We start from the raw sequence: 72,089 nt of genomic DNA on the forward strand, positions 1-72,089 counted from the left end.
TACAACACAAGGAGCACAGCAAAAGGTGGCACTCTAAGCAATTGCTGAATTAGTCTTTATTTATTGCATGATATGTATAAACTATTCAATGTTTTGCATATACTCTATATAAGGCAGATGCAACATAGAATATTGAGTTACTTGGGACTGAAGCATGTCTTGACAGTACAGGGAGTACTGCCTTGTAAAAACAGATCAAAAATTAATATAAAAACCGTTCATCAGAAAAATATATTTGGCTATGGCCAAATGTCTGGCATGGATTGCAGTGTTGAAAAGACTACAAAGAAGGAACTACATCTGTTAAATCCCATTTTTTGATTCACAGGAAGTAAAAGGTGGGACTACAGTGTGAAATGCTCCAAACAATTACCTGAGAAGTGCTCCAAGGCCTTTTATCCTTTTCCCCCTTAAATGCCCAAGGGTTATTTCTGCTTTTTTGATGTGATTTCAGAGATGTACAATGCACATGAATTAACATAAAAACAGGTGGTTCAGTGTTCATGGATGTCCTAAAATCTACTCCTTAGCTCTGGTGCGAAATATACCCTTGAATATTTGATTTAACATCAACTGAACCCTTACCATTCCTGTCAGGAACACTACTGAAGAACTGAGCAATCTCTCAGATGAGACCTGGCAACCTAACAAGGTCTCATCAATCGTTCTGAGTAATTCTGGTTTGGAAACACTCTGATCACAGAGTTTGTAAGTATTATCGGGTCTGACCTATCAGCTGGATTCCAAGTAACCATCTCTGGTCATTTCCTCGGTTCTGTTAACTTTAACCTGGATTGCTTCCCTAACTCATTTTAACACACCCCTGCACAAAACCTTGTGCCAACAGGAGAAAAGTAAATGGCACAGATGTGAGACTAAGCTAATAAATGCTTCTTAATAAGTGCTTCTTTTAGTTGCAGCACAAACTTAAGCTGCCTTAAGAGGTTTCCTAGAAGCCTGGCTAAACTAACTCACCCTTCTGAAATAAGAGCAGGCTTTATAAAAGCCTCTGTGTTCTTTGACAGTAGTTCCATTATATCCAGTAACAAGACAGCCCTGAAGCAGCGCGAGGGCAGTAAATGCCTTTCTCAGCTTGTTGCCTGCTCTACAGACCGGTGGTCCACATAGGGAACTTGAGAGAGGAAGGAGAGAAGGGCCCACGAGGAAGGAGAGAAGGGCCCACAACGGTTCTCAAGCAGGCACAGCTTCCCCCGGGGGAAAGGGCAAGGGTCTTCCGAGAGCACATTACCAGGGATGCAACTGTACTGGAAGTGCTAAGATAAATTTAGAGTAAACCGTTTGAAATGTAAATAAGCTTCAGGTTTTTAATCAGGTTCTGCTGTAGTCTGAAAGTTACAGCAGCTGTTCGGTTATTAGAATGCGAAAGGAAAAATATATTGCTGTGGTTTATTATAGTTATGAATATGTACTTGGTATGCCAATAGCTTTCAATAATGTTCTTTAATTGGGACAGTGAGTGAGGTCTTAATGAAGTCAGATTGTAGACATTTATAGTAAATGTTTCGGATTAGATAAGAATAGCTCTCCAAAGTTACCAGTAATTTCTAATAAACAAGATCTTTGATTAACTAACCCGCCCCCCCCAAAAAAAAAAACACAAGAATGAGTGGAGCATGACTAGTGTGAAGCCACAGATCACAGTGTAATAGTGTCAGCAAAAGACCCATACAGCTGACTATGAAAAACACAGCAAAAACTGTCTGAAATAGGAAAAATTAAACATACTACGAGAATTACATTACTTATATGTCCTGTTCTGGAAGCGTTGACTAAAATGAAATCTTGCAGATATTACTTGCAAGCTACTGTATATTACCCAGAAAAATGCACCAACTTTACGGTATAGATTATAATGGTAACTCAACGCACAACAAGCTTTAAGATATTCCTCTATGTGAAAATGTTGCAGAATCCTAAGGGATTCAGTCTCCACTATCATTTGGCTGCTAAGAACAGCTATAATTGCTGCTCTGAGACACATCAAAGAGAGTCAGTAATTTTATAGTCTCATTCTAGTATTAGGCTATCGTTGAAAAAATTAATGTTCAGACTGGCATTTCTGCTGGAACAGAAAGTTTGCATAAAAAACCCCACAGAATATCAGTATAGCAGAATGCAAACACCAGTAACACGGTATTACCAGTGAACTGTGATGACACAAAGCAGGAAGAATTCTCTTTTTTTTTTTTGTGCCATGCAGACTTACCATTTAGCAGGTGGAGAATGAGCTACTTTGTCCAAAAAAGCCAGCCAAATGGTGATTTGCATGATTACACGGAATTTGTCTCATTAAAGCTTCAGTGCCTGGATTATCAAGTCTCTTTTCCCTCCTTTGCGTTTTTGGCAGAGAATACTATGTGACTTGCATCATTAAAAGTGTAAAGAATCCAGTTGAGCAGCTGATGGAGACTAATTTCTTTGAGACAAGCACAGTGTAAAAATATATTTTATCCAATAACCTGTTTTTTAAAAGTTCAGAAGGCAGAGGTAGAGACTGACAACAAGACTTCTAAAAGGTTTCAGGGTGAAAGGACTGGTGGAGGGAAGAAGTCACTCAATAAAAGCTAGTTCCAAACTTGTTCTGTCTAGTGTTAGAGGCACAAATATGAGGCACAAAGATGTACTCACTTTAAGAAAACGGGGCTATAAGAGCTTTAAGACAATATAAATATGCTTTCAGCTAACAATCACTTGAAGAAAACAATGAAAATAGCATGTTTCCTTGTGGCAAAAAAAAGGGAACAGTTGCATCCATATTTCTGTTGTTTCTAGTAATTTTCTATTCATATCTATCGTATTTTGTATCAACACCTTCCAGTGCTATAACTTCCATCAGAAGACAGAATATCACAGTTAAATTACCTTCCATGGCTGTCTGGACTTGGAGATAGAGTCACCTCCAGTACGGTGACTGCCCTATAAGTAAGAAAGCCATTTGTACTGTGTGACACAGATGCTTATTCATGCCATTGGTAATTCAGAAGCAGACCTTCCTAAAGTAAAGGAAGCCCGCTGTGGCTTCGTTCGTGCTCTAACTTACCCATATTAGATGTTCCCTCTAAAACACTGGAATTCCAGCCAACTTACTCCTTCCACTTCGATTCAGAGAGTGAGGGAATCATTTATCTTCCTGAAAATTGTGTTTACTCTGCACAGATCCACTCAGTCCTTGGACAAACTGTTCATGAAAAACATTTCTTAGTATTCAAAGATACCATAAGTCCAAGTCCTAAACAAGAACACGTTAACTTTATGTGCAATTTAATAAATAATGATCATTATTAATACCAGCCCTTTTATTTTCCAAACATTTGTGATATAAATATTATTTCAAAAAAAAGATATCATGCATTACATATGGCTTTAGCAGCACTAACTGCGACAAACTACTGTATTAAAGCTTCAGAGATGACAGAGATGCTTAGAGTTCCTCCTAATCTGTTATTAGAGAAAAAAATGCAATAAAGAGTAATGATCCTCTTGACCTTGGCATTCCAATCAAACCCCATTATTTCCCTCCAGGACTTCTGGAAAATAATCTGTATAGTTTGTTGGCACAGATCAACACAGATTAATAAGACATACACTAAAGGATTTCAAAATTATAAAGACTGTAAAATTAAGAATTTTAATTCTCCTTTTTTTTTCTTTCTTTCCTTTACCACCATCTGTATAAACCAGCATTGTCCTATAAGCTGCACAGTACTACCAATTATGTTCCATTTTATGCTTAATGAATATATGTTTTCAATAAATCTTGACAGCATAAATACAGATTTATGCTTAGGAAAGAACACTAAAAGATTGGAAACTTCTGTGTTATTAAAACCAGTAAATTTTATTAAATATTTTAATTTAATTGTTTAACATAAAAGAATCATGCATGAAGAGTGCACCTTCAAAATCAAAAATTCCATTCTGTTCCCATTGAAAATAAAGTGGTTTGGTGATTTCTCTGTAACTCTTTCCTGGCAAAAGGAGGGGTTCATTTCATACAGGTTGTGTTACAGAAATAACCATGAATACTGAATAGAAGTATATTGGAAAAATGTTATTTCTAGTTTCAAAATCTAGTTTCACAGATTTTTGGTATAAATTTCTATTGCTTTAAGTCAGCCCACAGATATTTTAAGTCCAGAAAGCACCTGAAGTTCTGATCCTTTTTGCACAAGCATCATAAGAATGACTGATACTCAAATTGATGGGATTAAAAGTGAGTCAAGAATAAGGATCACTTACATGGCACCCCAAACACAAGAGCTACTAAGCATTAAGGTTCTTACTGTAAACCAAAAGAGCTGTTGAAGACTTGGCACTGATTCGGTGGGAAAAGACCACTCTGTAGAATTTATACTTATAAATACATATGAGAAATGCAACATGCCTCTGATATACACCGAATCACTATACTTTGGAAAGATACCTTAAAAGAACCTCTCTGCATTGATGTACATTTAGCATCACATCTTTTTTTTTTTCCTCATGGTAAGAAATACTAGGGAGAGTAGTTTCAAGCTCTCTATTTGATTCAGTTCATCTTTTGATTTAACCTCATCTTTTTTTTTCCTCATGGTAAGAAATACTAGGGAGAGTAGTTTCAAGCTCTCTATTTGATTCAGTTCATCTTTTGATTTAACCTCTCAGTTCCATCAAGGCTCAAAAAAAGTCTCATCTAAACATCATTTTAAAGTAATTCCCCTTTAACATAGACTCCTGTACTTACGCCTTTGAAGTCAGTTCTTAATCTAGTTATTTTAAAATTCATATCCCATGTGTTTTAACTAATCATTGGAAAAGTAGCTTACTATTTTGAGTTTGGACAAAAAAAAAAATGATTTAACTTTACCAGATAATAACTTTCCAAATTAACATATTATTTTCATAACTATGTACCTTATTTTAGTTTTAAGACTGACTGATTTTATTATTGAGTAGAAAATATGTTGCACCTACCAAATACCCCTTATTTCAAAGTTGCAATCACACATCTCAGAAGTAACATACTTATGTAAGGAACCAAGAAGTTTCTTATCTTTGAATGGGAAATACAAATTCAAAAGTAACTGAAGTAAAATACTTGTCAAATTTTATATTATTTCTCATGTCCTTAAAACAAGAAAATTAAATTTCTGGTAAAATTTATTACTTTCCACAGGAAACTCACTCCTTACTTAAAGGTAAAACCTCATTCTTTCACAAAGCTTTTAAATAACATGAGCTTTCCAAAAAGTAATTGCTTTGGATACACTAAAAAACAATTTTCTCTGTACTAACTGATACATTAGATTCAGTTATATTGATTTTTTTACTGGTAAAACTTGTGTTTCTTTTTGAGCTATTCTCCTTAGAATTTCTATGTATGTTACTTACAATTTAAAACAAATAGATCTAGAAAAACAAAAGGAAATAAACCATAAAACAATAAGACCTATATATATTTTCCAAGATACAGAAGAATGAATGTCACACAATTTTTTAAAGTAAATTATTTTAAAATGTGCACCTAGAATATGTGTATACTGCAGGTTATTCCATCCAACCCAGCAAATAACTTAAGTGTTTTGCCAGTCTGAATAGTTCAGTTAATAAAATACCTGAGCAAAGCTACATGCATGTACTATAACATTTTCTGGACATAACAGCATAAACTAAGCATCTTGAAGTTGATTATGGATGCTGACCAAATGTAGCAATAAATCTTCAGCAGTAGAACCATATTACCATCACCAACATTGAGTGTTACTCTGCCAGTAAAGAATTTCCATCCATATTTCTGTGCTTCTTGTCTAAAATTGAAGTATGTATTTACCACAAACTACATTGCTTATATGATTATCTTTTTTTTGCTCTGAAGGAAATATTTCTAGGAGAACACACAATCTACAGTTCTTAAAACATTTAAGATACTTAGTTCTGCATATGTACTGAAGTTTTGTTCGTTATCTTTTTCCCACCTGCTTTCTGAAAGCTTTTTATACCATGCAGGTCTGAACTTCTTTGTACTTCTTGCATCAGTGCCTTCTCTGACATCGCAAGAAAAGCCTTTCTATTGAAAGTCAGCCACAGGAGAAATATAATTGGGAACTGAGTCCTTTCCATCTCCCTTCAGTTAGATGTCATTCTGCTAAGTGTTTTCAAAATGAAGATCTTGAAGTCTGTACTTAAAGAGAAGAAAGAGAGAGTATCTCTCATTATAGCAATGATATACTGATACAGTAATAATACCATAATGTTTTAAAGAATTCCTAAATTTCCATAAAAGGAAGCCCTGAAAATTGAATTTCCCCTTCTTCTCCCCTTTTATCCTGAAAATACACTGACTTCATGTCTACCTGTTCTCTAACCCCTCAATGATTGTATCATCTTTTCCCTGTTTCCAACAGGACTGCCCTTCTTCCCATCACCCAGTTCTCCCCAAGTACAGCTTTCCCCTCCCTTCTTCCTAACATAACCTCATAGTCAAAAGTAGCATGGCTTGTTAGGTTATAGAACGCATATCATATAAATACAGGTATATAAAGGAGTCATCTGGCACTGCAGGACAAAGTCTCTTGCAAAAAAAGGGATTATGCAACCTCATTCTGGCTGCTGCAGGTGTGACTCATGTTTCTTTGAACTTTTCTCTTTAGTGTTAACAGAAATTGTTGTGGGGAAAAAGCCTGAGCAAAAAACAACATCATACCCCACACACCCCAAAACACAAGAAAAAGAAACCAAAAAGATGTTTTGCTGTTCATATTTCTTTCCTAGGGAGAAGATACAAGAACACAGAATCTAAGATGCGTTCTAGTAATTTTGATGAGCGAACGCCATAGAAGGTGCTCAGATAATGAGGTGACATTTTAGCACAGCAAATTTAAAGTAGAAGGGGTTAAAAGGTCTCTTCATTTTTTGATTGCTACCTGGGAAGAAGCCTCCCATAGCCCTTTTTATTTTACCTACACACACATTTTTATGAATAATGTTCTTTTTGTGTGTGAATTATGTTACAATTAACAGTTATTTTATTAATAACATGAGAAAGTTTCAGTGAAGAAATTTTGCTGAATGCAATAGGAATCTTGCAAAGATGTGTAGTAATGGCTGCGTATCAATAAATATGAAATACAAAAGAGAAACTCATAACAGCCTGAGTTGGAAAGAATCCATGAAGGTCATTGAGTCCAACTCCAAAGTGCATGTAGGGCAAGTTATACCACTTATCTAAGAGCATTTTCAAATTGTTTCTTAGCATTCACTGACTTGGTGCCATGACCACCTCCCTGCAGAGCTTGTTCCAATGCTTGACCATCCTCCCAGTGAAGAACTTTTTCCTAATATCCAGTCTGAATATCCCCTGACAGATGTAAGCCATTCTCTCGCATCCTATCTATCACCGGACAGCAGAGAGATCAGCATCACCCTCTCCCCTCCCCATCATGTTGAAGTTGTAGACAGCAAAGTCTGAATACTGTGACCTACTGGTTGTTTTTTTTTCACAAAGTACTACTTACTTTAACTCCAAACTGTGAAAAGTCAGAATCATTCTAACTTGCAAAGCACTACGCTGATTTGTAATGTTGTATTTTAGAGAAATACAGATTGTCCAGTTACCAATTGGTTGAAACCAAGATCCTGAAAAAAATAAGAAACTGAGAGCAGAAAGAAGGGTCACATTTGCCTACTCTAATCAACTATTGAATAAATATGCAATTGTTAATAATGTTGTTAAAAGCTTTCTAAATATCTCAGGATTTAACCTGTTTTGCAAAAGCTTACTAACAGTGAACTTGGCTGTGGACATTAACAAGCTTTTTTTGTTTTTATAAACTATGACGCTCTTTGGTTTTATGTGACAGCCAAGAATAATAATTCATCACTTTGGCTGCAAGATGATTCCAAGCACATAAACACAACCTTAAATCAAGAACTACATGTCATGCATTTGCCTGCATTAATCTCGGGACTCTTACTTCTTTCTTGAATCTAGAATGCAAAATACTAATTAAAAAAGACAGCTTTAAGCATTCAAACAGAATGGTTTCCTAGCAAGTGAAAGGCAGAGATCTCTGAAAAGATCAAAGTGCAGCGGAGAAGTAAATGAAAAAAAGTAAAATTATAAAATATGCATTCCACTTTACTAAACTTCCCATGTAATAGTGCTGGATTTAGCTTAAGAAATTTTGCATATGCTTTAACTGGTAAAGTTATTGTTCAGGTACATTAAAGACTTCTTAATGCAATATGATTGTTCATTACTTGAAAAAAAACCGTATATTTTTTCGATCATCATTAACTTTCAAGCAAGAGTTCAGCAGAAATCATTAAATGATCTTAGGCCACTGCAATAATGCATTATACAAAACCTGGTGAGAAGTGAAACATTTCCAAGAATTAAAAATAACAGATAAGTGGATCAAAATGTAGGAGGATGATAGCTATTTAACAAAAATTCAATTTCCGACACAATCTGTGAAGGTCTGTCAGCCTTCATAATGAGAACAGGAGCCTTATCCCAAGCCCTCACCCCCAGGAGCAAAGCATTATTGTTACATCCTGAAATTTCTTGAAGTCTGGATTTAGATTTTTTTTTAAGTTTGAACAAAAATTTTTAATTTAACAAAAGTTTTTAATCACATTAGACACTGCACTAATCAGGATAGCAAGACTACTCTAGCTCACATAATCTGTAAGAACAATCACTTGCTTTACCCCCAAAAAAACCCCAAAATTAAAGTAATTACAAAGTTTTATTCACAGTCTAGTTAACCTGGTACCCCACCAAAAGCATGGCCCACTTCTCTTATCAAATCCCCTTTCAAATTTGCTCTCTTCTGACACTTGCGCTCCCCTGGATGCAGATCTGGAAGCATATATTACAAATACCCTTAAGACTGCACATTTTTATGAGCATCAGTACAAGGGAATTAATTTTAATGGAAATTCAGCTTTAATCAAGTCAGTACTGCATTGTTTTCCGTAATTTCTCCAGGTGTTTTGTACAGAAACATGTATTCCTATTACTCCTGTATTTAATATGCAAGAAGAATATTGGCTTAAGGAACAGAGAGGACAAGATCTGAAGAGAGCACAACAGACCAGATGAGATTCCTCACACATTTGCATTCTTGGTTTCTTCCATATACAATAGTCCTTCCACAGTCTTTATTTATCTTTCTAAACTATCAAGTGAATTGCTTCCAACTTTTCACAAAAGAGTCAAAATAACTTTCATGTTCTTATCATTTGTGGAGAATGTAAAATGAGTATTTTCTTAATTAAGAAAAGTACTTCCTAAAAAAATCTTTCTAATTGCAGACGGAAAGACAACTGTTTGGTAAGGACATGTTCCAGAAACTGTTAAAGCATTTACTTTTGTAATGTTTTTGGCAGATGGATAAGACGATTGAAAACTTTTGAACAAATCATGACTTCCTTGAAGTAAAAATAGCTGTATTAATTACTGCATGAGCTGTATACAAGAAAATTCTTTCCTTTTTTTTTAATATTAATTTATTGATGGTGCCCACCCCCCCCACCCCCCCCCACCCCCAAAGATAGCTGCTTTTTTATCAGTCTCAAGTAATTATACTTTATCAAAGCTCAAACCATTTGACTGGAGAACTTTTTTCATATATTCTTGGTGCAATGTATTTTCATTTCTTGAAAACAAATCAAACAATTCATTTTTTCCCACTTGGATAGTTCCATGATCTGACGTTATGTTCGCATATAGGAAAACATACTTTTTTTTTTTTGTACCAAATCTTCAATTTCTTCTTCTGAAAGAGAATCTACCCTACCCTTGGTAATACACAAGGGTTTTTTCCTGCAAAGATAGACCAACATATAGCTAAAATGATGCAACATTCAGTCATAATCAAACCAAAGAAGTTTTAAGTGTTGTTTCCTCAGAAGATGTGCCACGATTGCTTTTCCAAGTCACTCCCATTGCATGACACTTCGCATTTGGTACTCAAAATGAAGAACAGAGAGGCTTCATGAACTGCAGTTAGTGGGTTTATTGTTCTCTTTACTGATCTGTACAAAACCATTACTCATTACAGAAAGGGCAAAATCCCTCCTTTTCAGGTGTGGTGATTTTACAGCAGCCCACAGCTGAACATGCACACAGCCACTCACGCACTCCCTCCATCCCAGCAGGACAAGGGGAATGAACAGGAAGAGCAAAAGTGAGAAAGCTCGTGGGTCAAGCTAGAGACAGGTTAACAGGTGAAGAACAGGGGGGGGTTAACAGGGGGGGGGGGGGGGGGGCGGGGAACAACAAACAAACACAAAAAAGCAAAGGAAATCACACCCCAGTTCCCATAGGCATACCAATGTCCATCCATTCTCTGAACAATATCCACCTCGGAAGCAAAAAAATCCCTCATCGTTGTCTTCCTCTACCTTAGTTTTTATTGCTGAGCATGATGTTAGGTGACATGGACTATCCCTTTGCTCAGTTTGGGTCAGCTGTCCTGGCAGTGTCCCCCCTCACACCCTTGCTCAGCCCCAGCCTACTTGGCTGGGGGCTGGGAGGCAGGGCATGGGAAGAGGAAGCCTTGAAGCTGTGCAAGCGCTGTTCAGCAACAGCCAAACACTGGTATGTTATCAACATTATTTTGCCACAAATCCAAAGCACAGCATCTTACAAGCTGCTATGAAGAAAGTTAACTTCATCCCAGCCAGACCCAGTACACCAGGAAATAGTTTGGTTAATGGAATTTAACGACCTTACTCTCACACTACTGGTCTACACAGAGGATACAAGAAAAATGACTGAAAATTCATACGTTAAAAAAAAACCAACTTCAGCTCCAGCACTGTTCATCATCGTTCTCATTTGGCAATAATTACATGAGCATAAGCTGTTTAGTTTGTGTTTCTTGCTTTGCCCCAGACATGTTCTTCAGTTTTTAAGCGGTGATCCTGACGTATCATCTAAGCTTGCAATGCCTACCCTCAGCAAAAGGAGAATCCATTTCTTGAGTGAGTTCCACCACAGATGTCTAAAGCCTTCATTCTAGACACCTTTCAGCAACCTGCACACATCAGCAGCACACTGTGGGTAAGTTCCATAACCACTGGAGTCCTCCTGGATTTAAAGTCTGCTCAGCCTGCACAGGCATTTCTACGGAGCTCAGGAAAGGCCTTTCTCCAGAAGCGGCCCAAATAAGTGGAGTTACCACTGTGCTTCCAGTGAAAATGGACTTCAGTTAAATGGTTACTTAGACGCTCTGTGCTCCTTCACAGCGACCTGATTCAGCCACCTTCTCTTTTGTATCAGAAAGAAAAGGAAATAAGAACTGTCCCTTAAAATAAACATTGAACTAAACATTTGAACTAAACAAAGAACTGTTCTTCCAGGTACAATGTGGGTCGTTAATTTGGGCATGATTCCCTGAAAATCCACCTGAATATGTGGATTTCTAACATAGGTTACTTGAAAATTAGTCAATTTTCTGTGAAGTAATTGTTTCCACTAAAGGAATGACTGTTTTAAGCATGGAAAGAGGTGATACCACTAACGGTTATTAACTCATTAACATATTTCTTTTTATGAAGGTCTGTGTGAAAAATTTCTACAGAGAAAATAATTTTGTGCACCTTTTCTTCCAGGTTCATATAACAGGAATGTATATCAATCAATACAACAGACATCCCTCTTTTCCTTTTAAAGTAATGGACATTAGGGTAAAGTCATTTGCCTTCTATTCTCAAGACTGATAGCTCAGGAAATTCTATTGGAATTATTTTCTGTTAAAATATTAAATAAAGGACATAATAACAAGAGTATTTGTCATTAAAATTTTCAGGGTCTAGTGAAGTGAATTCTATTTATTGTGCAAATATTAGGCACACCAGCTCCCAGAGATATTGCATACCCAGAACCGTGTGTGTTAAGCCTAATGTATACACTTTATGACACCAAAAAGAGAGACCAACAAATATCCTGGAAAAAAACAGATTTGACTGATATAGCTAAACAAGTACATTATATCCTAAGAACATTTGCTGTGTGTTGTTTCACAGCATTCTTCTCTGCTGACCCACCAGCAAAATAAGTGTAAGACATCGATGACTGACAACTGCCAGAGCAAACTGAAACACTGTGCTACCAGGTAAGCGCTGCAAAGGGAGGCAAAACTGTGACCAGTGCCAGTAGTCAACGATGCCTTCAAACCATAAATGGTATCAAATTAAAATAATATTGTATGAAGGTTATATTTAAAAGGTACACGCAGATACTGCAGTGAATATGGGCTTCCAGCAGCATAAGTAAATGAAGGCTTATTTAATAACAATGTAGAAACCAGACTATGAACGGAGGTTGTGATTGTAGCTCTTCCAGGCAGTTACACTTATCACTGCCAAATTTGCTACTTGCATTTTTACTGTAAAGAACACATTTCCCCTGATTTTAATGCATCACTTAAGTTTTGTACTTCAGGAATGTTCACGATAAGACATTGCATCTGATAGAGGGTAAATACTATCTGGTTTTTATTACATTTCCCGTCACTTTTCATTAGTTTACCATAGTTAGGGTTGTTCTTGCCCACTATAACAAAGTCTGCTTGGATACCTCCTTGATACTAATTGGGTTGAATATTTCTCAAACTTCAGCCATACCTTATAGCATCAGCTCTGAGGTACTTCTCCACATAGTAGCACCCTCCTTAATATGAATAAAGTTATCAGAATCTAAAACCTTCAAAACACACAGAGACATTGTCAGATACTCTCCCACTAGTCATTTTCTGCCTACATTCACAAATACTGCTTTACGGGCCCATTGGATGTGAGGTAATATTCCAAGTAAGTAATTAGTAGCACAGTCTGGCAACACACTAAAATCTCTACAGAGAGCTAATCCTAAACAAAATTAATTGATGAATCAGAGGGCCTATTTGGTAACCAAGATTTTATACTTAAGAGTCTACAGAAAAACCCCAACAAACAACAACAAAAAAATTGTGATTCAGATCTTTGACTTCTTTTAGGCTCTAGTGTTTGCTAACAGATTACTATTGATCACTGTGGATCACATAATGAAAAACAACCCAAGCAGTGACTACCAAGCAGTTTGAAGTACACGTTGGCCCAGAGCGTAATTTGTCTGGATGGCAGCAGAGCTTATCTTGACGCCAATTTTTAACGTGCACTAGAAGCTTTGGGTTCGTTTCAGGCCTGTAGCTCCGCAAACAGCCCAGGGACCTGCTGAGTGCAATGGAAAGTCAAGAAGCTTACAGATCCAATGGTCTGCCTGATGTCTCCCCACCCCCTTCTCAGGAGGAGTTTCTGAGCCAGGACATAGATTATGTGTCTCTGCCAACCATCTATCTAGCAAAAGGAGTAAAAAAGATGTGAGTGGGTGCAACTTGGATTTGCTAGGCTCCTGCTGCTGCAGGGATAATAGCCTGGGAACTGACTGGGGATACAGTGGGGCAGCCTAAGCTAGCATCTGAGTTACAGAGCTAGCACCAAAAGCTGCCCAAAATTATATCCATATGATGATGTCTTGCTAAAATAACCATTAGAAAGTCCTACAGGATGTCTTAAGCTCCATATCTCAGGTCTACAAAGACCACTTTCCCTCTAGGCACTGAAACCCCTAATTCTCTGGAGACAGTCATAGAAACAACACATTTGTCTTCCAATTATCCAGTAGCTCAAGTATGAAGTTAATACATTAAATATTCACCAGCATAGGAATATGAAACTCCTACTCCCCTTCCCCAGGTGGATGTCCCAATTACTAAACACATTCTTTTTCTTAATAATTCTTGGACTTGGTCTGTGCAGGAAGAAGTAGTTTCCTTAGGAAGAAGAGAGGAATACCCACCCCTTCCACAGAACATCATTTAATTCAGCATTAGGGTTCTTTCCTATAAATAGCGGGTATGGGTTCAAAGTTCAGGAAAGTAAGCCTGCATGTCTCAAAAGTGGGATAAGTAATAAGGCAGCACTGCAAGGAGTGTTATAAATCATGGGTGTTCTTGGGGTCTGGCAATCCATTTTGCATTAAGAATTGGGAACTGCATAAGCCTTGCTAAGGTTTTTGTTCTTAATTATTTTTTCAGGTTTACAAATTTTGAATGTAGCCACAAATGTAGCCCTGATTTGTAGTATCTAATACATTTCTTTACATATTCATCATTTATCCTTCTATGTCTTGTGTTGTAAGACTTTACACTTTTGATATACAATTTCCTGTTATAAGACTTCAGACTTATTCCGTGTTTTCTGAATACAACAGCATCAAAATACTCTTAACTTAAAGGGACAGGTACTTAGGTAAAATAAATTCTATCAGGACCAGAATTCTTTTGCCCTCCCAACTTTCAAACAATCCAAATAAAGTATATTTCCCCTTGCATTTAGTTTTTACCTCCTGGTGAAAGTTATCCTTCATAGTATTCCACTCTTTACAGAGTAATGTAAGGCAGAAAAACTCTGCATATCTAACACATAAAAAAAGGAAGAACAACTTTTAAACTGTTGTTTAAAATTTTAAATAAAAAAGGGAGAACAAACCCTCCTCCCTTTAGTAATTCAGGCCTACCTTGCAGAAAAGTATGTAACCATGCAATTCTCATTTCATTTTTCTATTTCCATTCAAGACAGCACCATCATCTGTGAAATACATATAAATCAGATCTGAATAATTTTTTTCCATAGTGAATACACTATATGTGTCATTAACCACTGTGTATCATCAATCATACCAGTAATTTGTAACTACTCCTTTGTATGAGGTAAGAAGCACCACAGTACTTTATATCATTGATGAGAACAAGTAGCTCAGTTTCCTCTATCTGTAATTCTATGTCATCTCAGCTTTTGAATACTCAGCTATAATTAACTGGCTTCCTACGGTAAAATCGGAGTTTCAGTCAATATTGTTTAAGTTTAAACAATAGCTCCTGAATTCTGTATAGCACCTGCCACTGTTCTGTCTTTGAAATGCTTAACAAAGGTGCTCAGTCTTTCTCAACAGCCATTACCACGAAAAACCAACGTAGGTGGTAGCCTATATTATCACATTCCACTTAATTGCCTTTCTGTATGCAATTTTCCTCCTAGCTGTTTAGCATGCAATTATTATTAAACCATTGCATTCAGATAGCACCCAGATGCTCAAGCTGAAATCACAAGCACTTTTGTTAAGAGACTGTACAAAATATTCTTAAACTAATTTCTGTCCTCAAGAGTTTGGAGTCTAAACACACAAAGCAGACAAACAAGCTCATATAAATGGAAAAATATGCTCACATGGAAAAGATGGATCATTACAAATGTTGTGCTTGTTAATAATCACAATGCTTACCAGTAACTCCTTTCACTATTGACCTCTAAATCCTGACCTTGCTAATGAGAATATTTTAATGACAGCTAATGAGAATTTTGCAACTAACTGCAAAGAGATTGGGATTTTACCTTATGAATCCAGATCTTGTAGAAATCAGGTGTATGTGACGATTAAATTTTAAATGTTGATTCTAATTGTCCTAAAGCATTATTTCATTACTTTATAGAAAAGCTCTCTCAGCAGATGGCTATAATCCCAACTCATTTCTTGTTTTCTTCTTCCTATGTTTTCTTCTCGGTATGGCTTGAGACTAAATATAACACTAAATAAATCACTTTAAGAAATATCCTTAAATAAAGAACAGGTTATTGATTATAACATCATGATTTGTGACATATTAAAAAATCATACCTGATGACTGTAAAAAAATTTATATCTGATTACATGATATAGTCAGTATCTGTAGGAAAAGAACTTTATATCTCATAGGACAGATACCAGTTGATGGCTTGTCCTTGCTTAATAGGAAAGACAGAAAGACAGAAAGAAGGAAAGAAAGAAAGAAAGAAGGAAAGAAAGAAAGAAAGAAAGAAGGAAAGAAAGAAAGAAAGAAAGAAGAAAAGAAAGAAAGAAAGGAAGGGAGGAAGAAAGGAAGAAAGAAAGGAAGGAAGAAAAGAAGGAAAGAAAGAAGGAAAGAAAGAAAGAAGGAAAGAAGGAAAGAAAGAAAGGAAGGAGGGAGGATGGAAGAGAGGGAGGGAGGGAGGACCAAAACCAAACCCCTACCTTAACAATCATTAAAAATTCACTCTAAAAAATGTCAAGTATAATTATTCCTTTTCAAAAATCTAACTAAAGCATCTGGAAATTGACACAGTCCTATCTTCTATTTATTATTGTTATATAAATTACATGACATTTTACCCAGTAACAAAGAATATGATTTTTTCAATCCACTCAGTTAAAGATATAGGTCAATCCCAGTAAGCATCTAGAAAAAAACAACTGTTTAATAAATATGTTCTTTAAAACTAATTGAGTGTATTCTACATGACAGATCTTGCAAAACCAAAGTTCTTAATTGCAGGTATGTTTTATATCCAAAATAAAGAAAGAAAAAATTATGCTCTATTGTATCATTATGTAGAGAGATCATAAATTTCTCTTTGCCAGATACATTCAATTATGATCATTTGTAGCACTAAGAATTATTCCAGAGACAGTTTGACAAATAGAGAATTCAATGAATGATACAAGAAGAATATTCCCAAATGTGAGATTACTATTTGGAGAACTGCAGAAGACTTTCTTTAAAAAGGTACCAAAAAGGTACTTTTTCTAAATTACAGTTATTGTTTATTTGTCAATCCATTGACTAAAGTTAAAAACACTTTAGGTGATTAATCATGCTGAAAGTAAAACTCCTTGAATAAATGTTCCTACCCAGATTTTTCTTGTCATTTATTGAGCATTTCTTTGCTTCCAGTTTTGGTATGCACTTAGCACTTCAGTAGGACTTTAGCATATACATAATTGCCTTCCCCAACAGAGACATGTTAGGCATGATTTACTGACACAGACTCTTTAGTAGAAAGCACCATGAATTCCTACAGTAAAAATGCATGCAAAGGCAATTAAGCACCCATCAAAATGGGTCATTATCATATTTTATGCCCTAAAGGGCTGTAGAAAAGAAATGAGAATTTACTTCCCAAAAGAATGCAGGGTGGCTTCTACTTGACGTTAGCAAGCTGCCAGAATTGTTTTCTGGAGGATCATTTTAATCTCCTTTGGCTGTGTTTTATTGCCAAGTATGCTATGACACCTAGATTTTATATAAATTTATATCAATAATATCTCTTTCTATTTAAGATAAACTGATTGAAAGGGAACATTCCTCATATGCTGCAACAGAAGTTTGTGAAAATATTTAATATTAGCAGGTCAAAAAGTTTTATTTAATTGATTTGACTTCGTTCATTTTGCCTTCCTATTTCAAGTATGTTTATGTACATAGTCTGACATAAAAAACATCAAAAGACTTTCTATCTCTAATGACACGGTGTGCCATAAATCATAACATTTGATCCTCTCTGAAACAAAGCATTTCAAAAGTATAATTTCAAACTATGTTATTCAAACTGTCTAAATTGTGTCTTTTCCTTTCACTATGGAACAAAACGTTTTTTTCCTAAATATCCTGATTTTTAACACAAACAGTATCTTTCTACACACTCAGTACTGGGAATGGAGGAAGTGTGCACTTATTTTCCATTAGAAATTGGAATTACAATACAGAGCTATCATAATTCAAAAGACTGTTTTAATGATAGTTAAAAAACCATGGATTTATGTTTGGAACACAACGCTAATTTGGTCCTCTTCTATTTTAAACTCTCCTGAGTGACATTATAGGTATAAAATATTAACATTTTACATGTATTTCTGATTTTCCACCTTTAATTAAGTTTAAACTTACAGACACAGGGTCTATTCATGCAATGCCTTGCATGAGGAGGCTGAAATCCTAATTAGGCTTCCAATAACAGTTTCACTGAATATTTAAGTTTTTTACTTTGGGGGTTGGTTTTGGGTTGGTTTTTTTTTTTTTTTTAAAAATAAGTAATTATAATACAGGTTGGTATTGTAGCTAACTGTATTCAAGATGTGATTTTGCCTCTATGAATGAATCAATGGAAAACCCACTAATCAGTAGGGGTTAGAAGTCATCATGTTTGATGGATTTTGTTTTGGAAGAACAGACGAACTTTAACATATAGTATAACTAAACATGAGCATGAGACACATGGGTGTGGGATATATAAAACTGCTTTTGTGTGATGTTTGCTCTTTATTTCTCCTTTCTCATTTCATTGAAGTCTGCAGCCAGAACAAGTGAGTGCAGGTGTCATGCCTTCCGAGGCTCTGGCATTTACTCTGCCATGATTGCTATTTCTCACTTATCTTTACCTGGATGAAAATCTGTACTGTAATAGTAGGTAGGTTTATTTTCTAACGCTAATATAAACAGGATTAGAAATGTTAGAGAACTACAGCTACAGAAAAGCGTATTAAGATTTTATTATATGCCAAGAAACATGACAAACTCCCTGCTCAAAAATACATGTGTGGAAAAAAAAATAAATTTCAGCCCAAACCCAGAAACATATAGGTTATGAATAACATCAATTCTAAAACTTTTTAAAGCAGGCAGTCCTCACAAAAAGAGGGGGAAATACAAGTCCCCAGTCAGTACAATTACATTGCTACTCCAGATTCCAATACTCTGTGAAGTCTGTTAATTTGCAAATCAAAAGACAAAACCCTATTGATTTAGTTTGTCATGCTCCATATCACAGGTCATTAGATCTCAATCGTGTTTCCCTATGTTCAACTGCAGTAATTGGAGCTTAATTAATGGAAAACTCTGAGAAAGGAATCCAATTTGGCTTTGGCACAACATTTACTGCAAGAAGAATCAGGAAGACGTTAATGCTTTCCTCCTCCCCCAACCAGCAGGATTTCAGCGAAAACAAGTGCAGAATGTCCTACACTGTGACTCGTTCCAGACATGCTGAGGACTTTAAAGACAGTAAACTTAGCATCTATAGTAATTTATTCCACCACTTAATTATCATCATTGTTAAAATGCTGTCCCAAATTCCTAATACAAATTTCAGTAGCTCAGCTACCCGACTTTAATTACATCTTTCTCTGCTGGATTTAAGTGGTTTTTACTAACTGCTATATATTCATATGTTGTAATCAAGTGACATCTCAATTTTATTTCAGATAAACAGGTTGAGCTCAGTTACTCACAGAAAGACACTTTCTAATCTTACAAACATATAAATAGCTCTTTTCTTCTGCTGCTTCAATTTTTCAACATTCTTTCAAAATAGAGACTTCATGAGCAGCATCTCAATGTCATAAACAAAATTCTAAGACTTCTCTTTCTTATCAATACTTTGTTTACAAATTATAAGATTTCATTAGTCTTTTTTTTTTTTTTTTTTTTTTTTGCACCGGACTGAACTGTGGGAAAGAATTTGGAACAAGTTCTACTTCGTTCTGAGAAAAAAAAATAGAGTGGGGATAAGTGGAAAAAACCTTCAAATTCAGCCAGGTAAAAACTAATTATAGACACCATAAGATGCAGGCAATCAGCAATATGAGCAAATGGGCCATTGTTAAACATCATTCAGCATCAGTTCTTGATTGAAAACCATATCTTCCCCGAATATATTTTTCATCAACAAAAACTGTGTTGCAAAAGGAATACTAGAAGTCATTTCCAATGTTAGCACACCATCCACATTATCATCATATAATTTCAGATATCTAATTTAGTTTAGGATCACACCTTTCTTTCCTGGCTGCACAGGTAGGTTTTAAGTTAGATGTTTTAAGTCAGACTATCAGAATACTTACTGTTACATGGAGGGCTTTTGAGTGTGCCAAAAAGCCACATGTACCCTCTGAGAATGCAAAAATGAAAATTATTTAGGAAAATTAGTTCAAATGATGATTATACAGGTGGAGGCTCTGAGATCAAGGGCAGCATGCACACAAACTAAGGTCCAAATTCCCAATGAGATGCATCCACAGATCACTATAGTCATAAAAGTTGAGTCTTATTTGACAGAACATAAAATAGAGGGACACGGAAGTACAGGTATACGTGTTACCTTGTGTTATAGGATTCCTTTAAAATAGTTGCTAGTAAAATAGGGTTCCTATTACGAACAAAGAAGCATATCTTTAGTCCATTTTCATCATCTTTGTTAATTTAGCAACTACCAATTTCATCAAATAAGGACTATATCCTCTGGAATTTCTCTGACAAAGGAATCCCACAGAATCTGGAAGATGATGCAAATACATTTTAAATAAAATTAGAGCAAGGGTGACTAAAGATAGAAGTTTCTCAGAGCATCACAAAAAGGAGAGTACAAGAAAGTGTACATGAGAGAAAGGGAGCTTCGTTCCTGACAGGAGTAAAGTGAGGAGAATTACACCTGTCCTTAAGTTTTGTGGTGAGTGGATTCAAAGTCCCTGGTGTTGCATTTGGACCTGCTTGCTTTTCTTCCTTTCTTCTTCTACTTCTCTCCATTTTGCTATGTGTAGACCCCATATTTACACGAACAACTTCTGTTGATTCTTAAGGAGTCTTTTTAGATTTATATGTGTTTAAAAATGGGGGTCTTAACCTAAAAGCTCTGCTTGGGACAGTATGGGCAGAGAATAAAAGATTAAACCTGGGATGGTTCCTTCTCCTGTGAACACAAGGGAGGTTCCAGAGAGCCTGTACCTTGGAAATCCCTCCCAGAGCAGGCTCATCAAGAGCTACCAGCTCTCCCTAGGTACTGGGAGTTGTCCACAGGAGACCATATTATCACGCCCAGAGTGAGAATTGCCAGATCATGATTTCTCACCCCATCCCATGTACCCTGTAAGTACAGTGATCCTTAGGCTGGCACAGAAGTGTCCAATTGATTCAGAAGCATTTGAAATCGGCTGCTAATCAACTCCATGTATTCCTTTTCATGGCTAACACCTCCCACGCGACTCACCCTTAGGCATAGTTGGGAAACTTTCCTGCAGTTTCAGGTCAGACCTTCTCCTTCAGCCAGCATAGCAGTGTGTCAGTGGGCACAAGCTGGGTACAATGTGCTACACACCCAAAATATGTATTAATGTGCACGTATTTTAATATTGAAACCATATTGGACTATGTTGCTTTTTTGAGCAAATAAAAAGGTTTCACGGATTGTGGTGACAACACCAAATCACTTACTCTTCAGGGGACAAAAGACAACAAACAAACAAAACAAATGCAACATAAGAATCTCAAGTAACAAGTTTGGAAATTTTAACGGCCAAGCTCCACCAAGACTTGCAAAAACTCTCCTGAATTATAAAAATAGAGAGCTTCTAAGTTTTAAAAATTCTTAGAGAAAGTGGAATGACTGCACGGTAATAGCCATTTGTGCGTCGAATAACACATTTGGGTTAATTGCAAGAGTCTGTCAGTATCCATTAAACTAAAAATACCAATAATTAATTCCTCAGGTGATCACATTCTATAGTGCTTGAAAAAATAAACTGAGAACCATGTTATTAAAGATATAAAGGACAAAAAAATCAGCCATTCTAAAGCAGATTACACTTAAAATGTACCTGATTCCTGATTCATTTCCACACAAATGTAAACCTTCTCAAATCTTTGATTTAATTTTCAGATATTACTAAATTATAAAACAGAGTAAACTGTCAGGGAAGCCTTCAGTCCACTGCATAATTATGCTGAGTGTGTTTTAATTGATATCTAGGAATGCAAAAAGTATAATACAGGAACAAAAAAATTTTGCCTGATAAAGAAGCCTCTCAGAAATTTCTGTAAAGCTGAGGCTGAGAGCTCAGCATTCAGATATGATCATTTATTTATTTAAACTATGACTAAAGTTAAGAAACCTGCTTGAATTTCAAGATTTATATTATCCCCTCATATTTTCCATATTTGTTTGTTATTATGGTTACTTTTCACATTACATAATCTAGTCATCGCAGAAGCAGAATACATATAAAGAGAGGCCTAAAAACTTTTACAAGCGTCACTTTTACAGGGAGGCATAGCTGAGCTATGTTATAGCCTTGTACCGTGAAAAGACACCAAACTCCAAACTGTTGTTTCTCCAGGTGAGTAAACTGAGATATATATAAATACACACTCACAGAGGACATCATCTTTTAATATTCAAGCCTGTGATCTTAACCGAAGTGCCATACTAGTGCCACTGGGCTGGATTTAGTCCCTTGTCTCTTTGAGGAAAAAAAGTGAATGGGGATTAACTGAGCACCATCAACCATGTGTACTCACTTTTTACACGGCATCATTTATCTGTGATAGGTAAATGATTGCTCATGTGATGGCTCAGTGAATCACACTCACCAAATTACAAGGGAAATCCCATATATTCATCTGCAACTGTTCACTTATGTTGTTTCCATATTTAACCTCTTAAACTTTTCACTTCATCCAAGTCTACTCCATCCTGAAGTGAAATGTAGAAGAAAAAGTTATCCAGGCACAATCTAGCAATTTGCTAGCATTTATAGTGCTACAAATCATACATTCTGCATGTTATCTGAAGTTTGAACTCTAGGTATTATTTTACATATGCAGAATGCAGAAGTTCAATATTTTTGTCAAAGTACTTTTTTTCTATTAGGGTATTACTGTTTTCATCTCTTTCATTTAAAAAAAAATGTTCTGATGGTTGCATAAAGTAGAAAGCTTGAGTTGTAGAATTTATGTTGTTGCATTTTCATTTGGCATTTCATTCTAGGAAAGCTAGAATCTTTGAATACTTCAAAGAAAGCATCAAGCAAGAAGTCATTCAAGTGTGTATTTTCTCAACAAGATAAATAAAAAATGAAGAGGGATAAAAGATCAAAAAGTGGTCTCTTGAGCATCTGTTCAAATAAGCAAGAATTGAAAATTGCAAATATGTTTCAGGATTTTTTTTATTTTTTTTTTTAGTTTTCATTGTTTTGAATATTTTTCCCATTAAATAAGTCATATTTTTTGTGAATGTGCTCTTAGTTTTCTTGGGGACTTCTTAAGGCCTCAGAAATGCTTAATGTAGGTTGATTTTTAAGATTCTTCCTCTATGAGTCTGCTGAACTTAGACATTCTTTTCTGAAGTTGATATTTCATTAGTCAGACAACAGCCTCTTTCCCTACAGAAAAAGAATTAAATGTGTTGTGCAATTTGGGGAAATTTTCAAAAATTTTAATTTTTTGTGATCCCTTGTAAATCATAAACTGCCACAAACTTATTTTTGTCCTGCTTGCAGAGTGTTATAAAACACAGAAAAAATAAAACAATATATATTGAAAATAAGGTTAAAGATATGTCAGGATGCTAATTTACACATTATAATATATAGCTTTTTCTTCCTTTTTCTACTTTTGGAAACATTGGTACCACAAACAAAATATATATTTTCAGTATTATAAGAATTGATTAATATCAGTTAAACTACTCCTGTGCTTTAATTAAAGTGCTTAGATGTTTTTCTGAAGTACTTCTGATTTCTCATCCAGGATATAGTAAATAAAAGCTTTTTTATAGCATCATTTTTATTTTGTAAGTTTTTTAAATTTTTTTTTGACTAATCTCTGTGAAGTTTCAAATGTCACTATGTTGTTATTGTACTGCTGTACAGTACTATTGTACGCAAAATCATGCATCTGGAAAGGAACACAAGAGATCAGCTAGTCAATCAACCCTCCAAAAGGCAGGATCTATTCATAGCCACCCTTCAAAACCATAGACAAAATGTTTATTTAACCTATTCTACACACTACGGATGACAAGGTTTGAACAGATCTGCTAGAAAGTCTTACCAGTTTTGTTCTTTTTTTTTCATATTAATTTTGACCATTCCTTGCTGCCTTTAAAATCACATATGAAACACTGAAAAAACTAATTCTTCCTTTCCTCTTCTCAGTGGCTTTTTATACATTAATTTGCATATTCATTTCCCCTGCTTTTATGACTTCCTACATTTTTAGAAGCTTGTCAGAATTCTGCTCTGCTTATGCAAATCTGCTTATACCCAAAATAAAAATGGCAGGAACTGAGCTATTACAAATGCATAGCTGGAGCTGGCTAGAGTAACTTCAGCATCCTTGTGAACTCAGCGCAGCCGAGCATTACGAAACATTTAGCAGCCTTAATGTATCTGTCTATGAGTTTTTCATCTGCAGCAACCTTTCCCTGACCTTTCCCTGAAGTAGGCTGCTGAAGACTCTTTTTTTTCCCTGAGAAGCAGAAAATTGTACCGTTTGCCTGTACCTCATAAAATCAGATTATGACTTAAAGCTGCTCAATGAAACTTACATAAGCAAAAATATCCCGATCAAGCGAAAGATTTCAAAACTTGCAAAGACAGCTTGAAGACTCCCAAGGTAAGATAATTCTGTGGGTCGTTGGGGTTTTGTTTGCTTGTTTGTTTTGTTTTAGATTTTCATTGTTAGCCCAAGCTTAGAGCTAGTTCAGCAGTCGTGTGGGATATGAGACCAATTTTGACTCATCAACTGTCCATTCCAAAGACAGACTGCTGATACCATCAGTACTAGTTCTGAGGTATCGTTCTTTGTTCAAGGCAGATGTTTTCCCCCAACTCTGTTTTGTCAGGCTCTGAGGAGGCCAGATCTAACATGACTCTAGGATTTGTAACTGAAGAATCAAATCTTATTAGGTTTTCAGTTTTTTGCAATTTTAAGAAATTTATGTTTATACAGCTTGTAAGTTCACAGATTAGAAACACTTTCTATTTGTAAATAAGTTTTAGTTGTGTCGAAACTTGCTCAGTAGTCTCTGAATTTGCACATAACTGTTTAGCACAAAACCAACAGAGGTATGTGTCTGTATAGCTAGCTTAGGTCTTGCTTGTAATATAAATAGTAGTAAATTCAAAAAGAAGCAATATAGCCACCCTACAAAGTATCTTCAAAGGCACTTTCAATGGTTTAGATACATATGGGTGCGGAAGTTACCCTAGATTCGCAAGGGATCACTTACCACCACTCAGCAATGGACATGATTAGTTATTGATGAAAGCAGAATGTTAATTTCTGCACAGTGGAAAGTTGTTTGGATTTTCTGGGGTGAAAACCTGAGTGATGAGGCTTTGATTATCTGGAATAACAACAATGTTCTGAAGCTGTAAAAAGTCAGAACACCCTATGATACTTTTTCCATACCATTAATACTTCTCACAGATGTACTTCTCCTCACATAGAGCAGAGTGCACACAAGTGCAGAGCACACCTGGGAAAGAGCTGAACATTGATACCATGATGGATAGTAAAGGATTCTCTAATCCAGCAAGCAATGTTGAGGTTAGACAAGGACTCCTAATGGGTGGTCAATTACCAGAACAAGACCTCTTAAAGGTAGATTCCTTGTGAAAAGTCTTTAAAATGGGACTGGATGTCTTTCTTAAAGATGAGTTTCAGTTTTATCAGTCTTATGATTTGAACATCGCAGTGGAAATTTTTGCTATATCAGAAATCAAAAAAATTATTACAGAGATATGTTGTAACCTTAAAATACACAGACCTATGGCATTCACCTAAGGAGCAGAAATGGTAGCAATGTATCTAGCTACAAAAGCTTTTTTTTCCAACATGAAACAGATATTAAACAAACAAACAAACAAAACCACCAACAACAAAAACAAAACTAAACACACACACACACTCAAACAAAACACATGAAAAAAAAAACCACACCAAAAAAACCCAAACCCACCACAGGAGAAATATATACATCTAGGTAAACAAATGTTCATGTACACACACAAACATGCATATATATATATCCACACATAGACAGAAATATATCAGAGAATCTGTGGATATACTTTCTTCAAGAATTACTGCAAGAAAGGGAAAAAAGTAACCTCAGAAATCATCATCATAAAGGAAGGACGGATAGATACAGGGAGCCTATGAAGAGTGTTGAAGTTTATTATAAGGTTCATTGAATAAAAGGGAAAATATTTCTTAATTTGGGTTTTGATTTCTTTACTTTAAAAGTACATTGATATTCCTGTGGGAGCTTTGATACTCAATGCTTCACAGTCCAGTATGAATCCTGAAGTTAAGAGTATCTTGTAAAGAAAAATCAGGTGGGTTTTGCCAATGGGTGTAACTTGCTTCTAACCCCTTCTTTATAATACTTATTTCCAGGCTTTTGATAAGTCCTAGTTTAACAGAGATATTTTTGTTTCTAAAATGTATACCAATTAAAATATATATTATATTATTGTGGAACAGTTGAATCTCCACATAAAAAAATCTCCACAAAAAAAAAAAATCTCCAGTATAATTTTCTTTTTTTTAGCCTTTTTAACCCATAAAACTGCTCAGCTTCACCAGCCCCATTAAACATACATTTTTGTATGAAAGCTATTGACTTGCCAATTCATTATTGCTAGTAGAGTCTTGGTAATATCAACACAGAAACAATAATAAATTACCAAGAAATGGAATTCTTCTTTGCAAGGCAGATGATACTGTCTCCACTCTTCTTGAGCACTTTTGGGTTTCCATCAAAAGCAAATGAGCAGTGGGTTCTGGGTCAGGCCCAATGATCCCGAGTGCTACAGGGAGAGGGCCAAGTGTTGGTTTGCATATGATGTGGATAATTGAAGAAGACCAGTCCCTTGAGCACTTGTGACTGAATTGCCAGCTGTCACAGGCTCCTGAAATTAAGGTAATACTGAGAGCCACTAAGGTAATTAAGAGTCAGAGTCCAGAAATGGAAAGGAAAACGGACTGAGAAAACAAAAGCTATTGCTATTCACACAACAGCAACAACAAACCAGATCTCCTCTGGAATTACGGTGACATTAAGGATAGCTACGTGTTTCAGTCACCACACAAAATAAGGTAGCACACCGCAGGCAGTTCACTTTCACCTTGATCCCCATAACAACTGTTCTATAATAAATGAACACATTACATGACAGTAAGTCATCCTCCAAGCAACTTTGCTCCAGGCACACACTCAGCAAGGAAATGCAAGGTCTTTCAATTAACTTCATTTAAAAAACTGCTGTTCTATTAAGTTCCAGTTAGTGGCACTTTAATTCAAGGAAGTTCTTTGAAGGATTTATTTTTTTGATACATGTTTCAGGTATTTCAGTAAAAAGCTCTCTGGGAGTTCATGTCATGTTAACTGCAGATTAAAAGAAGTGAATTGGCAGTGCCAAAGCAGACCATTTTTATTAAATTAATTTCTAAACACTAGGGAAACTTCAAAACAGATGGAACAGACTAAAAGCTAAGGCAAATCCCAATCCTTAAAAAGCCTGTCATTAAAATTGCCACAATATGCTTAATTTCCAGTGGTCCCCAATTCATTTACTATGTACAGTCCTGTTTCCTATATGCCCTGTCACACACGTGGGACCATACACCACTTGAAGCTGGATCTGTTATTCTAAGTGTAGTAACAATATCTTTCAGATTTTCTATTTTAGGATTTCTTGTAGTGTTCATTGCTGTTATATTACAGTGATAGATACTTGTCTAAGCAAGTGAGGCAGTGCAACCTTACAAAGTGATTCATCTTACCAAAGTCACTCATCTCACCCATCCTATGTGTTCTGTGTCTAAGCTAACTATCCTAACGTACCCAGGACTGAAACCCAGCCAATGAAGATGTCTAACCTGCTCAAAAATCCTATGATGGTTCACTTTCATGACTTAGTCATCTAAATTCTACACATCCTATCTGTAATGCCCTGTTTTATTCTGCTCAGTTTATCAGCTGAACAATCAGCTAATTGGTAAAAGCCAGGTCAAACCCAGAAGCGTCTATGACACCTGATACTGTTAAGACACAAAGCTTGGAGACTTTTCATACAAAGGACTCAGTTCCAGTGGACGGATTGGATCTCACACTTATATATAGAGATACGATTCCCATTAAGATAAACGTGGTTTTTTACATTTGGGGAGAGTGAGAAACTCTTGTGGATATGCGAAGGATGTTAATTCTATATGAGTTCTGTTTCTTACTAGTAATTTTTAATTTTAAATTTTAAAATTTAGTAAATTTTAATTTAGTGGCCAATTTTCTTCAAATTTCATAGAATATTCAACACTGACTGCAAAATTTTCCTATTAAGAAATAAGGAGAAGTCCTCTCAAAATTTAAAATAGTAGAAATCTCTAGAAAGAGGGAAGTCACTCCCTTTCCTTTCATTTCCTTTGGAATAAATTTAAAGTGAATCAAAATATGATAATAAAGTTACACTCTGTAAGTCAGGCAACTGATGATTTACAGAAGTTTCCCACATTCTTTTCCAGACAGGCTTTTTTTTTTCCCTGATAAAGTACTGCAGCCATCCAGGAAAGAATTTATATTCCACAGAAATATCAAAGTGCCAAGTATCCGCTTTTTCCTTTGCCCCTCTTTTTATTACAAAGGCATTTTAGTACTGCCTTTTTCCCATCTTGGTTTTCACACTTAAGAAATACAACTAGCTTATAAATTAATCCCTTTGTTTATTATGGATTAGCTAATTTGTTAGCATATTAATACCCTTTGTTCATACTGGCAGCTACTGGCTGGTAATGGAGAAATTACTGAAAATAAAGTAAAGCTATCAAGCTCAGCTTCTGGTAAAAGACAGGAAAATAACATCTTTCCCCATCATATGAACTGAAAACAAGCTGCAAATATAATGCAGAATCTCTTAAATGGGCACATTGAAAATGCTGTTCCACTTGCAAAATTAACTCTGAAGCAATTGAAGGTGGCTTTCAGTGGCTCACAGTCTGCTGGTCTAATTGATGCAACCAATGATAATCACGGCCCGTCTGCTCCCTCGAGTCCCTTCTGCGGCTCTCGGCAGGTTCAGCTGCAGCGTACACAGCCTCCGGGGCGCCCAGCGTCTGAAGGGGGTGGAAGCTGTTTGTTTGCTGCATTACGTTCTGCTGCCAGAGAAACCCTACACAATTACGTATCTCAAAAGCTACACTTCTGTACACAAGGAACATATAAAAGGACATTGGGGGGTGGGGGTGGGGTGGGGGTGTGTGTTCTACTTCTCTTTCTTTCTTTCTTTCTTTCTTTCTTTCTTTCCTTTTCTTTCCTTTTCTTTTCTTTTAAAAAAAATCTTTTCTGTTTGTGGAATAAGGAAATACAGGTTTCATAACAGCCCTGATGGCGTGTGACACAGGGTAAATAGGCAGCATTCCAGGCAGGTTATAAGCTTGTCCAAATCTACAGTAGGCACAGAAGTTGCTCCCTCAAGGTAGCCGCCATGCAGCCTGACGCAGCCCGATGGAACTGTTCCTACACATGAAGGTTCTCACACACCCACCAGATGATGCCGACTCGGACTCCATGTAACTGTCAGGCTACTCCATACTGCGTGACCTGGGAGTGCTTACCCAGACCCTGGGTTTGGATGTTCTGTGCCCTACATGATTTAAAGTTTGGGGAAAAAACCAAACCCCATCCCTTTCCTCATGCTCATTTTTCCTCAAGAAAGCAAGCCAAGTACTTTTTATCAAAATATTTCACCGTTTAGCTTATACCAAATATATCTCGGAAGGTATATTCTTCTGAACAGACAAAAAATACTGGATTTTTTGCAAGACTTGAGGGGTTACAGGATAGAATCAGAAGAGATTTGCCTGACACAAAACCAATTATATGCCTGTCAGCAATATTTGCAAAATGTTCTGCCCTGATCTATAATTCATTTCAACATTGCAAATATAAAATCTCTCCCTCTCTTACTGCTTTCACCAAGTACAAAACCAATTAGAACTCTGTGGAGGAATCCAGCCTCTGAGGTTAGTGCAGGTGAATTGTATGTTTTGATGCATTAGCTGAAATATTAATGTAGCAGAAATAATCACATGACTCACTGAAGGCTGAGACACTAATTGTGTCTTGCATCTTTATATACGGCCAACACTATTTAAAAGGACAAAGAGCGTGGCTTAGAGGGGGCAGCAGCCCTTATGGGGGAAACGGGAAGCATCTCCCATTTCAAATGGACCTGCAAGGAGAGCTTGCCTTTGGAATTGTTCCTACCACAGCAAAAGGTTAGCAGTTTTGTTTAGAGCTAGTCAGAGGTTTCCCAGGGAAACAAAGTCCATCAAAAGTGCTAGCTTTTTGAGCTTCAAATTATTAGTTTGATCAGCTGTGTTTGTTCATCTGTGCCCGACTCGAAAGATTTATTCTGCCGAAAGATCTATTTTAAACACTGATGAGAGAATCTGCATGTCTACTTCCAAACTGTTCATCCAAACCTCCTTTTATGGTCAGCAGAGAAACTGGTATGTATTGGAAATTATTTATCCGCACGGTTTTAGCCCTGTAGGAGGACTGGAGTAAGGTCCCACTCTTCCTTGTTTTTCTCCACTGACTGTGATGGAAACATAGACATTTGGTTTGCATGTAGGCATCTACATTTCATCAGATGAATCATTCCCCTAAAGACTTATCTACTGTCTCTTCTCAGTATATTCTTGCCCTTAGATTAGTCTGGCCAATGTGAAATTACTACTGAAGTTATAGGGAACTTGTGTAATTGCATCATACACTTAAGAGAAGCCCTGCAGTGAAGGACAAAAATACAAGCGTTTCTGTCAGTGGATCAACGAAGTAAAGACTGGAGACTGTACTATTTGCTGCACTGACCCTCAGGAATCTAGCAGCCAGTTGCACTTTTGCGTTGCATCGCAAGAGCCCCGTGATCACATTAACTCGCTAATTATGCACAGCCAATTGTGCCCCAACTCACTTTTTCCTTTGCAAAGCCAATCTAATCTAGACTTGAGAACAATGATCCAAATTATTCAGGCCATCCAGAATCAGAAATTATTTTAATATAAAAGGAAGAGGAAAATCACATTTTCCCAGGGATAACCGATGAAACCTACGGATGTTCATATTCTATTAGTGTGTGCTGTGACGCTTCCTAGGTGTGGAGATGCAACTTGGTGGAAGAACATCTGATTTCTAACACCTACTGAAACTCTTCCTTAATCTGCACTGATAAGAAATCCACTGAAAAGAGGTGTTTATTCTCTGCCATGTGAAAGGTCTGCATGCTCCATGCTTTCAGTGCCCTCTCCTCATGTGAATTCTGCTCAGATCAATCAAATACCTGTGGAAACTATTTGCATGGTTCACTCCTTAGCATTCCAAGCTGTTCGAAAGCGAGCTGGGTGATTCTGTAAATGCTTGAAGTTTCAAAGTTTAAGGTATAAATTCATTTTTTCTTAAACCATATTGAAGAGAGTCTTGATTAACACAGCCACAGGAAAACAAGAATATGGTATATTAGCACTTAGGGAGCTGATAGATTCTGGTCTTAACATATTGAACTCTGTTGGATCATCAGAATTCTGCCACTGAATAATAAAAAAAAAGGAGATAAATGAGGTAGTGCCATTGCACTAACGGCATTGGATTCAGCTAGGCTAGCTGTGGAGGAGCTGTCCCAGCGCTGCTGTAGCTCAGGATAGAGTAGATTACTCCCAAACAGTTGCCTTACCAGTGTCAAGCTCAGCAGGACAGAAAGGTGTCAGAAACGTCTTCTCCATCCTTCAGTCAAGTTGCACTCTAACACAGTAAAGTTTCTAGTCCACAATAATTTCAATATATCTAAGTTTTCACTTACAGAGGCTGAAGTGTCCAAAAGCAATGTAGCTTTCCTGAAAAAGCAGGATGAAAGCATTCAGTGCTCCAGAATTCATGGTGGTATTGAACTAGAGTGTCACCTTACAACTGCAAATGTTAGAACTGAACAAGATTTGCACTGCAACTGCACATAGTTTCTGTCGATAGGTCTCATGTGCTGCTGGTAGTAGATATGTACATGGATTAAGATGACTCTGCTGCCTCCTGCATCAGCAGTTCCATTTGAGACAGTTAGTTTGAATGACACCAAGTAACTATAGTCCTGACCTTCAGCTTGTGTAAACTGGAGGAAAAAGTGAATCTGCTCTACAACATGAGAGTACATAAGCGGTGATCATATAGAAGTAAAAGAAACTAGTGTGAAAACAATGCAAGCAGTAGTACCTTAGGAAAGCATTATTCTTCCAAGTAGTTTAAAAATGTAGAAGAGAATAATTTGCTATGGGATAACTATGTTGGAGTGTAATTTCTACTTTTGTGTAAGTATTATAATTATCATTATAGATTACACATAAGCTTGGTGGGCATTGCATAATTATCTCCTTAAAATGTAAACAAATATCTGCCTAAGCTGCATTCACAGCCCTTTCAGTTTCTATAAATACTCTAATGACAGCAGAAGTTAATTTAAGCAAATCTAGCTGCCTATCTGGAGTTACTGTTGTTCCAAAACTTTCGTTGTGGAAACCTAGTTCAAAAAGTTACACCCACATAAATATGCTGAAAACACAGCCACTATATACAATAAGAATAGATTTAATTTTTTAATATTCCCAGGGAATATCTAGAGTGAACAAAACAGACTAAGAATCCTTTCATAAACCAGACTGAGCCTGTGTTTTAAGCTCTACACGAGCCTGACTAGTTGCTATGTCCAAACACAAAGCTTCAAGAAATGCCTTTGATTCAGATAGTCACTCTTCCCCAGCACCTCTCTTGTTTCTAGGGTGACACCCTTCCCCGGCCGCAAACCATTTTCCCTTAGACAGTCTAGTTCCACCTTGCAGTGTATTGTTTATGTGGATCCAAGTCTTTCTACTCACGAGCATCTTTCTCTTTTCCTGTTTTCACTAAAACATACATGTGGAGCCTGAGGGCTGCAAGCTGAAGAGACCATTGCATGGTTCGCATTACAGGGTACTTGCCAGCCAGAAACCGAGCTCTGTCAGAGCCAGATTTGCCTCAGACACCTTGAACTGAGCAGTTGGTGGGTAACACTGAGGCATCGTAGTTTCAGCTGGGATAGAATTAATTTTCTTTTTAGTAGGTGGCACAGTACTGTGTTTTGGATTTATTATGAGAATAATGTTGATTACACACTGATGCTTTACTTGTGGCTAAGCGGCGTTTACTCTAAATCAAGGGCTTGTCAGGTTTCCCCATGCCCTGCCGGGGAGGGGGTGCACAAGAAGCCGGGAGGGAACAGAGCCAGGACAGACCCCCACCAGCCAGAGGGATGTCCCACCACAGAAGGGCATGCTCAGGACATCAAGGGGGGGGAGCTGGCTAGGAGCCAACAGCTGCTGCTCAGGGACTGCTGGGCATCGGGTGGTGAGAAATTTTACTGTGCATCACTTGGGGTTTTGGTTTGGTCACTTTCTTTTTCCCTTGGATTTTATTCCACTCTCTCTCTTCCTTATTGTTGTTGGCTTTGTTATTATTCTCACTTTATTCCAATTATTAAACCGTTCTTATCTCAATCCACAGGTTTTATTTTTTTCCCAATTCTTGTCCCCATCCCACTAGGGGCAGGGGGTGTGTGGGCAGGGTAGCGAATGAGCAGCTGTGTGGTACTTAGCTGCTGGCTGAGGGTAAACTGCAACAGAGCACTAGTGCTGTTGAATGAGATATGCAACGTAAAATAAATGTAAGAAATTAGCAATCTTGTGATATTTTAAAAGAAAGAATAAGTTACTTCATCTCAAGCTGATAGCTGATTGCATTGCTTGCAGAACATGGTGATTTTGGTCCTGTGACTTCTGTGCATGTGGTTTGTTAGCATGTTGCTTCATCTTTTCAAACCGAAGTACTACCTACTCCTATTGCGGAACCCACACACACCCCTCAACAAATCTGGTACCCTCTTATGCACCTTCGCACTTTGTGTATAATGAAATAAGAAGATACTATAAAAGAAATAAAAAGATAGTAAATCTTGAATATTCATACATTATTATCTCTTCCATTTTTGTTTTTTTACTGCATGCATGAAAATGTGTATGCTTATTTCCTTTTTATTTCATATTTGTGCAGAGTGGGTCCAATGACTCACTGCTCCTATGCAGTAAATTCAATGTTCTTTATGTTTCCTACTTACCACACACGCACACACCAGCTGCCTAACATATACGAAGTAGATCTTAGATGCATCAATCCATTTTTCTGTATCTAAAACTGATCTGCACATATTGAGTGGCTATTTGTCCAAGATCTCCGGGTGTCCAGCAGCTCAATCATAGCTTACTTCAGACTTCAGGAAATCCTAGGCAGGTGGCTGAAGTTTTCCTAGACAGAATTTCTGACAGAAACAGAAGGTGTTGCCCAGACATCCTAACTCCTGGCAGTACAAATGATGTTCACAGATGTAGATACAGAAATTATATAAAAATCCAGAGTCACATTTTAATATATAGTATCCTTTAAAGGTGACTCACACTAGGGAGTCTAGAAAAAGTATCCAGAAAATGTTCAACAGCCTATACCAAGAGATGCTTCTGTGAAAAAGACAGGTAAAAAATACTGCATCCCTCTTGCATAATGCCTGGAATGCTAATTGTAAGTAAATTTTGAAAAGAAAGAATTAGCAGCTGCTTAGGAGCTAGAAATAATTTTTCTTATGAAGTTATCTTTGTTATATATCCAAAAATAACACAATGATTCTTTAGCTATTCCAAGCTATAGACAATTGTTACCATGTGTTTTCCTTTAATAAGCATCATAACATCTCATCCAACTTTAGCTTTTTCATGGAGGATCTCATTTTCCCTGTCTTAGGCCAAGGGTTCTATTGTTCTCATTAACTACCAGAACAATTAAAACATTTACAAGTTTAACTCTGAAGTATATTTTAGTCTATCTTTTGTAAAAAATGGACCTTCAAACCAGTCCCTCATGCACAAGATTATCAGCTGAATTAGGTGCATTTCAGGTGACAATGTGTCTATGTAGTTCACAGAAATTACTTAGGCCAGACCTACTACACAGGTTTCCAGATGAAAAATTGTTGTCAAATGGACAAAAAAGAGACAAAATATAAACTCGATGAAAAAAGAGACTTAGTGAAAAAACCTGCATTGGTCAAAATCAGAACTAGAGAAATAACATGTTTCTGGAGTTTCACAGTTTTCTGGAACAAAAGCACCCTAAAACTTTTGTTTGGGTCCTTTAGAAGTATATCTTTAAAAATGAAGGTAACTAAAGTGAGGGTTTGGGAAATTTTCTAGGTCATCATAAAAGGACTGATTTGACTTAAAAAGAAAAATCCTGTTCATTTTCAATTTGGGGAAAAACTTTATTTCAAATTGCTTTTCAGAACAAAGCATTCGAGTTGAAGTGCTAGGGCATTTTGATCTAGAAGTTTTTAAAATACAAATTGGGTGTGGGGGAGGGATTTAATCTCCTTCCAGCCAAAACTGTATCACAAACTTGACATGAATTCACAAAATGTTTTGTTTGACACAAATCTTTCCATCAACATAATCTGTGCTCTTGAATCAAGAGAAAATCATTTTGACTGAGATAAAAATGCTTGACCTCCATGAAATGATCTGTAATGTGTTCAAAACAGAAGTATGACAAGACTTACTTTCATTTTTCTACTAAGTCATCATTCTCGTTAAATTCATGGGTACTGCAGGTCACAGACATAATAAACATTTTGACCTCATCATCATCTTGCTTGGAATTGAAAACACTATGGGTATTCAGACCTAGAGTGTATCCTAGAAGATGCTTCAGGGCTGACAGTCAAGACTTTTTCCTAATCCGGAAACAAAAATGTGTCAAGATTTTTAATCAAACCAGAATGATAAGTTCTGATTAGATACAAAATTATAAATCAAAGTGGAGGCCAGTCTGGGAGTTTGGCTTTAGCTTGGCATCTAATATCCAAAATCTCACTAGATACTGGATAATGTGTTCAAAATTCTCTATGAAAAACAAGCTATACTTCATATACACAATTATCAGGGGAACAATCATGCAAGAATAACATGTATACACGGACAGCCAAATTTATTAAGAATTCTTTCATACTGAAATGTGCCCAGTAGAAGAAATGGTAGATAGATGACAGCAAAGAGAAAATAACTCAGAAGACAGAAAACTCTGAATATCCTAATCTTAGCTGGCAATTGCTGCTTTGGTTCAGTTTCTTTTATTAATGACTATGAAGATTTACCTTCATCTCGAAGGTCAGAGAAAGTAATTCTTTATAACAGATGTCTCTGAATATTTTGCTGTCATTACTGCATGGGTAGACAGTACATTTGTGAGAGTCTGCTGCTTTGTCACAGTTGGGATCTCTAATGCTAAGAAATACATTATCTCCATTTGTACTACACCACAGCCTATTATTACAAATTTTCAGCTACAGTTCAAGAAAGTGCATGCAACAGTGAACAAGAGGTTCAGAGGAACAGTTTTGATATATATAGCAACTGCTTTTCTTATATTTTATTTTGTGTTCTAGACAAATTGGAACATGACTGTCTTCCTACAAAATGCATATTATGAAGTTATAATATACTTCAGACTGTTTTAGGAACCCTTTCATATTAATAAAGTTTCAAGTCCTGGAAGCACTGCATCTGACTCCATAGTGTCTTTCAGACCAGGAGTTGAAAGCAAATTTCCAGACATAATTAAAGGCAGATGGACTTGAAGCTATCCAAGAGTCAATTGCCACACTTGTTTTATTAAACCTATCTGTAAAGAAAAGAGTTACATCATTAGAAATTGAGTAATCTGATGATGAAATACAACTGCCTGAATCTGTGTAGTTTACAGACTCTGCAACTGTATGTATAGAACATATCTAGCTTCCAGAGGAAAAACATGAAAATTTGTATATAGGAATAAGCTATAACTTCTTTTCTCATTACACCCTGACTTCTATTGTGGGTCTCCTTGCAGGTACTTGTATAATTTTAACAAAATATTTTTACATGAGGGGAATCAATTCTCACCTTCACCCTACCATGATTTATTAGTTCTTTTACAGGTGAATATGTAATAAAATTCATTAGCACTTTTGAATACGTGCTGTCATAGGCTAAGATCATGTATATACGTCAAAAAGCAGAAGGTAATGGTCAGTAAAATGCATTTAATAATCTTCAGTAACACTGACTCATCTCTAAAAATCACCTATTTGCTATTAGGTCTGCACATATCCCCAGAACTGACCTGAAGCAAACATGTAAATCTATCCAGAGTAGTTGAAACAGGTTGAGGACTAGGTTCTCACATTGTCAACAAGCCTGGTTCTCTAATAAGAGTTACTAAGTGAACATCTAAAGCATCTTCGTACCTGTCTCAATTTTCCTTTGCATCAGTAATGAGCATCTCCTCTTCACTGCTGCAAGGAGAGGTGGTACCTCTATAGCAATTCCTTCTACGTAGGAGCCACATCGTTCAAAAAACCTGAAGAAACAGGAAATTCAGTATAATTGTGCCATTAGAGCTCATCAGGAGTACGCTGTCCTCTAGCTCTCATCTGAACAAGGACTTTGCCCAACTCAGCATTTGTTTTACGGTGACTATATCAAGTTTCAAAATCTGTGTCTGTGACCTTTCCAAATAACACCAGAAAATTAAACTAACCTGGGAGGAAAGAAAGCAAATTCTTCTGGATTTTTTCTCTAGTCCATGGGATCAACAAATAGACAAAAATAAGAAACAACTTTAAGAACAGTGTTAATGCAATAACTTTTTCCTAATCAGTTCTTCATGGTATAAATAATCAGTCAGAAAACATCTGCTTTCCAGAACAAATGTAAATTAAAGATCAAATCAAACAGAACAGCCTTGTATAAGCTATTTCAGCTATTTCTTCTGCAAGTTAATAGATGAGAGAGATTGCTATGCTGTTTCTATTTTATGTACATGGGATGTGCAAGGAAATCAAGTGTAGAACCATCTAAATAATTAAATATGTCCATACATAGGCAAATATTGCTAACATTCTGCATGGCTTTCATCTGGGTGTCACATGATAACCATTTTGCTTAATCTTGCTACACATTCACAAGCCAGTTTGATTAAAATCAGCCAATATGTATGTTTTCATATGTGTTTTTAAATATTTCTTGGAGCTTTCAAGGTCTCACATGAAAGTGAAAAAAAAGAAGAAGAAAAAAATGTGATAGAAAAAAAGAAGAAAGAAGTGCTGGTAAGCCTTGTGTAACTCACACAGCAAATCAGAGAAAATTACCCAAATTGCCAACAGTCTTGTCATACTATACATGAAGGTACAGAAGAAGTATTAATGACAAACAGCAACAGCTTCTCCAGCAAAACTGCACATGACCATTATTGTTAATGCTGCTGCTAAGGCAGATGAGGCACAGTATCATCTGTGTCACGACCAAGTGTGGGCTTGTTTAACGGCAGCATGTTTGGGGCTCTGGTCAGCCTCTGCACCGACTGTTTGTACGGCACCTCACACGATATGGACTGTCACAGTTGTTCCTTAAGCATGCGGGGAATCAATGTGGTAATGTGGTTAGTAATAGTAATTAATAAATGAGCATCATGAGTAATATTTTACTGCTAAAAGAATCAACAATCATAATTTGTCATTGTGCTAATTATATTTCCACCACGACTGGTAGATAACTAGGGCAGAAAAATAGTCTGCAGCCTATATTTGATGAACCAAATCAATATATATCCTTTTATTCTGCACAGAATACAAAGGAGAGATTTGGTGGGAGCATCTTCTGACACACATTTCCCTGCAAAGTTTCAGGCCAGAATGGAGAAAAGATGACACTGTTTTGTATGGGTCTGAGGTTGCTTGGAAGTGCCTGAGGCAAGGATGCTCGAAGGGAAGCAGCTTTCAAGAACTTCCTGCAAACACAGTTTTGAAAAGGCTGTCAGAAACAGCATCCACACTATCAGAAAGGAACACACCTGCAGCTACTCCTACCCTTCCTTATACAGTAAGTATCGACTGCCACTTGGAGACAGTTAATCAACCAAAAGAGATATCAAAAAAATATACTGGAGAGGAAACCAGGGGTATGAAACGGGGAAAAGAAAGTTCAACACTTAATTCCCAATTCTCCGGTGCAATTTTGTGCTCCATGCATATCTATATAAATCTGCGCATGTACACTCATCTTCCCATTTTAAATTATCATGACAATAATCATGTGCATGTGGTCAAATGTGATACATACATGTTACTGGGAGGTTAATTAATCCACACAGAAAAATTGAGGCCTAAGTGAAATTTCTTGGAAAAATAGTTAAGTTTGACTACCCTCTTACTCTTCAGTCAGAATAACTTCTTTATCTTAAACATTATTTTAGTTCAGCAGCAAGTGCTAGCACTATAGTCTTGCCTCTTGGATAATACCTGAGGCAGATCAAGGGTGCTAGACCACGTCAGTGACAGCCTTGTAACCTTTGCAGCCTTCCACCAAGTTCATGCTGTAAAACCAGACTGGAGTGACTGGGAGTGTGGTTCATCAGTAAGAAATAAACCTTGCAACTCAGTGAAGCAGATGTGCTGAATGAAACTGCTGCTCGAGACAGCCATGTCCAGATGGTGATGATCTATACACTTATTTATATGTAGCCTCTCTCACTTCTGATTAGATTTATTAAGGTTTATTTTCCTTAAGGGGTTTTAAGGAGTGATTATGTTAGCAGCTCACCTTCATAAACAGTAGTTGAAAGCTTTTCCAACTATTTTTGCAGAAATTACAGGACATAAATATAAAAATGTACATAAAATAATTTCCCCCCACTTCTCTATTATATATATATATATATATATAATATATATATATATCTTATAACAAAATGCTTTGCTTCTTTTTTTAGTGATAAGTTTATTGACACGTGAACCCCAGCTCCTGTTAAATTTCTCATAAGAAAGTATATCCCATAAAATGGGAAACAAAAATAAGAAAAGACCTTTAAGTTAATTTTAAAGATTCCACAAAAAAGTCACAGCAGAAGTGGGTAGAAAACAGAAAGCAGATGTAATACTTTGCATATTCCTTAAAAGAATGCACATTCATAAACTAAAAATATGTATATCAACTCACAAAGCAATAAGTCACTGAAAGAGTGGTAACAGCCAATTTATTTTTCATTCAGCAAGCCCTGACGGGTACGTGGTTTATTCCTCTGGAAAAAACTACAAAAATACAGGTGTAAACACTAAAATGCACATCCAGCAGTACTTTTGGTTCCATTTTTCAATTTTAAAAGCTTTTCACAGAACATGTACATAGTTCCAGTGAGGTAAAACCTTTCAGCAGAGGACAAAAAATTGAACAAAAAGGGTAACTTTTCCAGATGTTGTCATGGCCAACTCAATTTAAATCTGATGTGATGATGGAAAACATCATAAGTTGTCCTTAATAAACAGTTTGCTGCTTTTCAGTTTCTTGAGGTTAACAACACATGGAAATAACATATTTACCCACTCTGAAAGTAGTATTAGAAATGCATCGGTGGAAGACTGCTTGGGGGGGGGGGGGGAGGGAATCACTATCTCTGTGTGCCATTTCACAGCTTCTTTCTCCTTTTCGTTCACCTTGAAACTTATCTGCTGAGACATACAAGTCTCTTAAGTCTCCCTTTAAAAACAATTAAAAGGCAGTACCCATCTTGAAAAGATGCTGAAAAATAGCTTATTGCAAACCTGAAGACAGCTTACAGACCTGAACTCAAAAACTCTGTTTTTTCCTTTTACGCAGCAATTTCTCTTTGAGATCTCTGTGCTTGCCCAACTCCTAACATATACATTATACAGTATCTATTCAATTATATCAATCCAAGTAAAATTAATCTCCACAAGTTGTACACAGCCCGTATGCATCTGCTAAATGCAAGGCCATATAGGTAAATATTTGATTTTAATCCTTTTAAATTTTTTCTACTAACAGAAAGGAAAAAAAAGTCAGATTAATTATTCAAATTCTCCTGTAACATTTAAAAGTAAATAATTTTCATCTGATCACATTACATTCTGGAATGTTTCCCTCCATTATAGTTCTATATAATATAACTGTAGATTATTCTCTTAGATACACCACAACACTGGAAAACTGAGGTTAGACACAGATAAAATCAATCTCCTACCTTCTATACTCTGAGATACTGTATGAAAGAATGTAAAGCAAGGCTGAGTCACTCAGAGATTCAAGTAACAATAACATGCTTTTCTTTGCATGTCTCTCTACTATTACTCAGCCCACAATACCATTGTTAAGAGAAGTCATTTGTATAACTTTGTACTTAACACCGTATGTTGCCTTTCAACAAATTTGAATGTAAAAGTAGATAATGATAAATTGCAATCTCCAAATCACTTTCTTTAAATGACTAGCTCCTGATTTCTGTAGCTTTTGAACACAGCTCCTTTGACAGTCTAAGTAGTCAAGGTAGCAAGCCATGTGAAATCTAAAGCTGAGGGTTCACAACCCCAGGGAAGCCTTGGCAGCCCATGCAAGAACTGAGAGCTGGTAAGTGAAATTGGTAAAAACCGTTATTTTTGTGAAGCAGCTACTATGAACCTGAGGAGTACATCTGCTTTAAAACAACATGAAAGGAGGAAGAAAAATTTAATTAAAGGGTTCAGAACTACCTGTTCTGAGCGTGGAAAACATTTTGAAGTAATAGTGTCACCCATAAAGCTGAATATCCAAAAAGCATAAAGCAGAATATCCAAAAAGTGGTTCAATTGCATTCAGTATGTGTGAGAGCTGCTGGTAAGGCATCGCAGAGGCAAAAAGACACTACAAGCTGTTTCCCTCTCCTGACTGGAGATGGAAGTAACCGGTTTGAACAGAGGTTATCAAACCTTGTTGGGAAAGATTAAACTGTGAACTGAAGGAAAAACAAGGAAAAGCACTGACTGCTCTAAGAACAGATGTCCTCCTTTCTCATCCCTCGCTTTATGATTTTACCCTGATAATTGAGAATATCATTGTTTTAATAAAATGTCATGGATAAGAGGAAATATATGTAGAGGTATTCCTATTTTTTTTAATTGCATCTGTGAGAGACAGATATGTTTGGCTGAGGAGGTTAATTTGTTTCTGAAGATGCTTCTGAGCCTTTTTAATCAGCTGCTAGCTGCTGGCAACCAAGAGAAGAGGGGAGAAGAATGTGGGTCAAAACTGAATTTTCTAACATTAAAAAAAGCCTTTTATGTACAGATTAGGGATGAAAATGAGGATCTCAGATTTCCACAGAAAAAAAGGAATAGAAACTGGAAATGCAGGGCAATAGGTGAATTATCTTAGTTTAGTTTTTTCAAACCAAGACAGGACAACTGTTATCCTGTGCTGGAGATCTACTTCTTGCCCCCGACTGTGAAAATCCCAGGAGATTTCCAGCAGCTGGAGAAGGCTGAGCTGTTTGCTACAAGTGTTTAATAGAGCCCCAAAAGCTGAACCAGTCAGACCCACGGCTTCTACAGCCGTTCAGCAGCAGAGGTCCTGGGGCTCCCAGGGTCTACAACACTGTCCCCCTAAGACAAAAGCACATGTCCAAGGCAGAATTATCAGATTTCTGAGCTGCTATCTCTGCAAGAGAAAAACACAGGCAACACACCACAGATAGCTCAGCCTGAACCAGCAGAGCTGGCTGATGAAAAGTGCCACTGAGCAGCATGACATTTACATTGCCACTGCAGTCCCACAGAGATACACCACTTAGTTGACTGCTCAGCAGACACCTCCTTTCCCCTTCCCACCTCCTGCTCTAGCTTGGGTGCATGAGGAGGCACGTCCTCGGACTTCCCTAAAACTTTCTCAGACTCACCCTCAAAACAGCTTATCAAGTACATCCTATAATGTAAGGATATAAGAAAATCTAAACAGACATCTGCATATACACCTTCTCCTGGGAATCACAAGGCAGACATAACAACAAAACAATGAAACAGCTTGGATACTTGTGCTGGGTCTGGCTGGGGCAGAGTTGATTTTCTTCCCAGTAGCTGGTGTGGGGCTGTGCTCTGGATTTGTGCTGGAAGCAGTGCTGGTGACACTGGGATGTTCCCTTGCTGCTGAGCAGCGCTGGCACAGAGCCGAGGGCTCTTCTGCCTCTCACCCCCCAGCGAGCAGGCTGGGGGGCACAGGGAGCTGGGGGGGCACAGCCGGGACAGCTGGACACAGCTGGCACAAGGAACATCCCATACCATATGGCGGTATGGCGTTGTGCTCAGCGTATAAAGCTGGGGGAAGGGGGAGGAAGGGAGACAAGTTTGGAGAGATGGTGTTTATATTCCCAAGTCACCGTCACATGTGATGGAGCCCCGCTTTGCCAGACATGGCTGAACACCTGCCCATGGGACATGGTGAATTCCTTGTGTTGCTTTGCTTGTGTACATAGCTTTTTCTTTACTTACTAAACTGCCTTTACCTCAGCCCATGAGTTTTCTCACTTTTACCCTTCCAATTCTCTCCCCCATCCCACCACGGGGGGAGTGAGCGAGGGGCTGCATCATGCTTAGTTGCTGGCAGGGTTTAAACCACAGCAATACTGTAGGAAAAGATATAATTTATAGAAATAATTAAATGAATCTCTAAAATAAAGTTATTTCCCACAGTTTAAAAAAAGGAAGACGTATTAGCTGATGGGCTTCTATATCAAAGTAGCTGGAGGTATAGCTTTGTGGCAGAAGTGAGGGTGAGAACAAAAGAAAACCAAAAAAGATTATCTGTGCATGCTCAACAGTTCTTGGAAAACTATATTTTCCTCTGTATTTGACTCCACTGTTTTGCTGCCTAATATTTCACCAGAAATGTACAATTTTCTTTTTCTTTCCTTTTTTTTACTTCTCTAATTGAACAATACAATGTTATTTAAAAATAATGTGGAATATTATTGGCCAGACTCCAGACAAAGCTGACAAATGCAAGTGTTGTAAAACAAAAACATCATATAAAAAAATGTAAGTGCTTTTTTATTAAAATATCAGACCTAGGAGGAAAGTTAACAGAATGCTTTACAGAGATGTATACCACAATAAGAGAAAAAAAGTCAATATAAATGTGATTATTTCCAAACACCAGGAAAGGGTATAAACATTCCTCAAAGCAGTTTACCATACAGTAAAATATGTATTTAATGAAGCTGTCTGTAAAAGGGAATGTACAAAGTGAGCTAAAGAAATATAGAATTACAGAATGGTTTGGGTTGGAAGGGACCTTTAAAGATCATCTAGTCCAACCCCCCCCCCTGCCACGGGCAGGGACCCCTCCCCTCCAGCCCAGGCTGCCCCCAGCCCCGTCCAGCCTGGTCCTGAGCCCTGCCAGGGATGGGGCACCCACAGCTGCTCTGGGCAGCCTGGGCCAGTGCCTCAGCACCCTCACAGGAAAGAAGTTCTGATATCAAAAAGAAAAGGTAATTTTGAGAAATGGAAGGAGACAGAGAAAACTGAACAGAAAAGAGCCTGGGAACCAGCCCCTTTGCCCTGCCACCACCCCGTGAACACCCAAGTGCGTCTTCCAGCTATAAACGGAAAATGGTTGTTACGCCGGTGGAAATGTTCACAAACTTCCTTGTGAAACTGTGAAACCGAGACTGCAACCCCAGCCCCTCACTGAAAAGCGCGCAGGGCGAGGAGGAACTGGCGCTTTTAAAAGCAGGAGGGTTTTAAAGCAGGTGCGTTACAGACCTTTCTGGAAAGATGCCTGAACTACAACAGGCCGAAGGGCTGAGGCCTGGGACATAACGTTCGCAGAACAAAAATACGTAGGAGAGCAGCCACCCCAGTTTTTCAAGGGAGATCCTCAGCCCGTGTAGCAAAGCTGTCCGTTCAGGGCTCCTCTGGGTTCTCCAGACAGGCAGAAGGGCTGTGGCGGGAGGGGGGAACGTGGAAAAGAAGAGTAGCTAAACAAGAAAAACAAAAAGCTTCAAAAGACAGCAGACAGGTTGCCCTCAGCACTGAATGTATTTCAAAAAACCTTTGTCAAACTAAAGATCTTGCTGTACACCACCTCAGCCAAAGCCCCTTCTGTTAATATCCTTAACCTCACCCTGTACAGAAAGCCAGCTGCTGAAGGGTGCTTTTACAGCTTCAAAAAAGACAAAAGCTCTCACAATATGTCAGTAAGTGACTGAAGGGAGTATAAGGCCATTCACCTTTAAAATCTTCACATAGGCAATAATGCAAACAGCCCTTCCCCACCCGTGGAATCGCTGCTCTCCCCCACGCCGGTGCAGCAGTCATTCCAGCTCAGTTAAGTACATACAGCAAATGTATCTTTAGATTCCACCGCCTTTAAATATGTTTCACTTTAGCTGAACTGTTGCCAGGAGGAACTGGGTCAATGACACAGGAGAATACTCTTGTAATGCAAGTTTATCTCTGATTTCTGTCCCCAGTGCCCTCTCAAGACTCCAGCCACGTTGCAGAGCACATGGCTTTCTGCTCTAATAATTCTAGCAGCTGGGGAAGTTTTGGGATTGATTTGGCTGATTTTGGACTGTGAGGATGCAGTGTGAGCCTGCTGTAACACAGTACGAAGTGGCATCGAGCGCAAAGGAACGTGCTGTTCGGTAGCAGCTGCTGTGAGCCGCAGAGCCGCAGCACCAGGAGCAGCAGCGGGGACACGCTGCTCAGGCAGATGGGTCTCCCTCTGTTCTGTACAACCAAGGGGTGCTTGGTAGGTACTTCTGCCTGTGCAATGAGTATTTTGGCTATTTTGTGTCTTGTTTGAACTTTTGCTGGTGTGATCAGAATGGTTTTGGTGTTTGCATCTGCTGGATCTGGTTAGTAAATGTTTTTGGTAGTTGCAGAGATCGTTAAACAAAACAAAGGGAGCGGAACACTTACCTGGCACTTTCAGTTTGCAAGACAGATGGGACTGAATGACAGTAACTGCACTGTTGCATCAAGAAGACAGCAGCAGAACAGTTCAGGTTTATTTTTTCCTATGACAAAAGGAAACAAAAAAAAGTCTAACTCTGATTGCTGTGTGTTTCTTTCAAGTATCAGTGAAAATTCTAGACATAGCACAGTATATAATGTATTTTAGTTTTCTTTTATTAAGGCTGATCCTTATACCAGCTAGTATAAAATATTCTGTTAATGTTACTTATTCAGTTAATATTAATTTTAATTAATTAATAATGTTAATTAAAAATTCTGTTACTGTGGCTTATTTTTATTTACAGAATGAGTATATAAGTTTGGTCTTTGAGAGATGTATAAACCTCTCTGATCTTATTTCCAGACCAAGGAGCTTTGGATAGAACCCATTCATAAATGCTGTTTCATATAAAATAATTAACACCTGAAAGAGACAACAGCCTCTGAAATAATTGTTTTAATTATAGTGCTGCAGGCCCCACTCTGGCATAAAGCCAGAAAATAGTATTAGGCAGAAGTCGGGGTGGACAGAATGCTCCAAAATCTCGTTTCCCAAAAGCCAGATGCCACTACCCACCGTCCTTAAAGGAAAGGGGTTGTTCTGAAGTTTAAATCATGACGACACACAACTGCTGGGACAAAGCTGTACAAAGAGAACAAGGATGCAGTTGGAGCCTAAAATTTCACTTTCATCACAGCAAGCATTGAAGAGGAGACAAAATTTTAAGCGTCAGATTATCTTGTATTACATTTCAAAAGTCTTCACATTTACTAACTTCAGCTGCTCTGATACACATTACGATAAAGAGCAGGAGAAATCTTTACCATACCAACAAATGTCTACTATTTCTGTCTCCTTCTTGTCTTCAAGGCTAATTAGGTAATTGCATCGGCCTTACTTCCCACATGGCGGATGTTAATTAAGCCAATGATGTAGCACATACCCCATCTACCTGAACACAAAACCTGTTCCATTTTCTTTTGACTGACCTGTGTTCCACTGTTCTCCAATTGCAGAAATGCACTTCACCTTCCTCATCCTTTTCTCATTAGCATGCTCGATGATTCTTATATATCAGTCTTGAAACAAGCCTTTATCAGTAATTACCTGTTCACAGGCAGTAACTTAGAATAAGGAACTATTTTGATTCCCTATACAAATTGCTTTAGCAAAATAAATCAAATAGAATTTATTTAGATAAGATTTAACAGGTATAATCTCACAATGAATTAATAGATATGCTACACAATATGTCTGTGCAGTTATTTGTGTGTTAAAGATGTGTATATTATACAAATATTGCTTTACTACCTCGTGCAGAAGTTTTCAAACACCACCAGTCAGGGGTAATGTGGTAAACAAGTTCTAAAAATTATTCTATTTAGCAATTGCATATAGCACATCCTCAGAGAAAACCGAAGCAGTTTGTGAATGTGGAAATTTAATCCTGAAACCCAGCTATCGTATTTGGAATACAGTTTCTTTATATTGATTAGTGAATAGAAACCATCACATCTGGATGGAATCGTTAGTTAAGCAAACAAAAAGCAGATCCTAACTGCAAACTAAGCTGCCTCTTCCTTACTATGTACTCTGTAAATACAAACTCTAATTACTAGCGTTTAGGAATCAGTGATGTCTGATACACAGCATCCCATGTGTTATAACCTAATTAAAAATGAATGGTCCCTGAAGACATTAACACTTAGCCTTTAAATGCTTTCAAGAGGCATTTTCTCCTCTTAGTGCTCTGAGAGGCAATCAAGAGCTGCTTTTTCTCTTTAACTACTATCTTTTCATCCTTTCCAGGAAAACATAATTGGCAAAATGTTTACATCCTGTTACAGCAATGAGACAAATTATTTTCCACATACTAAGGTGTTTTGACCTCAGATATGATGGCTATAAGGTCTCCAAGGAAACACTAAGTTCAAACCTATACTTTAATTAAAATTATATTTGACTGCAGTTACCGGAGTCACAAAATTTAATTTTCTGTGTCACTAGTCATTACTCTTTCAAAACTGTAGAATTACTGTGCACAGTGGACTCAATCAAAGTCTGCTTGGGTAATTGCCTCGCTTTGTAGCTCCAGCTAGATGGACAGTGGTCGTTTCTCATTATGTTACACACACGTATTCAGTTTCTCTGCTGCAGTTTGTGCACTGGCAGAGGACACTTCACCCCAACAGTACTTCTATTTCAATGTACTTCTGCTTCCAAACTAAGGTTCTTTGGGAATCCCATGCCTTGGAAAGCTTTATATAAATATCACACTCTTTCATATTTTCTGAAATATGTATTTTAAAAGGGCCTTTTTAAATCTAATACAGAATGCTAAATACTAATCACTTATACTAAGATGCTTGTTAGCCTTTTTTTTTTTTTATGATGAATAAAAGATACAGAGTAAAGACACCTAGAATTTCATAGGACATCTAGCACATGACATGCAGACTACCAGGTGTTAATGCTCACACCTGCTATCACAAGTAACTATATTTGCACAGAAGACTTAGATTCTTCTGGACTGATGGAAGTGGCCATTCAAATACCATAATTAAATACCTGGTAGTGAGCCTACTAGCTTGTCAATGAGTAATACTGTTATTTATCTTTCAACAATTAGATAAAGATGTGGAACATGACTATGTTTTACGCCGTCCAGTCAGCACCTCACAGCGTAACTTATGGAGCCTTTTACTCCTTACGTGCTCTGAGCAAGCTGTGCAGCTGAACAAATTATATCTACAGAACAAGCCACTAGCCATTGCAACCAGAGGTCTGTTAAAGAGCATCTGACCCAAGAAGCAATGACTGAACTTGAGGACAAGTGGCACAAAGGCCCTAGGGGACCTCTGATCTGCCTGTGATGCTGCTTTGGCCCTAAGAGACTGATGTTGATGTGTATGTGATAGTTTCATTTTGAGGTCTCTAAAAGTGAGCCATGTTGCAACTATGAGTGGTCTTTTCATGGCAAGAAAGTGGCAGTATTTATGAGCTTCACGCCCAGGGATTTGACATAGAAGTGTGTAGAGGAAGTTTCAAAAAAAAACCCATGGTGGGACAGTAAGGAGGAACTCTAGAAGGCAGAAAATAAAAACCTGGTAGATTCTCACCAGGAGGAGTTCATGCTGGAGAAAGCTAGCAGGAACACTCCAAACCCAAGGTGGGCAAAACCCACCAATTTGAAATACAAACAATCCAGTGCCTGAGTTCACTCCCTGGCTTTTTGATTGGTGCTGTCTCCAGAGGCTTATCCTGGACAGAACTGCTGGAAATTTAATAGGAAACTGGAAATACTGGAGTAGATATATGCTGTACTTTAAAGTGGAAATGCATTCTGAGATGAGATCAAGGTTTTCACACTTGGCAATAACTTAGGAAAAACTTGGCAAGTCATTGTTCCTTCTGCTTCTTCTCATCACCTGCCTAGGCTTTCCACAAAGCAAAACAATGTCCTTAAAACTAGACCTGCTGCTACTGTTAGTTAACAAAGGATGGCAATAAATGATCTTTTGACTGCTCAGGAATAATCTACTAGGCTCGTCAACAGAGTTAGTGTTCCATGAACTACGGTTTCTTGCAGTGGCCATGGAATAAGTAGGAATATAGGCAAAGGCATGGACCTGTTGGAGCAGGTCTAGAGAGCCATAAAAATGGTCAGGGGGACAGAACACCTCTCCTGCGAAGCCAGGCTGACAGAGTTGGGGTTGTTTGGCTTGGAGAAGACTCCATGGAGACCTTATAACAGCCTTTCAACACTTCAAGGGGGCTTATAAGAAAGGTGGAGACAAACATTTTAGCGGGGCCTGTTACAATAGGACAAGGGATTTAAAACTAAAAAAGTTTCATTTAAACTAGATGTAAGAAAGGCATTTCTTACACTGAGGGTGGTGAAACACTGGAACAGGTTGCCCAGAGAGGTGGTAGATGCCCCATCCCTGGAAACATTCAAAGTCAGGCTGGAGGGGGCTCTGAGCTCCCTGACCTAGCTGAAGATGTCCCTGCTCATTGCAGGGGGGTTGGACTAGATGGACTTTAAAGGTCCCCTCCAACCCCACCTATTCTATGAGATACTATAACTCTAGAGAGCCACTGGGGGAAAAAAAAAAATAAATAAAAAAAAGGGAGGGAAAAAAGCCACAACCCGAAGGCACTTACAGAAACTTCAAAGTTTACACAGCGTAAGAATATTTCCAGAAGGCAGAACACCGTTAATATGGAGAAATCCCCCTAGTAGTATAGCCAGGGTCGTTATTTGAACTGTCTGGCCCATTAAAACATCCTGGTGCTGTGGAAGCAGAATTAAGAATTTAGTGTGCAACACACTTTCCTTTATGTCTGTATTACACCAGTATAGTACTGGTGAAGATGCTGCACCCTGGAGGAATGCTAAAGGTGATATCCCATATGAGAACTATATTACCAATAAGAAAAGATATTCACTAAGACATCCAGTTTTACAGCTGAATTTACTGTGCTTAGCTGGAAATTGTCGAACCTGATTTACTTGTAGTGTCCGTGGCTCCGCTGGCAACAGTTGCCTGGGGAATAGAGAGATCCACTGCATTTTGTAAGCACTATGTTCCAGTTTGAAACAAAAAGGCTTCTTTTCTTTCAGGGATTTCTCATGGCAAGCATTCCTCTGAGACTCTTTTCAAAAGCAAACTGATTAATCTATGATCTACACTGTGAAGAGTTTTAAAAGGAACACTATTTTTACTTCTTGAGCATGGGTATTTGGGGGGGGGGGTATTATTTTGTTTTTAAACTTGAAAGAATAGCTTTAGCAGAGCAAGAGCTTCATGTCTGTCTCTGCATGGCCTTAAGGCTGCTGACAAACACCATAACCGCCATCTATAACTACGACAGACCACTTTCAAAAACAGGAATAAAGATAGCAGTAGGTGATGCATACAGGGTAGGCTGATAGACAGAAGTCAGCTTCTAACCAAGTCTCTAGAAATATCCCAGATAAAGCAAAAAATTTTTCAGTACTTTTACTAAATGTTTGCTGTGCTCCATTACGCAATTGGCATATGCCAACCCCCAGAAGACTGCCTCTTGGCTGTCTATAAAATAATTTTCATTCAAAATTAATACAGTATTTGTTAACCAAGTCCAAACTACAGTAAATCATTATCTACATCAGAAATGTAACAGGAAAAAAAAGCCCACAATTAAATATCTCAAAACACATTTGCTAAAAATGTGAGGGGAGGGATGGGGGATGGGGACCAACACTCCCTCATTAAATAAAACACAGCAAAACCTTGAAAAAAATGTGATTGGAAAATAAATTAAAAAGCATTGAAAGGGAATTATTTTCAATTTAACAGTGGGCTATTTAGTCATCTCGTGTTCCTTTAGTCCACTAGGGCTATAGCACAGATACACATGCATGTTTAATCTCATATTAATTACTTCATTTGCATACACAGTTATTTAAAGGAACTGTTTTCAACTACCAGGATTTGTCCATCAAGCCATTTTTGATACATTGAAATAAAGGATATTATTAGAATAGCCTTATTCCTTCAAGAAAATGTGTTTAAAGTTGCAGTAAGAAAAATATCATGTTCTTTGTAATATGATGAGCTAATAAAATGATTGATAATGAGCAGGATTTTTCAAATTACAATGGTTAAGTTCTCTAGTTCTCCCAGATGCTGGTAAAAATTAGATTGGTTTTTTTTTTCCCAAAAAAGAACTTCTCATGCAGATCTTGTGTATAACTCCCATGCTTTATGGTTGATGGGGTGTGCTTTGTAAGTAAAAAGTGACATACCCAAACAGAAATACTGCCTATTTTCAGGTGCATGTCATTTCTGCAGTGACAGGTTTTGCTGGAACTTGTGTTAGTAGCACAAATTGACACCACCAAAAACAAAATGCTAAAACAGAAACCACAACTTCACAAGAGAAATTTTGAATAGATCTCTCCCATATAATCTTCATAGTCACCTGCAGTTAGATCACTCTCTCATTCCTTACTACTATGAAGAACAATATGTAAACGGTATAGATTTCAAACGACAGCCTGCCTTGCTGTCACCCTGCACCCCCAGCTCGCCCGCCCTTGCAAAGCAGTCCGCGCTCGCTGCTCCCTGACACACGAAGCGGGTATTCAATTTTACAAACAGCTGGGAGAAATATTTTAGAAACGGCTTATCAAAATGCAGGATCCCTCCCTCTCCACCACACACTTATCTCTCTATTCTTTGCTGTAGTTCCAGCTTGAACAGAAGGTTCCTATTAACGCAAATGTACCTTAAAAAGCCCAACCGTAGACTGATGCTTGTCTTTCCATGGTAGCCCTCGGTAGCACAAAAACTTCTGGAGTGCAGCCATCGTTCAGTCACGCTGACCTTCAGTTACACAATGAACTACAAGCTTTGTACATTTTTAATAGAGGGGGAAAAGCTTCTAAAGTGGCCCTTTAGCTGCAATTTACAGATTTTTTTTTTGGCATTTGGGAGCTTTATATTCTTCTTTTTAAGAGGTTAAGTGATGGGAATATAAAGCAAACCATCACTTAGATACTGCTCATGCTGCAAACTAGTATTCTGTAATGAGAGAGAGGTTATTTGGTAATTTAGATTAAGATCCAGGAAATACATTTGATTGTATGGGATAGAATTTGCAGACAAAAATGTTGTGACCAATTTACAGAATATATACAAGTATGTGCATATGTGTGAATGTGTATCAGACGACAAAATTTTACCTACAAGAAGTTTCAAAGGAAATTTCAAATCTCCCTGAGAAAATTATAACACTAATTTCCCACTCTAGTCACTTAATAATATTTTAATAATTTAACTCCTAGAGCTTTCACGCAGTAATCAGGCACCACAGTACTTTAGCAAACAAAAAATAATTAAGTAAAGGGTCAGGAGAAAGCATGGGAAAGCTGCAATTACAAAGGAAAAAGCTGTAACAATGGACATGTAAGATTAAAATATGGGTGTGTTTTTTTCTTGTCATCCATGCAGTATGACCTGCATTTTCTGACGTGATCTACTGACCCTACTGAGCTGGATTCCAAGAAACTGCTCTGGTTTAAGCACCATGGATTAGCTTTCTGTATGATTTACCCATAAACCTGTAACTGGAAAAGTGGTCTCTAAAATCACTTAAAACATTGTTAAATGTAGAAATAAAAGATCCTTCTATATTTCATACCTATTAGCAGATATTTCTCTTAAGTTATTTTGCCTTTAAATTTGACAGTTAATGTTGGAATGGCTTGGAAAGCATTAGCCGTCCTTAAAATGTGTTCCTTTATTTCTGGGGATTGTTGTTTACACGGGTGGCTAAAAATACCACCTTTCTTTTATAATTAGAAGAATGAATCCCATTAAAGTGTCACTTTTGCGCAGACCAGAGACACCCACAGCCAGCGGGAATGGGGAACCTGGAGGAGGGTCCGGCTGCAGTTCTTGGAGAATCTGGAACAAAAGACTGAGCTTCGCTATTCTGTAGCTGTGTCAGTGCTGGGACCAGAATCAGGTGCCACTAGCTCCTTCTTCACTTGGGTAGTTCTTTCTCACACGGAGGTGGTTTTTGACATGTATATATACCCACCTGGGTAAAATCAATCTACATAATCACTCATTAATCATGATACAATATACACAAGCAATACATTCATGTGTATGCATATGCATTATTCCTTTCTTTTATTATGTAGAATAAATAGTTGATAATTACTGCATTATTTATCACGTAACTTTTTTTTCTTTTTTGAATCTTAACAGTGCCTTTTATTTTTCCAGCAGTATACGAAAAGGGCATTTCACTGAAACCAACAAAATATCAAACAATGACATATTTTTGACACGCAAGACATGCTTGCCTTTGGACAGGCCTTAAATATTTGGCATCACTAAACATTTTTGACAATGCTAATATGTTGCTATCACTTTTGGAAGGCTTTTGTATTTGTGTGAGCTCCTTCTGAATGACTCAGAGATAAAAGTCTGGATTTTCTTTATATTATAGGTTCAGAAAAGCCAAGCCAGGGAGGGAGAAAGAAGGAGCATATATTGACTTCTTTCACTTTTACCTGTTATAAGTATTTTTTGGCTGTCCACGATAGATGTGAATACAAAATTTTCAGTAACTTTCCTGTGCAAACAAGAAAATTTTATCAATAGTCCCTGGATTGTACATATAGCTATCTATCTATATCTATATTTTGCAACTGTAGGGAAAAGTTTAGCTATACAATTATCTTGGTTTTGATCACAGAAAGAGTTACCAGATTCATACTTGATTAGCCGAGACACGTAGCTGTAGCTAAGCTTTCAGATATCTGCGAGTGGAGCGTATCTAACGGGGCTGGGATGCTGCTGAAGCTGGGGACATCCCCGAGTCTTTCAGCAGAGATACAGGTTCCCAGCTGTCACAAACTAGGCCCAGGCTGCATGTTCTGTTAGTTTGCCTTCCCACGCTGTAGTGCTGCTTTCGTATTTCATACCCTTCTCCGTCTCTGCTTTGCACCCAGCAAAACAATTTTTTTTTTTTTTTTTTGACCCTGGGTAGGAAGCACGCCTGCAGCACAGCCCCGCAGCCGGCCCCACAGCGCTGCGAGCCCACAGGGAGCCTTCTGGGAGGGTTAAATGAGCAAGCAGAAGGAAGAGGTGGTGGTGGGAAAGGTTTACATTTGGGTAAATTTTTAACCAAAGTATTTGTGCAGTGACAATACATTCTCTGGTCGTCTCTTGCACTGAAAGTGAGACCGAGTCCTTTGTAGGGCAGCAGCTTGTACGTGTGTTGTAGTGGCCGGTCCAAGCGCCACCAGCCCTCCCAAGGCCCTCACGGCTTCCAGAGCCTTCCAGCCGTGCCCAGGGAGCTCCTGAGCCACCTCTCTGTGCTCCTTAGCCAGTGCCAGGGCTCCAGTTTGGGAGCCGCGTGATCATGCCAAGGAAGCTCTACTGAGAAACAAGTCTGTGTAACCACACGCTTGACCCGACCACGGCGCCTCATGGAAACCTGCCAGTTACTGCCGCCTCCTCTGATATACCTCCAACGCACACTTGCTTACTCTCTTGAACTTAACCTTCCCCTGGCACTGTGTCAGCATCCTGAATGTGGGCAAAAATGGCAAGAGAGGATGCTGAGTGCCTGGGAGGCAGCTGTCCTTCCCAGCCCGGACACGAAGGTGACCGCTTGCCCGGGCCGGCTGCTCCGCTGCTCCCAGCTTCCCCACTGCCTGGGGTGAGCTAGCGGCAGGGGGTGAAACCGGCTCTCCTACACACAGCGGCTCAGAAATGCTCTATTGATACAATGTTACATTAGGAATTCATTGTATTCATTAAATGACTTAATGACCTGGAAAATTTTAATTTATTTTGGAGACCTATATGAGAAGTGTACTAGAACTTACTTGAGATTGAGATTTATTGTTTTATAAGTAATTTCAAACATTGACATATTTACTCCAAAGAACTGTAATAGCCTTACTACTTACCAGTCACAGAATCTCTTTATTAGTAGCAGTACATCATAAGGTATTATTTTTATTATAAATATATATATACACATATATAATTTGTATTTCTGTAAGTTTATATTACCTGTTTATAAGTTAATATGAAATTTTTGAAGTGGCTAACATTCTTTGATTTTACTGCAGTCTGTCTTTCTAAAATAAGAACTGTTCATTTTGAATGTGATACTGGGTCATTAAGTTTTTAAACTATAGTCTTAGAAATACATGGGGTTTCTTCACATCAAGAAATTAAAAATTAAATGGTAAGTGCCAGATATTTTAACTAACAGTAGTGACACATTACTATTCAAATATACTCTTTTTAGAAATCTAAGTCAATTCTGAACTACTGCATTTGTAGTGTAAATCAAACAAGAAGATATTCCTTAGAGTTCAGCTTACAAAAATGACTATTTTGCAATCTGAAAAATATAGTGCAGCTCTGATTCCAGTGTTTCAACCAAATAAAATCTTTCTGACGTCAATGCAAGAGATAACTTTGGTCGGGGCACAGGCTGAAAATAAATGCCCCAATTGCTTCTGCTTCACTTAGAGTTGCAGAGTACATATGTCCCTGGCTGTAGAAGAGACTATACAAGATATTGCACATGGTTTGGCCACAAAGCTTTTTCTTATTCAGTGAATATTAAAAAGAAATGACTGTACAGGATTGCTGTTCTGGTGCCTTTTTCTGTGCACTATATTTAAAATATTTCTTGATTGGGTTATAATTTTTCTAGAAAACAAAAATTTGTTCCTTTTGCTTTAAAGCTTTTTGCTACCTATGCTGCTGATATATTCAAAGTTATTATGGTAATCTAGCAACCATGAAAACATAGCAATCAAATACCGGCTTTGTTAATTTCTGTCAGGATATTTATAACAGCAGCATAAAATATATTGGTACACTATTATTATGAGGACCTATCTCTCATACAGTTAATCAACTTTTCCATCAATATATAACTAACCAGATATTACAGCTCACATATTAACAACTGAATAATAATACTGGTTTGATATTAAAAAAATTAAGATTCCATCTTTTTACACTGTACTCTCACCTGGGTGATAAATTACAGTTAAAGAGAACACAGAGCAAATAGTACACATACCTGTTTTTCAGGAGACCTTCTGGGCTGATAAAAGTACAATAATTCAGAAATGGTTAGTTGGATCAAATTTGTCCTTCATGTAATTTTAAAGAGAAAGTTATGACTCTTTAAGCAATAAAAATCTCCTGTTCAAGAATGATAATCACAGATTGAAAGATTGTTTTGCATTTAGCACATTAACGTGGAAAAAAGCCAGTCATTGCAAAATATTGTCTACCATCTAAACCAAATCAACCTTTTCTGATGGGGCAATGTGGGTGCTAGATGGAATAAATAAGTATAACATGCTAGGAGGATATTTATCAGTTCTATATACCCTGGAAAACCCAGAAGATCAATGTATTGGACACATCCATACTCTTCTGAAAACATCTATATTCGAAAAATAATTGGTTGGATGCACAAGACATTTACATTTAAAATGTACTATTCACTACTCATTGTGGTCCCAAAATCTTTTTCTGTGATTAGTGCCTTCCCCCATTTCTTATGATCTTCATAAAAATCATGCTATATGTTTGATCTGAGGGTGTTCATTTTTTTTTCAATGCATAAGAAAATTTGAAACCAACAAATTAATCTAATGTAAAGATAAACATATAACTGATTATTATCAAAAGCTTATCTCTTCTGATTTTTAATTCTACAATAAAAATTAGTATTTTTGTGATGGTAAAAGACATAACTCAATAAGTGAGGCAGGAAAAGAATTTTTTATTTATTATCTGATGTATAGAATGCCCAGATTTCTAAACTAAATTAAAAAGAAACTCTTTATTTCAAATGAGAGGGAGCTTGCATTTTTATACTGCTTGGGTACATAAAGCTCTGAGCTTTTGTAAGCCAGAATCCAAGTTTTTACCAATGAAGTTTAAAAAAAAAATAAAGACAGGTTTCTTCTAACAAAAAGCTATACAAACAAAATATTGGATCTGGAGTTTCAACATGTACTTGTTTGGTTCTTTGGAAAATGACCGGACAGAAAAAAAAAGCCCACACCACACACAGCACTATTCTTGTGAAAACTGGAACTAATCTTGGAAACAAAGCTTCACTCCTTGTACAACGTTAAAAAGATGTTCCAGCAGGAAAGGTCAACAGTTTTCCTTTTCCTCCTTCCTAAGAATACATCCAATAAATTGGCTACTATTAAATTCCTTTTAAAATGCCAAAATAGGAAAATTCATTAGCTAAAAACAAAACAAAAAAACCCCCCAAAACAACAAATAAAGGAAATATGAACTCAAAGGAAACTGCGAAGACAATCTAGCAGAATTATTTTCAAATATTCTTATGACCCTTATCACACAGCAAACTGAGTGAGGGATCCCAAGAGCCATGTTCTTAGCTCCAGTGCCCAGGTGTGGTGGGATGAGCAACAGCCACTTCATTCGAGCCATCACCTTTGTGCGTGGCACACCACAGGGAGTAGTTTTACAGTACATGTGGTGCTAGAGTACCTCACTGCTAAATAAACCTTAAATTTTTGTCCTAGATATTCAGGTGTCTGAGCTCTTCAGACCAATAATATGGTGAAATATCCATCTCCATGCTAAGGCTCTTTTTTCACTCTGATTTTTTGAATATGGCTACCACCAAGTAAGTGTTAATTTGGTATCAGTAGTGGCTATTTAAATAAAAGGATGAGAAGAGAACCTTACAAACCAGGGCTTTTAACCTGATACTGCTATGAAAACTGAAGAAAGAAAAAAAAAAAAGTCCTGCCAAAAGAACATAAAATATTAACATTCCTAACTAATAAAGCTTATAGTTACTATACCACAATGTTATCGAACAGTTATCTTTTTGTTAGATTACACTGCTGAAATGGCTGTAAATGGTTATTGCAGTAGAGTATGTAAATTTTAATTGAACAACTCAAGGAACAGTGTGATGTAGTGATGCAGAGATACCTTCTAAGTACTCTTTTCCTTGTATTTTAAATGTGAAGCTACTGAACTTGTGCCAACACACATCCAATTCATTTAAGTAAAATCATTCTTTGATTATTTAAAAAGTTAAGGGAAAGCTTGGGATAAGATCCTGGAACAGTGAGTAATGAACAGATAAAAGAACACATTTCTGAGACGTTAAATCTGAACAAACACCAGCTTTGTATATGATTTCTGAATTTGTATAAGAAAAGGTCAAATACAAGATTTTTCTATGGTACAACACTTGGAATATAGTGTATAAGTTACTAGTTTTCTTTTTTTAAAGTCAAAGAAATATATTTCAAATATGCTAGCATATGTTGAAGACAGACATCAATGGAGAAAAAAAGCCCAAATAAAAGGAACCACAAATACTGGAGGCATACTGACTGGACCTGCTTTAAAAACGGGAGTAAACTGCACAGAAGTAAGGCAAAAGTCACCACGACCGTTGTAAAGAGATCTGCAGTTAAAAGCAGCAATGCCAGGTTGTTACTACAGCACTGCCTGCAGCCCTGGGCCTGATACAACCTATTTAGTGCATTCTGTTCCTTTGTCCCCAAAACAAGTAGCTGTTCATATTTATACATAAAATGTATAAACGCATGCATAAAACCCCAGTTATGCACAATTGAGCTCTCCCATCCATGTTTTCTTCTTAATCTACAACTCCAGTCATTACATTTATGAAGATGCTAAAATATTGCAGAAGAGCAATCTATCTAGTTAAAAACATATCACATGTTCTGAAAGAATATGAGCTACTCGGCTTATTGCTTGACCTGCAGTGGCTGGTAATGCTACTAAATAAATACCAGCATGAAGAAAAAAGGGACCCAGCTGGGTCACACTATTTCAAACAATTTCCTCTTACGGTTCAAGCAGTAGAAAGGAGAGTACCTAAGACTGAATCGAACATTCTCAGTCAAGAATGGAGTGCACCTTGCATTCAAGCACAACCTTAAATAACATTGTAAGCAACTTTGCAAGCATGAGTTTGGAAGAGGACAAATCTCGAGTCCTGTCCCCAGAACCTTACCATGTGCCTGACCTGTTTGTCACATTAACCTGGATGAACTGGGAATGGCCAGGGTTTTGCCATGTTTTGCCCTTCACAGCAAAGTGAATGCTGAATGCCTGAAGAACAGAGATGGAAACAACAAGCATTTGAAAAGTACAGAGGCAAACGGGGGGGGGGGGGGGGGGGGGAAGTCAAATACCAGAATAGAGCAAAACTGTTAGTTATAAAATAAAGGTAGTGAAACTACATAATTCAGATATCTAGACCAGCTTTGCAGGTGGCCTCAGAGACAGCAATACCGGGTAAGATAACTTAACCCAGGCTGGTATGACACTAATAAACTGTGATAACTTCACACTTGAGAATGGAGGTGGAGGAGAGAGAGGGCAGAGCGGGTGGGAGAAGGAATTGTACGCCTTTTCTTTGGCTTGTTTTCCTATCAGATTTCTCTGATCAGAACACTATTATAAAATTTGAGAGTACAAAGGTTCCTTTTTCTAGCCAAAATAGAGGTCTTGGAAATAAAGTACTTGGTTTTCAAGAAATTCTGTTCTCCATGCAATTTCAAAAGTTTTTGTTGGTCTGGATGACCAATGGCAGGAGCAGATACAGCTGGGAGCAATCAGTGATCTTCAGAGAGCCTGCCCAGAAGGGCAGAGCTGGGTCAGTCCTAACTGCAACAAAGAGAACCCCGTGGCAGCCAGATATATACATACATAAATATATATACACACACACACACATGCATACATAAACAGACAAATGTATGTTTGTGGATACGCATTGTTCTCAGGTAAGAATTTTTTACTGCTTCTTCACACCTACGTACTTGGTGGTACTACCTGGTAGAATACAACAGTAGCAACAGTAAAAAATCTGGTAGAAAAAAAGAAAAAGATTGTCCATGCTTATGTACAATCCAAAAGTGGAGAAAACTAATTGTTCTAGAACAAGGTTAACAGAAAGGGTCAATAAATACCAACTATTATCAGGTTGATTTTTTTCCATACTAAAAGCAAGCCTCTACATTTCCATTATCCTTTTTTAAACCATTGTAAACTACAGCCACCAGCCTTTGGATCCCCACATTTGTGCTATAACTATAGCTGGCTTTCGTGCACAATGTAATTTCTTCTTTTATCACCCAGCCAAGACAAATAATCAAAAGGATCATAAAGCCAAAAAGTATCTGTCTTTATCATAGAGTTAAGCAAGCTGGCAGGCACGGCTTGGGGATTATTTTTAGACACGAAGGCCATAAATATTTAAATTTGGTGGATTTATAATTTTAAAAGAAAAGACCATTAGAAAGTATGCTGTTGGAGAGATTGGTTTTCTTTTTCTTTGCTTCATAGTGCTTGATTTCATTACATAGTCTACTGATTTATTTTACATCTGAATGTATTTCAATAAAACATCTGGGAAATATAACTATACGTCATTTAAAATCTATATATGTATTTCCCCAAGAGTCCTTCAAAAGAAATCGGTCCTGTTTTTCTATTAAGCATGCATTTCAGGTTCTTCTATATTAGCCTAATTAGTTTCTGTTAGAATATGGTGATAAATAATCAAAGAACATTATTTCTAAGAGGTTGGGGGGGTATTTTATTTTATCATTAACTTCTAGGTTATTTTAATCAAGTTTAGCAACTTTTCAATTACTGATTTGCACATTTCTTCATCTAAGTTTAATTGTATTTTTTTATTTAGTATGTATTTAGTATTCTTAATTAATTTTACTCATCGGTTTTTGTTCTACTGCTATCTTTAGCTTTTCTATCCTGTTGCCACATGGAAGGCACCGCTCAGGTACAGCTCAATGCAGCACAGTGGTTTGAACCATGACAGCAACCAGTCTTGCTGGTAGAGCCAGCGACTACCAAGTCTTTTGTTTATGGGGCTTTACCATGGTGCACTGCACACATGGGTGCACTGGTGTACTCTAGGCTCCTCAAAGACTGTAGAAAGCAAACTGCAGAGCCAAAAAAATAGGTCACAATTGTCTTTGAACTCAGGATTTCAGCTTGCATGAAATAAAAGACTCCTTCAGAAATTCAGCTTGAGACTTCATTAGAGCCCACAAAGAGGAATCCACAAAAAAACCCAAAGAACCTAACAAAAACTAATAAATAACTGTCAATAACTGGACATCTGTTCTGAATGCTTATTGTTGCTGAAGGAACCCATATGCATCTTGTGTATTTGATAAAGCACATCTAAAATATTTAAAATACTGAATATCTTGAACAACTATACAGTGGGAAATCTACATGATCTAACCCCCCCACTCAACACAAATATGAAAGTAACTATCACAGCAGCATTCCATCAGCATTGCCCCCAAGAGAAGGGACTTTGTCTCTTCTGGAAAAGCTCCAAGAAATACTTTTGCACAAATCAGGCAGACATAACATCAGGAAGATTAATATACTTTATGCAGAAAACCGTTAGCCATTGATGGTAAACCGTTAGAGGTACAACTGCAGCACTTGGGGACAGGGGTCTGCTGTTTCTGGTAAGCGGTCCTTCAACACGACACTGTTAAACAGATTCTGATCACCAATAAATTACACTCAAAACAAGCATAAAACTTCTTAACACCCAAAATCCAGTTCTGGAGGTTTGTGCCCCTTACAGTTAGTACTATAATGACCTATAACTTCGCTATCCCATCCCATCACCATCCCACAGCTGTCCTAAAGAATTTTTTTCCTTTAAATTTTTTTCTGGTAATAAGCTGGATTTCTCTTTCAGTTTAATGAACTGATCCCTTCTGTAGTACACTAGAGGAGGGTTTTCTCAGAACTCATATTCTTTATCATCTTTCCAGACCCTTTCAATACTACAGATGTCAACATAAAACCATTACTTTGAAGTATTTCTCATTCTTAGTAACCTCCTTACCAAGAAGGGCAATAAGTACCTTCTGCTACCAAAAAAAAGCCTGTATTGCTGTCTATACATGCACAGCATACATGCCTGGATTTCGTAGAATTTCTAAGGAGTTGATATATATAAATATAACTGACATACACAGCATCATATCCTTGATTATATAATGTCTGTGTACCTCATATGTTTACATGCAATGAGGTCATCTTGGGAGGTCTCTAATATAGATGAAGAGCTGGGAAACAAGGGAAAAAAGCAGATTTGGCCAACACCCTAGTTTAGGCAAAGGTAATCAAAACGTATTTTAAGTCCTGATGTTGCATTTTAGTTATTGAGTCAACCACCTTTGAAAGACATTTCAGTGTTCTGTTCTTTGCACATCTTAATAGGTACAGACAGAAAAAAAAAAACAAAACCAACCAAGCAAACAACCAAAACCAAACCAACCAAACTATGCTAAAAAATACCTATGCCTCTTCCTTTCTGTTTATCACCTTTCTTTGCAAAAAATAAACCAGACTATTTCAGTGCAAAAGCTCTGACTTTGGGACTGCTGATGGAAGAAAAAAAAAATCTGCTGTCAGTAGAAACTTTGACTTAAAACATGACTAGAGATTACAGTAAAGTACAAACCTTTGTCTCTACGTTGTCACAATGAATAGGGAAACAACTAAACCCAGTGACATCTGACTAAATTAACAGGTGCAAGCCAAGGTGACCTGATTTGGAAACTTTGCGACAGCTTGAAGCAACACAAAAATCAGCTCTGTGCCAGCGATGCCCATTTCGTACATGGTACATCAGGGAGGAACTGGCGTGCTTCTGAACACATCCCTGTCCCTGCACAGCCCGTGGCTTACATTTGCAAAGACTGTGCCTGCTCATCTGTGTGCAGCTACTGCCTGAGTTCTTCCAGCTTTAAGCTTCAGTTTTTGCACTTCTCACAGTCTGCGGTCGGTGTGAGACAGTTCCCTCAAAATAGGTGCAAATTGCTCACGAGTGCATCAGCGAAGCTGGTGGAAGAACTCTGAACTAACTAACTAACCCCCACAAAGGAGGAAACATGATCCTGTGGCTTCAAAAATGTCAGCTATGAACACACTGGAAGGCTCAACAGAAATAAATACGGACCATGGTCACAAATTATCTCAAGTCTAAACACACTAACTGTAGGTTCATCTTGTCTAGGTGAGTAGAAAATTACTTTTGAAAATATATTGGGTTGGTTGGTTGGTTGTTTTTCAAAAAATAGTGCATCATTCAGACACTGGTTCTGAAATAATAATACAGTTTAAGGTAAAAACCTGACAAGATTACATAAACACTGCTCATCATAACTGTGTCTTAAATTAAAGGTCTGGTAGCTCAAGACCTGCTGTGCAGCAAACAAAGGCTTGCTCCTGCTCTGAAGTGTCTTTCAGGGTCCTTGGTTTCTGGTTTTCTGTAGCAGTATGCGCACACAATCCCGTCGCTGCTGGTGCAAACATCGCTTCCTCCGCAGCTTCTGTCACGTGAAGCTGGACTTCTGTATGGCATCCAAGCCATGCATTTATGCTTAATTTTTGGAATTTCATTCTTTCTTTGAAACACTGTCTCAGTTGTCTTCGTAATCTCTTTTAATTGTGTTGTTTACAGTTTAAGATATTAACTTTAATTCTCTCATACACTGCAGAACAGGTTTTTTGCTAATGAAGTTTACCACAGATTACCAAAATCAGTAGATAATTCTCTTGGTTTAAATGAGTTCTGAATCAATCTTTCAGCCATGTAAAAGCCACAACACACTTAGGATGCTTTTGAAGCTCTCCCCCTACACAGAAGGTTTGGTACGCACCTAAACATAAGGCACTCAGCTTTCAGCTATCGTGGCTTGGATAAAAGTCCTGCACCAGCTCTTCCAGTGTTGCTACCTTTGACAGCACAGACTGCAAGCCCTGGCAAAACATCAGAGAACATTTTCAAAGTATTTGTAAAGTAGGAGACATGAAATCATCAAAGATATCTCACTGGATTCTATTGGTGACTCCTACCAACATCAAACCAGACCCTAAGTAAGAAAACTCTTGGTTAACAGCTTTGAAGAATAACATATAAAGATGAGAAGTGTCAAACAACCACTAAAGATACATTAGCACCCACTTAAATCTTTTACACAATCACACTTTTTTCTAACTAGCAAATACAGGGCAAAAATAGCCTGGGTCAAAACACAAAGCTGTTAATCTCCAAGAAAAACCAGCACCTTCTCTCCAGGACTAAGGCTGGTGCTGGGATGATAAAGGAAGCGTGCTTTATTAACACTGCGAATACAGCAAAGGCTTCCCTTATCAGAGTAATACAAGCCTTTCAGCAGCAATAAATCTAATTTCCATGTGTTGTGGGTTAACCTTGGTTGGTAGCTAAGCACCACACAGTCACATCTATAAATAAATCTAATATAAAGAAATTAGCTTTTGAAGTAATACATATAAAAGATCAAGACAGAGCAGATCAAAACTTGGTAGGCATGAAAATAAGAAAACCAAAACCACCTTATATGAATTTAAAAGATTTTATTGGAAGAAGTGCATGCTTTCAGAGTTAAGATTTAATAGCAGTAAATCAGCAAACCAGTTAAGCAGAATCAGTGTAACATGACATTCCTAATTCCAGATAAATGTGCAGTGTATTTTCTCTAGGTATTTGGAAAATGGTTAAACTGGAATTTAAAGAGTGCCAAAGATCAAAAAAGTTACTCCATTCCTTAGAAAGTGAACAAGAATACCATAGCAAAACATGAAAATCTCAGATGGTATAGTGAAAATAGTGTCACTGAGCACAAGCTCTATAAAAGTATATATTATTATTTTTGCAGAAGGTCAGGACAAGATGTGTGAAAGAAAACAAGCAAATATAAGTCATTGGGACCTTCAAATTTCTTTTGACAAGGTCCTTGGAAAAAAGGTTTTAAAGGAATAACCACAGAATAAGAAGATATAAGATGGATCACCAACCAGATAGGAAAAAAAAAAAGATAGATGGCAGTACAAAAAAGAAATAATAGCATTTTGTAGCAGAGATGAAGACTGAACTAGTATGGTTCAGGTTTTTAAAGACATGGATATACAAGCAACTAAATTTACAGATGCATATTATTAGTTGATTTGGTAGGGAAAACAACACCCAGTATTGTTAACCATTCCAAAAAGGCTTGGTTGACAGGATGATATATTCAATTTAATTTAACTTTGTAAAGAAAAACCTACGATATATAAACCAAAAATGTTTTTGTGAAGGCAACAATTAAAAGCTATATGGATCTAGAGCAATATTTTAAACTGGATTATCAAGGATTCTTCAGTATCCTGGGTACCTGGAATACCAGCTTCCTCCGTTAGGCCCTTTTCCAGGAAAAGTCATTCAGAAGTAGCAGAGGAAAAAGAAACAGTCTTTAAAATGCACCATATTAAGCTGGGAGCTCAAACTTAAAATTCTAGTTAGCCTGTGCAAGCTGTATCTCTTTTTGTCAGGGTCATGTACTCAGATTTATCCTACGTTAACACTGCTATATGTTCCGATGTATTGAGCCTTGGAATGTTTGATGGGTTAGACTGTCTTGGAAAAAGAATGGCGCAGATCAAAATAAGTAGGATACTCTGTCATTTATCCAAACCCTCATGGGCTTGTGTCTTTGCTCATTTCCTCATCTCATCTTTAGTATCTCCTAAAAACACTGAAGGAAATGTAATCAAAATTATGGGAAAACAGGATGAGGTTACAAAATGAGAGCTGGAAACTACAGTATTGTAATTCAGATTCCTCTGCCTGTCTGCTGCCCTCCTGATGCCCCCTGAATAGCAAGGGTTTAAGTAGAAAATAAGAAACTCAGCTAATGGATTTCTTGGCACAGCACATTTGTTTATCCAGGGTAGCATAATTTTACATTTACATTTCATTAATAAGTTTTACCCTCAGGGTTCAATTCTAATTAATTGAATGTGGGAAAAAGAGGCCCGGTGACTTTCACCCCTTCAACTGCAGCTTGAATTTAATCCTTTAAAAAGCAAGTATTAACAGCATGCCTAAAATATAATTGCTCTAAAAGGAAAAGCCAAACTCAACACAATAACCCCCAGCTCAAATAACCCTGGAAGCACAGGGTGAAATTTGAGTCTTAAGGCAATTATGTGCATGTGTAGACTGTCAAGTTTTTCTGCTTTTCAAATTATTTTTATCTTCCCCTGTAGAAGCATAACAAATCTCCAGGACAACAAGCTTTGAAGATTTAGTTTTCTGTGAAGATTTTCATCCATGATGAAAGAATTCATAAAGTACAATGATAATTCACAGTTAAACAAGTGTAGTTCTTTCCATTCTTCAATTATAAAATAATAACATAAAAAAATGCCACTACTCAGTCCCTAGCAGGTATTCCTCTTTCTAACAAGAAGTGGCAAAGCCACAACTGTTTCCACTCATGAGACTGTGCTACGGCAGCATCCTTAGCAGGCACTTTTAGGTCATTACTGATAAGTGAAACAACGTTAGAAAAGAGAGCTTGCTAGAAAACTTCAATCCACAGAAGACTTTGATGTTTGGAACACTTTTCTTCATAAAGTGGGGTGCAAAGCAGCTCCAGAGATATCTTTAAAAAAAATTAATGAACCCCTTCATATTTCAGATACAAGCCAGCTAACATAGTAATGAGCATCCTGTGGGAATGCTGGGTAAATGTCAGATTCTGGAGAGCTGTTCAGTGAAGGCAGACATTAGCATAATAAACCAGTGATATGTCAGTGTGATTTGATATTCTTTTTCATCACACTTCTCTGGCACAGGTCACTAAAGCACTGGCAGGGTCATTCCATAACCTGTTGGAACTTACCCCCAGCTGTGACCTCTGCTAGCAAGGAAGGTTTTGGGGTAACAATACGCATGTCACTTTAATTCGGTACACCATTATGCAGAGGGATGAGCCTTTCTTCACCAGCACGTAATAAAGTTCAACTTCAAGTTCAGAAACTTATGTTTCTGTTATCAGAGAAAATAAATGTTTTCTACAGTATTTTTATATGGCTTGTTGTCCATGCTTAAATATTCTATATACTCCTATTTCATCTGGTGGGATCCGGTCCCCTTCATGCTGTTTCCCACATATCAAAGCATACTCAATTCTCCAAAGCATGCAATTTTCCATATGCCTGGGGGAAGGAGGAGTTGTACAGTACTACATCTATACAACATCCCGGGCATTTTCGTTAGAGCATTCCATCTTTGAAACGCCTTACCTGTGAAGAAGTGAAGGTGTGCTGTGACTCAAAATCAGGGGTCTCATAAATACAGCTAACGAGTTTATAATGCATTTGCATGCAGCAGAGAAAGGGACAGGATTCTGTGACCTAAAAGGCCTATCCAGCCCTACACAACTTGTTTCTGTTGTTCAAAGTGAATAATGCAAACATTTTATTCTCTGTACATCTGTATACACTTACCTGCAATAATTTTCTCATTTGTATTCAATGTCCTTTTGGCATTTCTGCATAATGCGTCCGAGGAATATTTCTCTTTACATCAAATTTACTTTTACTGTTGCTCAAGGTCACAAGTGCAGAAAATGTACTTTACTTCACATTTCGAAACCTGTGAATCTGACAGAAGCAGTATGGATACCTAATCCCGCTTAAACGCATAACATAATTCAGTAGATAGCAATTTATATCTCCTTTAAACGCGATAATGCTTTTTATCGATAAAGCCGATGGAAGAAAAAATCCCCCAGAAGATGAGATTGTCCAGAAATGGCAATATGGAAAAGTGTTGGGTGGAAAGAACCTTATGGCTTTTTTAAATTACATTATAAATTTGATGTGAAAATTATGTTTTCCCATGTCGTCTTAATTTTTAAACCCCAAAATTCCTATAAAATGAAAAAAATATAAGACCAAATACCAAGCCTTACTATTTGAAATGTAATGAAACCACACATGTAAGTTGTCTGTTATATGGCAAGTACAAGAGCTCAAAAACCCTACCAGGACATGCTGCAATACACATGTGATTTCACAATTATTTCAGTTGTCACATATAGTCACAAATACAAATAGATTACTAGCAAATACAGATCTCTCAAACACCAGTAAAATTAATAATTGCTCAAGACCACTTAGATTTGCAGGATTTTTTTTTTTTTTATACAGTTTCAATTTGTGTGGGCACTTTTCATGCAAAGTTCACAATTTCTGCTCTCCAAAAGCACCTTCCCTGAATATTGTGTCACACCGTAAAATCAGAACGCATTAGAGATGAAACCTGGAGCAGCAGAGCACCTTTCAGCTTGCTCCTACCAGCCTGGTCCTTGGGGCAGTAACAGCCAAACAGAGCCTGAAGCAGGAGGTGTCCAAGGTGCGAAGGTCAGCTCACAGAGCGCTGCACCAAGGGCACCTTATCTAACACCCAAGGACTGCACGGGCAGCAATAAACACACACCTGTGCAACCACGCAGCTGGCAGCATTCTGCCCCATTTGACCTTTGGAAGGCAAATATATTCTTTACTCCAGGTAAATTTACAATGTAAACATCAACACGGTTGAATTTGTTCCCAAATATTCCACACCCATTTGTTCAACTATGTGATTTCTCCAGCTAAGATGTTTTACTCAAAAACAAATAATAAATGTTCAATTGACATTTTTTGTTCTTCTTTTCAGAATGTTGATTACACATAAACCAGAAGGTATCAGTGAAGGCTTACTTTGCCATAATCTTGAGCAGAATGAGAAAAACAAATATGCTAAAAAAATCTCATGAGCCCATGACTAACAACTCCACTCCTCGGATGCAGAAAACCTTTCACACAGAAAAGATACTTCCCCAAGAAAGGGCCAAGACAACAGAGCGAATTCCCTTATTGCAAACGAGGCACTATGACCTATATCCCAAGTGCAAGGTTTGTTCTCTTGAAGTGCTGCCTCCTCCACAATACAGACCACAGAAACATAAATCACAACATCTGCCAAAGGAAACGGCAAATGAAAACATTATCAAAACAAAACAATTCATTGTACTTTCCCTCTGGAAAAAGAATAAAAATAATAAAAAGTCTGGTGTCAGGTGTTAGCCCTATTACTAAATGACTATAAAATATATAATTTTGTATCGAATGCAACAAGGAATAAACCAAAAATAGGAATAATAAGAAACAGAAGATGGGTGAACACCGTCTGTGTGATTCTGACCCAGTTTCTAGACAAAAAAAAAGAAATTATTTTCTGGTTTTGTTGTTTATTTTTGTGGTCTGGATTTTCAGCAGTAATAAAAAGTCAGAGCTAAGGCTTGCAGGGTAATGAACATTTCACAGCCAGCTGGAGTGCTCCTCTTTACCAGGGAGCTTCCCTCAAAATCAGAGGAATCACGTCTGCTATAAATACACCACCTAGTGCTTCTGACTGTGAGCTTTAAGACTGCCTCCCAAAATACCTTCATATACCTGTGGTATATCTAAATGACAACATTTTTGTCAGGATCCTTTTGTTGACAGTTAGTACACAGGCTAAAATAGGTGACAAAAAATCCAATGTAAGCAACAGTGTTAGTTTTTCAAATTATTTGATATGTTGAGTATGCAGTTTTGCCATGAAAAGAATGAAGATCAGAGAGAGTCATTTGGGCAAAACTGGCATAAAAACATACCACATCCAAGGAAAAAATCAGAATGGGTAACCCTTAGACTAAATCTTCTTGATTTCAGTTAAGACTTCTAAGGGGAAGTTACGTTTGTAACATGTCTGTTTTAAGTAAATAGAGTAATTGTAACATAGTAAGGATTGACCTTCCATTCTTTTTAACTGTTTCTCAAGTTCAAATGTGTAACATTTGAAGGATTTTTAAAGGATTAAATACTGACATTATTATTAACAAGTTGAGTTTAAAATGACTTCTCTAGGTTGGGATTTTGTAAATTTTATTATTAAAGGATAACATAGCAAGACCGCAAGTCAGTTTTGTGCATCACAACTTTGTTTCTATAAGGAAAATAATCACAATCCTCTTCCTCGCATAGCAGCTATGACTTCTGAAAAACTCACTTCGTAAAGGTTTCCCCAAAAGCTCAATGGAAGAAGCAGCTGGAAAAGCCAAGTGACACACTTTGCTTCCTGTTTACAGCATAAGTCCTTTTTTTTATTTCTGTCACTTCCATTTTGTATAGCATAACTATTTTTTAATAGATGTGAATATTCAATTATTTTTTTTTTGTTCTACATTCCCATTTTCTTCTTGCTTAACTTAAGTGGTCATTTTTTTCTAGAACCTGTGCAGAAACAAACTAAAAATTTCTATAACCTCAGTCTCCACCAGATGTACTCTGCTGCTTTTCGATTATTATTGCTCTGCCGCAGTGGCTTTTATAAGTATTTGAGCAGTCTGACAGCAGTGTTTATAGTCAGATAACTTCTTGTGTTAAAAACATCATGCAATATTGTGGGTCTTGCATAAATCTCTCTTCATTAAACTATATCAAAACTAAGTTACTGCTTGAAAAAGCTACCACTTGAAATACTCCAGTTCTTCACAATCAAAAGTATCTGGCATCATTTGTGCTTCAGAGCCAGAAAGTTGAAATATTCATTATAAGTCGTTAATAGACACTGCTAGTATTTTGTAGATACAGCTGGTTTACCATGTTTTTGAACTTTTTTTTTTTGTACCTTAGCTAGAAAATCAAGGGAATATAAAGAAAGTGTAGTGACACATTCAATCTCACTGAAAGCTGCGTTTATCGGTATTGCTGGTAAATTGTTCCAGGTGATTCCCTCAACAGCCCACCACTGGGGAGAGTCAGATCAACTCTCTCAGTCCTTCCCCAGGCTGTTCTTCCCGCAGCTGCAGAAATGTCATCAGTAATAACCTCTGAGCTTCTGAAAAAAATCAGAAGCAAAACAGTGACCACCCTGGTGAGGTGGAGGCAGGAGGGCAACAGGTAACCATCTGTGGGGCAAGAGGAGGAGAAAATGAAGTGGGACTGCCCTGCAGGGATAGATGCTGGGAGGGTAGAAAGCAAGTATGACAGCAGAAGACTTATGTCCTTATTTGAGAAGGGGGAAAAAAACTTGAAACTCTGCTATCAAAAATGAAAGAGAAGAAAAGCACATCTGTGACGGCATGTAACAAACTCACTGCTAATAATACTCCTTATTCATTAAAAAATAATACTAACCATAGAACAAAAAAAAGCCCCCCCCCAAAAAAAAAAAAAAAACAAACCAAAAAAACCCCCAAAACACAACAATGAAGTCTGTGATTACCTGAGTTAAAGCTTACTAGGGTTCAATTTTCCTCGTTTTCCTCATTGTGTCAACATTTTCTTCTAATCACAAAATATACTTGAGGGCTGTAAAATCATACAGCACCAAGCATTTACGAGCTTAGGGCACACCTGAGTTGGACTCCAGTTCATTATAATGCACCTAGGTGCTGTTCAGGTCATTCAGGGACAAAAGCATAATTTTTTTCACATCAAAATCCAAAACTATCAAGCCCTGAAGGAGACATACTAAAAGCCAATGTTAAACATAGTTGTATAGCAAGTCTTGCCCAGACAGTCTGTACTTCTGAAGCCAAGGCATAGCTATATGACTTCAATGCGATCACAGCAAACCTGAATTTAACTCTTTATTTTAATGCATAATTATAAGACTGAGCCGCGGTAATTACTTGCCTAAACTGGGAAAGCCTAGGACAAAGTGTTACTTTTCCTTCTGTTCAGGCTGTAAGAATAACAATTTTTACACTCGGTCGCTTAAGAATCATCCGATACCTTTAAATACCAAAAGCATTAAAGACTAGGTATTTCTTGTAAGATGGCATAACTTCAAAATTTAGTGTTGATTTTTTAATGCAGATTTATTACAGCAGTGATTGTCGTAAATTTGTCTTTGACAGATTGCTCAGTCTCATTTAATGGTAACTATAGTAACAGAGTTCTGCATATTGTCAATTGTGAGTGCATGTTCTAGCTAAAT

The 72,089-nt window shown here is 37.4% G+C and overlaps 1 long non-coding RNA gene across 1 annotated transcript; it reads right to left on the reverse strand.

The window, feature by feature from the left end:
- Positions 1-5,090: 5,090 nt before the first annotated feature.
- On the reverse strand, positions 5,091-37,284 carry LOC114017350 (uncharacterized). Its single transcript, XR_003562347.2, has 3 exons — positions 37,091-37,284; positions 7,515-7,635; positions 5,091-6,181 (listed from the first exon to the last, which is right to left on the reverse strand). It is a non-coding gene; the product is annotated as an uncharacterized LOC114017350 (long non-coding RNA).
- Positions 37,285-72,089: the final 34,805 nt, after the last annotated feature.

The sequence above is a fragment of the Falco cherrug genome, chromosome 1 (assembly GCF_023634085.1).
Source record: "Falco cherrug isolate bFalChe1 chromosome 1, bFalChe1.pri, whole genome shotgun sequence".
NCBI classification, from domain to species: Eukaryota; Metazoa; Chordata; class Aves; order Falconiformes; family Falconidae; genus Falco; species Falco cherrug.